The sequence below is a fragment of the Triticum aestivum genome, chromosome 2A (assembly GCF_018294505.1).
Source record: "Triticum aestivum cultivar Chinese Spring chromosome 2A, IWGSC CS RefSeq v2.1, whole genome shotgun sequence".
Classification (NCBI taxonomy): Eukaryota; Viridiplantae; Streptophyta; class Magnoliopsida; order Poales; family Poaceae; genus Triticum; species Triticum aestivum.
This window is the reverse complement of record NC_057797.1, coordinates 786,800,550-786,872,638: the sequence shown is the minus strand read 5'-3', so window position 1 is coordinate 786,872,638 and position 72,089 is coordinate 786,800,550. Positions and strand designations below refer to the sequence as shown.

At 45.7% G+C, this 72,089-nt stretch overlaps 2 protein-coding genes and 1 long non-coding RNA gene across 3 annotated transcripts; 2 read left to right on the top strand and 1 right to left on the bottom strand.

Annotated features, from left to right (window-relative positions):
* Positions 1–13,509: 13,509 nt before the first annotated feature.
* Positions 13,510–15,297, bottom strand: LOC123191263 (uncharacterized). The gene is made up of 2 exons (XR_006496779.1): positions 15,079–15,297; positions 13,510–13,829 (listed from the first exon to the last, which is right to left on the bottom strand). It is a non-coding gene; the product is annotated as an uncharacterized lncRNA (long non-coding RNA).
* A 26,272-nt stretch (positions 15,298–41,569) lies between these two features.
* On the top strand, positions 41,570–42,681 carry LOC123038344 (NAC domain-containing protein 86-like). The gene is made up of 2 exons (XM_044462182.1): positions 41,570–41,857; positions 42,227–42,681. Exons 1-2 carry the CDS (start codon positions 41,665–41,667, stop codon positions 42,622–42,624), a joined length of 591 nt encoding a protein of 196 aa, XP_044318117.1. The 5' UTR covers positions 41,570–41,664; the 3' UTR covers positions 42,625–42,681.
* Positions 42,682–42,713: 32 nt separating this feature from the next.
* Positions 42,714–43,484, top strand: LOC123186799 (uncharacterized). The gene has a single exon (XM_044598502.1). It carries the CDS (start codon positions 42,714–42,716, stop codon positions 43,482–43,484), a length of 771 nt encoding a protein of 256 aa, XP_044454437.1.
* The last annotated feature ends 28,605 nt before the right edge of the window (positions 43,485–72,089 follow it).

The following is a 72,089-nucleotide window of genomic DNA, read 5'->3' as shown; positions in this document are numbered from 1 at the left end:
GGTTCATCGTTTTTACTTTTAATATATTAATATATAATAGAATAGGTAGATAGATAGATAACATACCCCCTGAATTAATCTGTAATGTGGAAGCAGGAACGAGCCGTAGCTCTTATTTTCCTTGAATGAAAATTTGAACCAGCACTACTTAATCTGTAAACAGCTACGGGCCTTTGAAGTCTTCAACGTAACAAACTATGTGGCACTGACCTAGACGCCAATCGACCGGGTGATGCATCCCACACACGTCAGTACGCGTAACAGCTGAGCTTTTCTTCGTATTTTCCAGGAAGATGCAAATTCACTTGCTCCCAAAGATAGAAAGACAAACATGTACGACGATATCTAGGTGTGAAAAGGGATGAAATAAGCTTATCGTGCATACCGCGGCATAAGGACTTGGCAACAGATTGACTATGTATATATAAGAGACAAACCGTGCGTGAAGAGCTCAAAACCATTCGCAGAAATAAAAACACAAGTGAGCAAGATCGGGGGCTTTCAATTAGAGGAGAATGGGGTTGCCGCTCTCAAGTGCTGTGCAATGGTGGGGTGAGTGGCAGCTACAAGTCCTCACTCTTGGCAGCCTTGGTATCCAGTACGTCCTCGCTATTTTCGCCAACTTCCGCAAGTCCCATACCCCACAGTGCTTCAAATTTGTCACCTGGTTAGCGTTCCTTGGAAGCGATGCTGTTGCGATATATGCTCTCACCATGCTCTTCAACCGGCAAAGGTACCAGAAGCCATACAGCTCTGCCTCTGAGAATGACACCCTTGGTCTGCAGATGCTTTGGGCACCTATCTTGCTGATGCACCTTGGCGGGCAGGCCGGCATAACAGCCTATAATATCGAAGATAATGAGCTATGGAGGCGGCATATTGTTACCGCGCTGTCTCAGGTCAGTAGTTATGTTTCTTTTTCTTTCCGTCGTGAACATGTTTTATTTTTCATCTCCGTATAAAGTCTATTTGTAGTTCAATATTTCTGAAGAAAATAGATCATGAAGAGCAGTAGATTTCATATGCACAATATTGCACAATTCTGCATTGCATATTTGTAATTTCTATGCTATACATACAGATGTGATCTTTCAAGGAAACACTAACATTAAGCCGAATGATTTCGGTCGCGCCACGAGCATGACGTGTGTCCCTGTGGATCCATGCACGCTTTTACCTTTCCCCTCTCACTAGATCTTATCCAATCACTCGGTCATCTTCCCCATTCTTCCCTCTCTCAGCTCCTGCGCATGACATGTGGCCATCTCCATCTCCGCCGAGCTCTATCACCGCCTCCCATTGGGTTCTCCTCCCCGCAACACTGCTATATGTTGTTGTCCTCTGTGGCTGTGCAGATGTTGCAAATAGGAAAGTTGTAACCTTAGGCCATTGACGAGGAAACCGAAAACGGTGATGCCCAAGCTCCACTCGGAGGTCAGCGGCAAGACACCATCTGTGCAAGGTAGAAGCTACTGTCTACTGCACGCGGACGACCCTGTTTACAAGGACATCAACATGAAGTGTCGGTGATGTTTGCAAGCCTCCACGGGCACGGTCGTGAGATGATGCATTGCAGCACGCAGAAGATAGATCATGTTGCGAACCCTAAGGGCACATTACTCATGCTGCAAATCCCAAACCGCAGCTGAACACGTGATGCCACAAGATCAGATGGTTATCGTAGGCGGGATCTAACGGGTCAGGAGGCGGCCTATTTTATCCTCGCGTTAGCCGGCATGTCATCCATTTTTTAATTTCGAGCTGTTGTTTACACGCGGTGATTTGCAACTCCCATTTTCCCTCGTCCATCCTCGCCGTCTCCACGACCTCCCTGGGGCAGCCCCTATCGTTATCTAACTTCTACACAACCCTGCAATCCAGCAAGTAACCACCCCCAAACTTAAACTAAAATTTGAAAGAATCCCCAAAATTAGGGGGAAAACGAGAGAGGAACTCGCTCTTGAGGAGCATGAGAGAGAGAGAGAGAGAGAGAGAGAGAGAGAGAGAGAGAGAGAGAGAGTGAATTTTCGGCATGGTACATGGAGGTGTTTTACTGGAACCGAAACCAGGGAGAGCAGTGGAGAGTGAGGATCCTAAGGGTGCATCAACATCTTAAGTGGGGATCGGTGGAGAAGTAGATTACCGCACGCTACAAGAGAGGTGTCACCCATGCTGCCATGCGCCGAATGGCGATGCATTCTTTTGTCTCACTACAAGAGAGGTATAGGCCCACCCATTCTTCCATGCTTCATAAAGAAGCCAAACAACTTTGGAATTGGTGCTTAGTGTAAAAGGTTCAAATATGTGCCATGAACTCTTAAGGCTTTTCCATTTGCTGCAAAAACTCGTCTAGACAAAGAAAATGTGGACTTCGAGGAAAGGACATCCCAAGAGCATGAGGAAGCAATGGCCCATGAATTTCGCAAAAAAAGAAGAATAGCTAAGACCTATGAGTTGTAACAGAACCCGCTTCATCCTCAGTGAATCGAGTCCGTAGCATGCCTGGGCCATCGGGCTTGTCAGGCCATCAGAGAGCTCGAGATAGATGGTTTTCCCTTCTTCAACTCTGTTGTCCATCGCGGCCACTGCCCTGGTGAACCTACTTCAGCCAGAACTAGATACTCCAAAGTTGGAAGGATTTTATAGGGTGTAGATCCTGGTCAAGAATGAAGTGGCCATCACAGAGCGCAAGATAGATGGCTTTCCCTTCTTCAATTCTCCTGTCCATCATCGCGACTACTGCCTTGGGGAACGTACTTCGACCAAAATAAGTCGCTATGAAGGCAGAACGATTCTGCAGGTCGCAGATCCTGGTCAAGGATGAAGTGGCCATGAGCACAAGTTAGACGATTTTCCCGTCCTTGACTCTCATGTCAATCATCGTGGCCACTTCCTTGGAGAAATGTACTTCGACCAGAACTAGAAACCCCGCAGATAAAAGGATCCAAGTCGTGCATGAAGTGACCATCACACAGGCGAGATAGACGACATACTCATCTTCTATTCTCCCATGCATCATCAGAGACATTCCTTGGTGAACGTACTTCGACCAGAACAGGACACTAGAGAGATGGAAGGATTTCGCAGGGTGCAGATCCTAGTCAAGGATGAAGTGGCCATCCCAGAGCATGAGATAGATGGTTGTTCCGTCTTCGAGCCCCCCTTCCATCATCGCGGCCACTGCCTTCGCGAACGTACTTCGTGCAAAACTAGACAGTCTGGAGGCAGAAGGATTCTGCAGCATGTGGATCCTGGTCAAGGATAAAGTGGCGATGAGAACGAGATAGACAACATTCCCGTCCTCGACTCTCACGTCCATCATCACGACCACTGCCATGGTGAACATACTTTGACCAAAACCGCACACTCCGGAGGTAGAAGGTTTTTGCAGGGTGCAGATCCTGGTCAATGATGAAGTTACTGTCATAAAGCGCGAGCTAAACAACATTCCCGTCGTCGGCTCTCCCATCCGTCATCGCAGCCACTGCCCTGGTGAATATACTGCAACTAGAACCAGACACTCCGGAGGCAAAAGGATTTCTCAAGGTGCGTATTCTAGTCAAGCATGAAGTGTCCATGAGCACGAGATAGATGGCTTTCACGTATTTGATTCTCTCGTCCAACATCGCGGCCAGTGTCTCGGTGAACGTACTTCGACCAAAACCAGACACTCTAGAGGTAGCAGGATTTTGCAAGGATTAAATGGTCATCACAGTGCAACAGATAGACGGCTTTCCCATCTTTAACTATCCCGTCCATAATCGTGGCAACTGCCTTGGTGAAGGATTTCACGTGAGTGGTGACTGTGGTTAAGGATGAAGTGACCATGAGAACAAGATAGACCACATTCCCGTCCTCCACTCTCACGTCCATCATCACGGCCACTGCCATGCGAACATACATTGACCAAAATGGTACACTCTGGAGGCAGAAGGATTTTGCAGTGTGCGGATCCTGGTCAATGATGAAGTGTCCATAAAGCGCGAGATAAATGGCATTCCCGTCGTCGGCTCTCCCATCCATCATCGCAGCCACTGACCTAGTGGATATACTTCGACCTAAACCAGACTCTCTAGAGGCAGAAGGATTTCGCAAGGTGCGTATTATGGTCAAGCATGAAGTGTCTGCTACGTCTCGAGCTTGCGTTGGTTTCCCCCGAAGAGGAAGGGATAATGCAGCACAGTAGCGTAAGTATTTCCCTCAGTTTTTGAGAACCAAGGTATCAATCCAGTAGGAGGTCATGTGCAAGTCCCTCGTACCTGCACAACACGATAGCAACTCGCAACCAACGCTTAGGGGTTGTCAATCCCTTCACGGTCACTTACGAGAGTGAGATCTGGTAGAGATAATATTTTTGGTATTTTTTGATAGATAGATGCAAAGTAAAAAGTAAAGGCAAAGTAAAAACAAAGCAAGTAAATAAAGTGATATAGATTGATATGATGAGAATAGACCCGGGGGCCATAGGTTTCACTAGTGGCTTCTCTCAAGAGCATAAGTATTCTACAGTGGGTGAACAAATTACTGTTGAGGAATTGACAGAATTGAGCATAGTTATGAGTATATCTAGGCAATGATCATGTATATAGGCATCACGTCTGAGACAAGTAGATCGAAACGATTCTGCATCTACTACTATTACTCCACTCATCGACCGCTATCCGGCATGCATCTAGAGTATTAAGTTAAAAACAGAGTAACGCCTTAAGCAAGATGACATGATGTACAGGGATAAATTCATGCAATATGATAAAAAACCCATCTTGTTATGTGGCAACAATACAATACGTGCCTTGCAACTCTTTCTGTCACTGAGTAAGGACACCGCAAGATTGAACCCAAAGCCATGCACTTCTCCCATTGCAAGAACTACCAATCTAGTTGGCCAAACCAAACGGATAATTCGAAGAGACTTGCAAAGATAACTCAATCATACATAAAAGAATTCAGAGAAGAATCAAATATTTTCCATAGATAATACTGGATCATAAACCCACAATTCATCGGTCTCAACAAACACACCGCAAAAAGAAGATTACATCGAATAGATTTCCACGAGAGAGGGGGAGAACATTGTATTGAGATCCAAAAAGAGAGAAGAAGTCATCTAGCTACTAGCTATGGACCCGAAGGTCTGAAGTAAACTACTCACACTTCATCGGAGGGGCTATGGTGATGATGTAGAAGCCCTCCGTGGTGGATGCCCCCTCCGGCGGAGCTCCGAAACAGGCCCGAAGATGGGATCTCGTGGATACAGAAGGTTGCGGCGGTGGAATTATGTTTTTGGCTCCTATTCTGATCATACGGGGATACGTAGGTATATATAGGGGGAAGGAGTATGTCGGTGGAGCTCCGAGGGGCCCACAAGGTAGGGGGGCGCGCCCTCCACCCTCGTGACCGCCTCGTGGCTTTCTTGACGGAGGGTCCAAGTCTCCTGGATCTTATCTGATGAGAAAATCACGTTCCCGAAGGTTTCATTCCGTTTGGATTCCGTTTGATATTCTGTTTCTTCGAAATACTAAAAAAGGCAAAAAACAACAATTCTGGGCTGGGCCTACGGTTAATAGGTTAGTCCCAAAAATAATATAAAAGTGGAAAATAAAACCCATTATAGTCCAAAACAGTAGATAAAGTAGCATGGAGCAATCAAAAATTATATATACGTTGGAGACGTATCAGTGTCCATGAGCACGAGGTAGACGGCTTTCACTTCATTGATTCTCTCGTCTAACATCGCGACCAATGTCTTAGTGAACGTACTTCGACCAAAACCAGACACTCTAGAGGGAGAAGGACTTTGCAAGGACTAAGTGGCCATCACAGAGCAACGGATAGACAGCTTTCCCATCTTTAACTCTCCCGTCCATAATCGTGGCCACTGCCTTTGTGAAGGATTTCATGAGAGTGGTGATCCTAGTTAAGGATGAAGTTGCCATGAGAAAAAAGATAGACGGCATTCCCGTCCTCAATTCTCACGTCCATCATCATGGCCACTGCCATGGTGAACATACTTTGACCAAAACCGCACACTCCGGAGGCGAAAGGATTTTGCAGGGTTTGGATCCTGTTCAATGATGAAGTATTCATCATAAAGCGTGAGATAAACAACATTCCCGTCGTCAGCTCTCCCATCCGTCATCGCAGCCACTGCCCTGGTGAATATACTTCGACTAAAAGCAGACACTCCAAAGGAAAAAGGATTTCTCAAGGTGCGTATTCTGGATAAGGATGAAGTGTCCATGAGCACGAGATAGACGACTTTCACGTCTTTGATTCTCTCGTCCAACATCGCGGCCACTGTCTTGGTGAACGTACTTTGACCAAATCCAGACACTCTAGAGGCAGCAGGATTTTGCAAGGACTAAGTGGCCATCACATAGCAATAGAAAGATGGCTTTCCCATCTTTAACTCTCCTATCCATAATCATGGCCACTGCCTTGGTGAAGGATTTCGCAAGATTGGTAATCCTAGTTAAGGATGAAGTGGCCATGAGCACGAGATAGACAGCTTTCCTTGTTTAACTCTACCATCATCGCCGCCACCACATTTTTGAATGTACTTAAACCAGAACTAGACACTCCAGTGGTGGAAGGATCTCGCAGGGTGCTGATCCTGGTCAATGATGAAGTGGCCATCATAGAGCATGAGATAGATGGCTTTACCTTCTTCAACTCTCCTATCCATAATCATGGCTACTTCCTTGGTGAACATAGTTCGACAGAACCAGACACTTCAGAGGCAGAAAGATTTTGCGGGGTGCTGATGTTGTTCAAGGATGAGGTGTCCATCATAGAGTGCGTGATAGACGGGTTTTCCCATCTTCGACTCTATCGTCCACCATCGCGGCCATTGCCTTAGCGAACGTACTTCGACGCGAACAAGACACACCTGAGGTAGAATAATTTTGTAGGGTGCAGATCCTGGTCAAGGATGAAGTGCCCTTGACCATGAGATAGACGGTTTTAACATCTTCGAATCTCCCATCCATCATCATAGCTACTACCGTGGCGAACGTACTTGTACCAAAACCAGACACTCTGGAGGCAGTCGGATTTAGCAGGGTGCGGATCCTAGGCAAGGATGAAGTGGCCATCACAGAGTGTGAGATAGACGGCTTTCCCATCTTGGACTTTCCCGACCTTCATCGCAACTACTGCCTTGGCGAACGTACTTCGACCAGAACCAAACATTCCGGAGGTATAAAGTTTTTGCAGGGTGGGGATCCTGGTCGATGATGAAGTGGCCATGACCATGTGTTAGATGGCTTCCCGTCTTTGACTCTCTCATCCATCATTGCGGCCATTGCCTTGGCTAACGTACTTCGACCAGAACGAGACACTCCAGTGGTAGAAGGATTTCACAGGGTGCGGATCCTGGTCATGGATGAGTTGGCCATCATAGAGCGCGAGATAGATGGCTTTCCCTTCTTTGACTCTCCCATCCATCATCGCGGCCACTGACTTGGCGAACATATATACTTTGACCAGAACTAGACACTCTGGAGGTAGAAGGATATCATACTGTGCAGATCCTTGTCAAGGATGAAGTGGTTATGTAGAACACGATTTCTTCAAATCATGCCCCCTCCACTACCAAGGCTTTCCAAAGTCTCCCCTCCAAGCTCAAGAAAATTGTTGTGATCCAAGCGAATAGAACTCGTGACACTCGTCCTCAACGTGAGATGCGCTTGCTCTGCCCATTAGAGCAGAGCAGGTGAACTTCCTGTCGGACCGGCCCACCATTGAGTAAGCAAGGAATGTGATGTACACCGCACCCTTGATCATTGTCGTAAGGCTCGTGGACATGGGAGCAAAAATGAGTTCGAAATCAGCACACACTCCCTTGTTATTTCTGCCCATCCACAAATATGGTAGTTTACCCTAACCATGATCGGCACGCCCTCCCTTGTTATTTCTGTCCATCCATGGATTTTGTTGATGTGACATAAACGGTTGAACATTGGGCTTAGGTTGGCCCATATGCAAAAGCACTTCGGTGCATCCATTTCAAAATCCTCTAACTAGCTCCTACACATCGACCACGGCCTCATTAATGGGGGTGTGCTCAAGCTCAATTTCCCGTCTCACTCCATTGCATGCACCAACACAAATGTCCAATGGAGCGCCAATCGCCCCGGGGTGCAAGTAGAGGATTTTTGAATTCATGCTTCATCAAGTTGCTTCAAAAGTTCAAATGATGGAGGGAGTCTGGCAATATATTAACACTTCTCAGGTATAAACTTTTTTTAGTTCTTACAAGTGCGATCGATGTGATACTACATGTGCAGGGTCTTGAAGTCGAGATTTCTTGACTCGAATACCGTATTCAGTTCATGCTTGATCATCTAGCTGCACCAAAAGTCCAAAAGTATGAAGAGAAAAGGGCAATATATTTCAACAAGGGTTACCTCTATGTAGCAAGCACAGCTTCAAATATTTGAACTTGCTCTGGTGTCACTATCAGATTTTGCCCCTGGAACGATCACAACCAAATAACTTTGCCCATGTAGGGCATTTTTTTTTCTTTTTCTCTCTCAACTCCACGAAACTATTTACCTGATCCAAGACAAGCTAGCCTAATAGGACTTGTACTGAACCTGACGCAGAATCAAAACTAAACACACGGCGTGCAAGACAGATATTAATTGGTTGTACACTAATCATACTAAGCCATGGACTTACGTACGGTAATATTCTTCCTATCTTCTAAGCTTAACTCTGATTACAACGCGAACATTTTTTCATGTTTTTTGCGGGAAATTACATCTTCTAAGCCTGGCAACTCAAAAAATTATTTCTAACATCATTTCGTGTCCCAGTGAGATGGATTCACTTCAAGATATATTGTTGCATAAGTATGCTAGATGTTAGTTGACTCTTTCCATGAGCACATCACCAATTTTATTTATCCTTCGACTCAATTGTCACAGATTGCCGTCGTTATATGGGTGTTCTACAAGTCATGGGGGTCCACGACTGCAGAGTTGCACGGACCAGCTATTTTCTTGTCGTTATATGGGTTTATCAAATGCTTACAGAAGCCATGGGCTCTCAACAGCGCTAGCTTTAATAGCCTAGCTAATTCTTGCGGTCCAGCTCAGAGGACTGAAAGCAGAGAAGAAGAGCTTGAAAAATATGTCGAGCAAGCAAGGGCTTTCATTCTAGGGGAAGATACATCGGACGGGGCCGCGGAATATAAGCCCGGGATGCTATTCATAGACTTTGCATATCCCTACTGTGATCGCTTTACTAACCTGAAGCACTTCTTTTGGTATGGCGACCAAGAAACTCATCGTGAACTGAAGTACATACTCTCCAACATTTTCATAGTTCTCTACACCAAAAAGTCAATCCCAAATCATCCAAAAATGATTGTCTCTTTTTGTGGTGCTTTGATAATGATTATTATGGTCAGTTCGCTAATGAGCGCTTTTTTTATCACTGGTGTCTATGCAAAAAAAAGTGTGGATCGGACAATGACATTCGTGCTATTGTTTGGCACTATTGTGCTAGAGGGTCTGACATTAGAAGTTAAGGATTCTTTTAGATATAAGCAATGGCTTGACAAGATTGCCAAACATAGCGTTCTAGGATACTTTGCCCGCAACAGAAGGCACAACATGTTCATGAGATTCATGAGATTCTTCCAATGCAAGGACATCCTTGACCAAAATTGGTCCATGGAGCCTTGCTACTCGTCTATGGAAATCACAAAGTTAGTTCATCAGCATGTTCGAGATGGGTGGAAGGATTATATAAAAGACGCTGAGAGTTACAAGGAGTTCAACGACATAAGGGGCCAGTGGACACTTGTGCGTGAGAGCTGTGATCAAATCCTGGCTGGAGCTTAGAGAAGCCATTTGATGAGAGTGTCCTTCTTTGGCACATTGCCACAGATTTCTGCTTCCATCAGATGGACATACCCCCTGACCATGAATGTGCATCTCGATCTAGAGAAATATCCAATTACATGATGCACCTATTGTTTATGAATCCTGAGATGTTAATGCCAGGCAGTCGAAGAAATCTTTTCAAAACTGTATATCGAGAACTCAGAGACATCCTCAAAGGTGAGGGAACATTCTTTTTTCCGGGTGAGGGAACATCCAATCAGGAAAAAGGGATTGCGCAGAAAACCATTGATAAGTTGAAGCACAATGCAGATTTGAAAATCAATTTTCTTTACGATGCTTGGGTACTTGCTAAAGGGCTCATGGATATAGGTGATGAGAGCAAGATGTGGAAGGTGATCCAAGGCGTGTGGTTAGAGATGCTCTGCTTTTCGGCTGGCAGATGCCGAGGCTACCTGCATGCCAAGAGTCTAGGCTCCGGTGTGGAGTATCTCTCTTTTGTTTGGCTCCTCCTGGCATATATGGGGATGGAAACATTCTCGGAGAGGATTCAACGAACCATGTCGATTAAATTGTTGAAACAGAGAATAGAAAACCTTCCAAACGGAGAATCAGGTAATAACAACTTTTCTGTTTCCCCAGATGAAGGCGCCACTCCGTTTGATGAAATTGTTGTCCTACCATAACAAGAGCCGCAACATCCTTGTTTCTTCTGCTCATGTCTGCGCCCCTACTCTAGATTATTCTATTAGACCTTAGTGCACATGTGTATGTGATGTTATGATGTTATTTTCACTTATGTTGCTATACTAAATAAACTTCTATATTTGAGCCTCATTTGCCCGTAAGATATCATGTACACTAGTAGAAATGTATTTTTATTCTATACTCATAGCCATATATGTCGTGAATATTGTGAACACTTCAATCAATGCTTGAGCAGTGCTCATATATCTTTATTTAAACATCTTCGATCAATATAAAAAGAAGGTCCTTTTTTGGGTAAGAGAAAATATATGTAAGAGTATATAGGCAAGAGAAAATATATGTAAGAGTATATAGGTCCCTATCCAAGTGTTAACTGACGAAGAGGCGTCACATGAATGAAAAAGCTCAAGGAACGAACAAGTTCAGAAACAGAGGAGAAAACGGAGACCACTACTCAAGTTTTCTGGTCTATTCCCTCCCTCCCTCAGGTAACGGAGGCTACACTCAAGTTCCATGAGACCTGAAAGGGAATGTGACGGTGAACCTCCAATCCCAATCCAAGCAATAAAAAGTTAATTTCCTTTTTACAGCCAGGTCCAACCATGTCCGGATGCAAAGGCCATAAATATTACTCGCTTTCAATGCTTATGCTAAGATGAACAGTCTTAGGAACTGGGTGTGAAAAGAGTGTGTAATCTGAATATTACTCGCTTTCAATGCATATTACTACGGTCTAATAACGGTCATATACTTCATCATATGCCGTTGACCCATGAAAGCAAAGAGAGCAATTATGCATCCTATTCCTATGTGTGGAATTGGCTTCCTCCAAATTCTCACGTAAATAATGAATCAAATTGCAGGCTAGGCCTATCATATTGAGAGTTCGAGACCATTGATACCATGGAAGGACAACATGTGTGTATATATAGATGGAACAGTCGGAGTTTTATACCACGATGGGAGGCCTTTCTCATGCTGTGTACGTGCTTGAGAAACTGGAAGGAGAATCGAAAGCATGATAGCTCACAACAATTCGGCTTGCTTCCTTGCTTGGAACCTCAGTACTAGCATGAGCAACAGTTTCTTGCTACCAAACGGTTCACGTGAGCAGATTGTTTCAGGATATGTTTGTTAGAAGTTGGTGTACGATGCCGCCATGATGGGAATATGACCACATGCCTAGCTCAACTGGTTGGGGGAGTGGATGTACAAACTCAACACCTAGGTTCAAATCCTCAGGGAGGCGAATTTAGGTTCCTATTTATTCTTGAGGACCAGGTTTTCCTAGTACTCCTCGCGTCGCCTCTCCCCAGGCGGCGCCAGGGCCCCCGAAACCCTAGTGCCGCCAGCTCCCTCTTGCCGCCGCTGCCGCCCGCGGTGGCGGCGGGCCCGGTGCCGAAGGTTTCCGGGCGGGTGGATGTGGCGGATCCCATCTGAGGCGGCGGGGGCGGCTCCTCTCGTGAGATGCAACAACAGCGGCTGGGACGGCGAATCCGGGCTGTGCGGCTTCCGAGGGAAACCCTAGATTTGGGTCTACCGGATCGGACGATGACGGTGCCTTCGGTATCGTTATCCCTCATGGGGGCATCGTTTTGGAGCAAGTGTTGGTTGGAAGGGACAAGAGGAGGAGCGGTGATTCATCTGGTCCATTGATGACGGCAGATCTCGGTGGCGTGGCGCAGTGGGAGATCCGGCGCTTGATGTGCGGAGATGGACTCGCGCAGGAGGGTGACGCTGCCAGGCGTCGTGGTGGCGTCGGCGGCAGCTAGACCGGGCAAGGTTGATGCAGCAGTACAGCTCTGAAGATGGATTGGTGGCAGGTGGCTGCGGCGGCCTCAGACCCGGCAGGCGTCCTGGTTGAGAAGTGCGCCGGACTGGTAGGTGACCCATACCCGGCAGGCGTCCTGGTTGGGACCTCAGGTCTTAGATGTTAGGTTTGGCTGCGAGGTCTGTTTGGTACTAGGCCCAGACTATCAGCATCCCTTCATCACTTGGATAGGAGCAGCGACACTTTTGTTGCCTAGACGGTGGTTTCAGTCTTACTGGTGTATGACTTTGTTTGGTCTTGTGTGAATAATTAATAAAGTGGCTGCATGCATTGTCGAGATGCAGAGGCCTGGGGTCCTTATCCATTTCCAAAAGAAAAATGGTTAGCATGGCCTTCAGGGATCCCCTCCGTTCCCTGTGCTTGTTCATTCCTATTCTTAGGCCTAGTGTCATTCCGCTGCACACCATGCAGATCCTGACTAAATTGTTGTAACCTAGTGTCAGAAAAGAACAAGGAAAGAGACATCAAGCTTATCCCTATCCAAGCGCTCAAGGAACGAAAAAGTTCAGAAACAGAGGAGAAGATGCAAGTTTTCTCCTCTGTTCCCTCCCTGCCTCCCTCCCTCAGGTAACAGAGGCTACTCTCAAATTCCATGAGACCTGAAAGGCAATGTGACGGTGAACCTCCAATCCCAATCCAAGCAATAAAAAGCTACTTTCCTCTTTACAGCCAGATCCATACATGTTCGGATGCAAAGGCCATAAATTTGTTCTGAAGCATATGATTTTATACATCCATCCAATCATAATGAGGCGTCGGTGTGCTACAATTTCAGCAAAAACACAGAACCATGCGCTGCAGCTATTTTTTTTTTTTTGAACCGGGCTAACCCCCTTTCCATTACTTAGAACGGAAATACAACCAGTCTGAAAAACAGAGATGAGTTTAAGAACAGGGAGAAGGGGAGAGCGAGTCCAACGCACTACTTGATATATGAAGCTAGCTAGCTAGTTAGTATCCCAAATTCCAAGGTCAGCAAGGAAGTAGCGGTGGCACACAATCACAATGCATATGCAAACTACTCCTCCATTTCATAATATATGTCGTTGTAGCAAGCTAAAACAGCTTACTAAGACGACCTATATTTTGGAACAGAGAAAGTAAAATCAAACGGCGATATGCATTATTAAACTGAAAGAGAATAAGTTACGCACCACGATTCCAATAGATTGTTGTCAAATAATAACAGAGTCAACACTTAATTAGGAACCGAAGGCTTGCATTCATTTTCGCTGCTATTTGTGTGGATGCGCCAAATCAATGTGCAAAAAAAAAAAGTACTGGCTCCATATCAACTCACTTTGTACCAAAATCAATGTGCTCCTGCGTACCGAACCCCCAAAGCATCTCAACCGCGTTCCTCCTGAGCAGCTGCTACTCCTTCACCTTGAGCCACTCTCCAGCAGCTATATATATTGCGTACTTTGGCAGACTCAAACCTGGATCGGCAGAATAAACAAACTTATAACAACCGACATATCTCAGGAAAAATAATTGTAATGCGAATGGGTGATACTTCCCGATGCCTTGCAGAAATTTGCAACAGGATGAAGAACAACAAGGAGGAATATAATGGTGATAAATAGTAGTACTGTAGAATTCTGATTCAGTTAAAGAATGGCTTGTAGAAAGGAGATGATAGGTGAAGGTAGCGGACACCTCTACGACACGAGGTGCGATCTAGCGAGGCGATGCATGAATCCAGCTCGATTCGCCGGTGAAGGCAGCCGTCGTCACCGACGGTGGCGGAATCGAAACCAGCTAAGAGCTAACTAACTGACTCAATCGATTGATGATTGGCTTGGCCTTGGGAGAGAGCTCCTGGCCAAGCCAGAAGAGCTTCCAGGCCTACACGGTACCGGTGTGAATGTGATGATGAAGAAGGTGAGCCCGCCGGCAGCAGCAGCACACTTCGCCCAACTGCGGGACACATCGGACTGTTGTTGCAGCTCTCTCTCTCACTCAGGACTAGAGGTAGAAGAAGGAGGAGCACAATACACAGGAGTTTCACCCGGCTGCACACACAGCCCCGTTACTATTCTCAGAGCACCAACTCACGTATAAACACACACTTGTGGCCGTGAATTTGTAGTCTCACAGCACCCAAGTTTCCGTTGCCCACCTCCTCCACTCACCAGAGCGTTCGATTCATGGGCTTCGGCAGCGCTCTTGCCGCGCACTAACGAGTACGACGCGGCCTGCCATTAAACTGTCCGCTACGCGCTGCCGCTAATGTCGCTAACAACACAGGCCTATGCAGTGGAACCCAACATGAGCCTAGCTCACGCACCAGCAGACCACACACACGCACACCACGAGCATACGCACACACGCACACTTTGCCACGGCTTCTGCTATGTCCCCGCACGTCCCGCGCGCATCCGATGCGCCCGACGAGTCCAAGCGCACCAGTGTATCCCGCACGTCCCGCGCGCACCCGACCACACACGTCGTAGCTTATTCCAACACGGACCACGCGCACCCGACGCGCCCCGACGAGCCCGACCATACACGTCGTGGCTTATTCCAACACGGACCACGCGCACCCGACGCGCCCCGACGAGCCCGACCATACACGTCGTGGCTTATTCCAACACGGACCGCGCCCACCCACGCCGGCGCCAGGCATGCCACAAGACCCACAACCACACCGGGTTGCAGCTCGCTGGCCACCGCTTCCTCACCTACCTCCACAACGACTCGGTCTCCCCCACGCGGATGGAGACGCCGAGATGCTCGTCACCACACCAAACCGCCGACCCATCCCCATGGCCTCCGCCGGCCGCGGCCTCCGCAGACCTCACCAGGGCCGCCGCCCCGCTTCGATGATGGCCATTGCCATGGGAGAGAGGTTGGGTGAAGAAGGGAGGAGGATTGGTATTCTATTCAGGTTTGCACACTCTCAACTTGACTTTGGGGACGGCCGGGCAGGCAGGCAGGCGTCTTAAGTAGCTGATCATGAGACACTGACCATTGGGTCCCGCAAAGCAGCCAACTGGCGTGCATGTTACTTATCTGTTTACGCGCTTTCTCTACCTTGCACGCCATAGGCACATGATGAAGTGACGCGTGCCACCAAAATAGATACAACGGCATATTGAGCTCGGAGAACGATTGCTATTTGCTAACTTTTTTTCGAGACACAAAGCACATGCTCAAACGCCTGTTCCTATGAACACTTTAGAGCAACTCCAACGCACCGACCCAAACGGACTATGACTTTGTCTTTTTTTTTCGTTTGGGTCGGCGCTGCGGACACCAACGTCCACTTCCGCGTTTGAGTCGGCCCGGCGGACACCAATGTCCGCTTCTGCGTTTGGATCGGTGCATTGCGCCCAACGCTAGTCCGACCCATTTTGACGGTGCGCGAAAAAAGAAGAATACAAACATTAATGCAAAAAAAGAAGATTAAATTGACATAGTTATATAATTCTTAACATAACTAAATCATGTTTTATCCATTTTGAAATCAAATGACAAAGGTCCATATTTGTTCCACTTAACAAACCAAACATCAATGTATCACACCCATCTTAACAAACTAGCTAGCTACCACTTCATTGGCTTACATGCATATCCCTGTCTTGGACCTTATTTCTAAATGACGTCGAAGACAACCATCATCTGCAAGTCTTGTGGCCGTTGTTCCTTATTGTGATTAGCAAAGGTCTGTCAACATTGATTTTCTTTCCCGTAAGGAACTCCTCCCACCAGGCCTAATAAAAGGATATGCGTGAAGGAAATATGCGCTAGAAGCAATAACAAAATTATTATTTTATATTTCCTTATTCATGATAAAGGTTTATTATTCATGCTAGAATTGTATTGATCGGAAACTTAAATACATGTGTGAATACATAAACAAACACCGTGTCCCTAGTAAGCCTCTACTAGACTAGCTCGTTGATCAAAGATGATTAAGGTTTCCTAACCATGGACATTAGTTGTCATTTGATAACGGGATCACATCATTAGGAGAATGATGTGATGGAAAAGACCCATCTGTTAGCTTAGCATAATAATCGTTCAGTTTTATTGCTATTGCTTTCTTCATGTCAGATACATATTCCTTCGACTACGAGATTATGCAACTCCCGGATACCGAAAGAATACCTTATGTGCTATCAAACGTCACAACGTAACTGGGTGATCATAAAGATGCTCTATAGGTATCTCGAAAGGTGTTTGTTGAGCTGGCATAGATCGAGATTAGGATTTGTCACTCTGAGTATCGGAGAGGTATCTCTGGGCCCTCTCGGTAATACACATCATAAGCTTGCAAGCAAATTACTAAGGAGTTAGTCACGAGGTGGTGTATTACGAAACGAGTAAAGAGACTTGCCAGTAACGATATTGAACTAGGTATGGAGATACCGACGATCAAATCTCGGGCAAGTAACATACCGATGGACAACGGAAATTATGTATGTTGTCATAACGGTTTGACCGATAAAGATCTTCATAGAGTATGTAGGAGCCAATATGGGCATCCAGGTTTCGCTATTGGTTATTGGCCGGAGAGGTGTCTCGGTCATGTCTACATAGTTCTCGAACCCGTCGGGTCCGCACGCTTAACGTTCGTTAACGATATATTATTATATGAGTTATGTTGTCTGGTGACTGAATGTTGTTCAGAGTCCCGGATGAGATCATGGACATGACGAGGAGTCTCGAAATGGTCGAGAGGTAAAGATTGATATATAGGACGATGGTATTCGGACACCGGAAGTGTTTCGTACCGAGTACTTACCGGTTCACCGGAAAGAAGTTTCGGGCACCCCCGGCAAAGCTATGGGCCTTATGGGCCAAGTGAGGGAACACACCAGCCCACAAGGGGCTGGTGCGCCACTATAGTGGCCAGCCCTATGAGGAGGAGAAGGAAAGAGGGAGGGAAAGGAAAGTACGGAGTAGAACTCTCCCTTCCTTCCCTCCCCCCCCCCCCTCTTTCCTTCTCCCTTGTTGATACAAGGAAAGGGGACGCGGCCAGGATAGGAGCCCTTACTACTAGGAGAAAGCCTACTAGTAGCGCTTGAAATACCTATAGCAGTAGCGTTGGGTCCAGCGCTACTGCTAACGCGCTACAGCTAAGTTGTAGCAGTAGCGCTGCCCTGACTAGCGCTACTGGTAAGTATGGTTAGCAGTAGCGCTGGTCAGGGCAGCGCTACTGCTAACTATCTGTAGCGCTGCAACAAAGCAAGCGCTGCTACTAGATGCACTCCAGCGCTATTGCTAGTATTCCTGCTTTCACAGATTCATACCCCCACTACATATTTGTGGTGTATTTGTGCAGGCTCTATACAATATTAATAGTTTCATCTGTTCATAATGGACATGCACTATTCTCATCATATCATACACATAGAGTAGTCTCGTCATACCATTATCCTCATCATCATCATCATTTAACACAAATATCATCACATCTCAAAAATAGTGATACACAAGTCATGTCATGTCTTGAATAAGTGCAACTGCATGGTAATGGCACACACAAGTTTCATCATCTCTATCTAAACCATGATGTAGAAGAGCAGAGCGACCAGCATGAGCAAGAGCGCGACTATGTAGTACTTGAGGCACCAGCGGTTCCGCCCCCGCTCTTGCCGGAGCGTCCACCTCAAGTAACTATACTTTTCGCTTCGTCTCTGCTGTCAAACCCTCTGTGGCTAGCACCCGGGTACTTGTCCACCTGGGCCTGAGCGTTTGGCCAGTTTTCGTAGACTCCTGGAACCCTCCCAACGAACACGGCCTAGCAGTCCTTCGCCATCTCTGATCTATGTACCTGCATCGTCAGTTGATGAATTGAATGATAATATGCATAATGTACTTAAGAAAACAAAGAGGCATAATTAGCAAAATACAAGCAACCTATAGTAAACATAAATAACGAAGTTCCTCATACCCAAACTAATTAACTAGAGCGATCTACGCTAGTTCAGGGCCACGGTTTAATTACATCACGTAGTTTAGCCGTGCATAAATTCAAAGTTTTGCCATAGAAAGACAGTAGTGACACATTGTCATCGACAATCAGTCCTCCATGTCGGCGGTACAATCTTCATAGTCAGGGTGGAAGCAACCAAGCTTCTTGAAAGGCTTCAGGTCCAGACGTTGAGCGAGTAGCAGTGCTCGGACATCATCCCACGTGATTAGCCCATGGTAGAACATCCCAGTTGGTTCGGGGACCTGCTTCATGATCACTTGGGCAAGTTAACATTCTGCATGATAAAACTCAGCTTGGATTCAATGATCCGGTGTCTTTGCTATGCTTGTGGCCCAATTTAAAATCTCGGCATCGTTGGTAGTAGCTGACATGCGAAGGCGTTGATTATCCCTTCTGTACTCGAGAAGGTGATGCATGAGGTAGAATCCATCAGTCGTACCGGTGTACAGTTGCTGGATGCAGCAGAAGTTGGTATTATGGCTGAAAACCAACACGTTCTTACTGTTCTTTTTCACCTTGATATATCCACCAGATAGGCTGAAGGTTAACAGGCCACTATCGAGATCTTTATGTGCGTGATCCTTTTTCTTGATGTTCTTCGATGAGTCCAAGTACATAGCCAGTCCTGTACATAACAGTTGATGTACTTGCTCGCATAGTCAAGGTGCTCTTTGCAGACTGCCAAGAAGCTCTCGTGCATATAGTACGGGTCTGCGACGCAGATATATTTTATGTTCTCGATACTGATGAAGTAGTTCAGATACAGCGCATACATGCGGATGAACTGGAAATCCGGCTTGGTCATGTGGAACATGTCGTAGATGTAGTCAAATCGCAGGATGAACTTATCTGCGGGCCATCCCCCGACATACAACTTCCCACATGGGCAGCTGAGCCGTGTAAAGCCGGTATCCTGGTTTTTTCGAGATGAGAAGCCTTTTCACTGTGGACAGCACATCTTCATGGAGTCTCCTGAGATCATTGTTCAGTATGTGCTCTGGCGCTTTTGCGGGTAGGTTCGGGTCGCCGGACCCGCCATCTTTCGTTGACGTAAGTTGCTGAGACGTTGTATCATCCATGCGCCTCGTGCATCAGTAGTATCCGTGGCGCACCTGGCCTGATGAGGTGTACCTATAACTGAGATAGTCGTGCACCGTCGTCATCAGCGCGACTCTCATATAGAAATACTCTCCTTTGCTGGAGTCCCATGTCCATGCAGGTGTTTTCCATAACTTGTCTAGGTCCTCTTTCAGAAGCCCCATATAGGGGTTAATATTATTTCCCGGTTGTTTCGGCCCTTGAATCAGCGTGCTCATGTGTATGTACTTTGTCTTCATGCACTTCCATGGGGGAGGTTGTACATTAATACAAAGATGAGCCATCCGCTATGGTTGGTGTTCTGGTTTCCAAACAGATTCATGCCATCGGTACTCGCACTAATCATGATGTCCTTTGGATCTTCTGCAACAAATCCATATACGGCGTTGAATGCTCTCCACTAGCTACCATCTACGAGGTGTCTCGGCTTAGGATCATCTCCATCATCGGGCTTCTTCCTCTCCACGTGCCAGCACATGAGCTTTTCTTCCTTAGGATCTATGAATTACTGCTGCAGAGTGAGAGTCATCGGAAAGTACCATACAACTTTCTGAGGAGCTTTCTTTCCTGCCTTCTTGTATCGAGAAGCATGGCACACTGGACAGCTAGTTTTTTGCGCGTGCCCCCTGCTACGTCTTGAGCTTGCGTTGGTTTTCCTTGAAGAGGAAAGGGTGATGCAGCAAAGTAGCGTAAGTATTTCCCTCAGTTTTTGAGAACCAAGGTATCAATCCAGTAGGAGGCTCCTCAAAAGTTCCACGCACCTACACAAACAAACAAGAACCTCACAACCAACAAGAAAGTGAGATCTGATAGAGATAATATGATAAGATAAATATTTTTGGTATTTTTATGATATAGATTGGAAAGTAAAAGATGCAAATAAAAGTAGATGGTAAACTTATATGATAAAAGATAGACCCGGGGGCCATAGGTTTCACTAGTGGCTTCTCTCAAGATAGCATAAGTATTACGGTGGGTGAACAAATTACTGTCGAGCAATTGATAAAAAAGTGAATAGTTATGAGATTATCTAGGCATGATCATGTATATAGGCATCACGTCCGTAACAAGTAGACCGACTCCTGCATGCATCTACTACTACTATTCCACACATCGACCGACTCCTGCCTGCATCTAGAGTATTAAGTTCATGAAGAACAGAGTAACACATTAAGAAAGATGACATGATGTAGAGGGATAAACTCATTCAATATGACATAAAGCCCATATTTTTATCCTCGATGGCAACAATACAATACGTGCCTTGCTGCCCCTGCTGTCACTAGGAAAGGACACCGCAAGATTGAACCCAAAGCTAAGCACTTCTCCCATTGCAAGAAAGATCAATCTAGTAGGCCAAACCAAACTGATAGTTCGAAGAGACTTGCAAAGATAACTTAATCATATATAAAAGAATTCAGAGGAGATTCAAATATTTCTCATAGATAAACTTGATCATAAACCCACAATTCATCGGATCTCGACAAACACACCGCAAAAAGAATTACATCGAATAGATCTCCAAGAAGATCGAGGAGAACTTTGTATTGAGATTCAAAGAGAGAGAAGAAGCCATCTAGCTAATAACTATGGACCCGAAGGTCTGTGGTAAACTACTCACAACTTATCGGAGAGGCCTTGGAGATGATGTAGAGGCCCTCCATGGTGGATTCCCCCTCCGGTGGAGCGCCGGCGACGGATCCAAGATGGGATCTCGCGGATACAAAAGGTTGCGGTGGTAGAATTAGGTTTTCATGGTTGCTTCTGATGTTTTCAGGGTACAGGAGTATATGTAGGCGAAGAAAGTACGTAGGTGGAGCAACGAGGGGCCCACGAGGGTGGGGGGCGCGCCCACCCCCAGGGGGCGCGCCGGGCACCCTCGTGGCCGCCTCATTTGTTGCTTGACGTCCACTCCAAGTCTCCCGGTTGGCATTTGTTCCAAAAAGATCGCTCCCGATGGTTTCATCCCGTTTGGACTCTGTTTGATATTCCTTTTCTTAGAAACACTAACATAGGCAAAAAAAATATAGCAATTCGAGCTGGGCCTCCGGTTAGTAGGTCAGTCCCAAAAATGATATAAAAGTGTAGAATAAAGCCCATAAACATCCAAAACAGGTAATATAATAGCATGGAACAATAAAAAATTATAGATACGTTGGAGACGTATCACCCCCCCCCCCGATAAATGATGCAATCGTTGATGTATGCGTAGTACCTAATGTGCGGCAAATCAAAAGGGCAAAAAATTTTCTTGGCCTCCTCGACACTAGTAGGACACAGGCTCCCCGCGGGGAGAACTTTATTGTGTAGATACTTCAAATGCTCATCGAGGCTTTTGTCTGTCCATTTGTTTTTGCCCCATCGTCTTTAGAAGTTCGAGCGTGAAACTCACGCGGGTCACCTCGGGATCGCAACCGTCATATAGTGTAGTACTTGAGTCTACTTCAAGTCGCGTCAGCTTGGCCTCCTCTCTAGAAGCAGCTCTCTTGCTACTCGTACTCTTGCGAAGGAGGTCTCGAACATGATGGTCCTGGATGACTGCACTTAGTAGCATCGAATACTACAGCGTGATCGCCACCTCTTCTCCGCCATGTCTGGACTCTTCTTCGTCGTGTCTAGAATCTTCTCCCCCACCGTCATGTCCAGACTCTTCCCCGCCGCCATGTCTGGCGACATCATCTTCATGTCGATCGGTCATCTCTTCGTCCCGCGCCATGTCGTTATTCCCTGCCATGTGGACGTCCTCATCATCATCTTCACTTATCCACCAAGTATAGCCATCCATGAAACCATTCATCAGCAGGTGCGCCTTCAAACTGCCACGATCAAAAGGGTCCAAAGGGACTCCTTCTTTGCATCTTGTACACAGACATCTAATCCTAGTCCGATTATTTGCATACATGTCCATCACCGTGGATTGCAAGTGTAGCTCCACCTTCCATCCACTCACCTTCATGACCGACTGCATGGTATAACAAGCAAAAGGGTTATAAAAAAATTCATGCATGCATCAAAGTCATATAAAAATTTGGCATGACCTTGCCTAAAAATAGCACATATCAAGTTTGCTCGAAATTCATCGAAACGGAAATTGATCCACATTTCGGCAAAACATAAGCAACTCGGGGGCATGTCACTCGCACAAATCTCTCCATGTCCCAAACACACATATTCCCATTCTTGAAATGCACAAATTTTAACTCACCTATCTCCCGAGAGAGACTGCGTGACCACGGTTAGATGAGAGGACTTTCGCTACCTATGGCTAAATAGGTAGCTAGATCTAGTTGTTGGGGAGAAGACATGACTCTAGCTAACTAATGGAGAGGGAGAGAGATGAGCTAGCTAGATGAGGGAGAGCCAAATAAATGAGGTAGCTAGATAGAGATGAGAAGGTCATTTATGGAGGAGAGTTATGGTGGAGGGGGCATTAATGGGGAGAGAAGATAGGTAGGAGGAAGAGAGAAGAAGGGCAACAATGGTGGAGAACTAACTTAGAGAGGGGAGAGGGGAAAGTAGGGAGAGAAAGGGCAAAGGGGGGAGGAGGGGGAGGGCGTGAAAAGGTGGCACTTAGTAGTAGCGCTTTCCAGGAAAAGCGCTACTATTAAGTGGGGCCCATTTGCAGTAGCGGTGCTGCAAAATAGAGCGCTACTGCTAAAAATCTTAGTAGTAGCGCTCTTTTCTGGACAGCGCTGCTACTACAGCTAGAGTTGGTGGGAGCGTTCGGTCCCACTTAGTAGTAGCGCTTTGTCTGTTTCTAGCGCTACTGCTAAAGCATTACTTGTAGCGCTCCCCCGGACCAGCGCTACTGCTAATTAGCAGCAGCGGTTGCTTTTTCCAAGCGCTACTACTGATGTCCTACCTATAAGCATTTTCCTAGTAGTGCCTAGGGCTGTCCGGCCACCTATGTCGTGCGCCAGGCTGCCTACCCTCCCCCTCCCACCTATATATATGGGAGGGGGTGTCTAGCACAACCCAGATCAATTGTTAGCCGTGTGCAGCACCCCTCTCCACCGTTTACACCCCCGGTCATATTTTTGTAGTTCTTAGGCAAAGCCCGGCGGAGTTCACATCACCATCACCGTCATCACACCGTCATGCTGCCAGAACTCATCTACTACCTCACCGTCTTGCTGGATCAAGCAGGCCGAGGATGTCACTGAGTCGAACTGTGCAAAACGCGGAGGTGTCGTGCGCTAAGTACTAGGTCAGTTGGAGCGCGAAGAAAGCTCGACTACATCAACCGTGTTGTAAAACTCTTCCTCTTACGGTCTACGAGGGTACGTAGACACACTCTCCCCCTCTCGTTGCTATGCATCTCCTTGGTAGATCTTGCGTGTGCATAATTTTTTTGTTTTCCATGCAACATTTCCCAACAGTGGCATCATGAGCCAGGTCTATGCGTTGATGATATGCACGAGTAGAACACAAAGAGTTAAGGGCGGTGATAGTCATACTACATACCAACGTCTTATTTTGTTTCGGCGGTATTGTAAGATGAAGCGGCCCAGACCAACCTTACATGTTCACGTACATGATGCCAGTTCCACCGACAGTCATGCAACTAGTTTTGCATAAAGGTGGCTGGTGGGTGTCTGTTTTGTCCTAGTTTAGTTGAATCAAATTTGACTGCGGCAGGTCCTTGAAGAAGGTTAAAACATCAAGGTTGATAAATGACCATTGTGGTTTTTGCCGTATGTAAGAACGGTTCTTGCTAGAAGCCTGTTGCAGCCACGTAAAACTTGCAACAACAAAGTAGAGGACGTCTAACTTGTTTTTGCAGGGCATGTTGTGATGTGATATGGTCAAGACATGATGTGATATACGTTGTTGTATGAGATGATCATGTTTTGTAAATTTATCGTCAACTGGCAGGAGCCTTATGGTTGTCTCTTTATTGTATGAAATGCAAACTTCATGTAATTGCTTTACTTTATCGCTATGAGTTTGCAATAGTTGTAGAAGAACTAGTTGGTGAGACGACCACGACGCAATGATGGAGATCAAGGTGTCGAGCCGGTGACGATGGAAATCATGACGATGCTTTGGATATGGAGATCAAAAGCACAAGATGATGATGGCCATATCATGTCACATATTTTGATTGCATGTGATGTTTATTATCTTATTCAGTGCAGAGCTATTGTTAGGGATAGCATCCCGATCAGCCTCCAGCAATGGAATAAGAGTAAGGACGACCCTGAAGTTTTTTACGTGCAGGATAGACAGAAAAATGATCTTTGGACCTCGCTGAAGGCAAATTTCACCCTACCGCCAGAGGAGGATCCGAATAAGCCAGTTATAGAGCCAAAGGTCAAGGCATTTGCTCTTAAGAAGATGGCAGATCTATTCAGGAACTGGAAGAAAGAGTTGAACACAAAGTTTGTCAACAAAGGAAAGACTCCAGAATTCACGGGCCGATATGAGAAGATAAGAGATCACTGGCCCGCATTTGTGGCCTACAAGAATTCGGAGAAGGGTAAGAGCAGGTCAAAGACAAACAAGAAAAATGTTGCAAAGAAGCGGTATCACTATCACACGGGGTCAGGTGGCTACCTCAAAGCCCGGTCGTTGTGGGACAAAGCTGAGAATGGCCTGCTTGCTAAAGGACAATAATTACCTATCAGTTATTTGCTTATTGAATGCAAAAGATATGTATTCATGATGGATTATATGATGATCTTTGCTACAAACTACTACAAACTACAAATTTTAGTTGTTTTAGTTGTTATATGATGATCTTTGCTACAAACTACTACAAACTACAAATTTTAGGTGTTTTAGTTGTTATATGATGATCTTTGCTACAAACTACTATATATGTATTCGATAATGGATTATTAATTACCTATTAGGAAATGTCTGACAACGAAAGGGAATTTGCTATGTGCGTTTACTGCGAAGATAAGCGCGGTATGTGCGACAGGCCTCACCTGGTAGAAGGTCGGCGCTTCAGCATCAAGCTCCAAGAGACCTTCGATGTTGATACGGTACGCAACGATGACAAGTGTTTTTTGTTATTTTTGCACGACTTCTCTGCTTCTTCAACGTGTAATTTCCGTCTTTTACAATTCGACTAGCTTATCCCATGCCATGCAAGACGCTATGTCTTGGAGAAGATGGGGTTTGAAGATCATGAAAGCACGGAGACAAAGATAATTCAACTAAGGACCCATCATGGTTATGATTTTGCTGTAAAACTATACAATTCTGTGAACTCATCCAATTTTGGTTTCCCGAATTGGGAAGCCCTTTCCAAGGCGTATGATTTTCATGAGGGTATGCTTCTCACCTTCGGTCTTGGTGATCATGACATGGACGAAAATGATATGACCATGTGGGTCCTTGTTGACACGCTTCCAGTTCTATCGTTGTGTGAGTTTCTTAAACATATTTACTAAGTAATTTATATTGGTTATTTCAAAATATTTGACAGCTTATTTCCATTGACAGATTATTTTCATTCTTCAAAAAATGTACGGAAGATGGTAGACAGAACCTACTACTACAATGATGAAGCACAATTAACTTATAAGGAGAAAGATGGTCTGATCACATTTTTTACTGATCTTGAGAATTACAATAGCTATTATCGAATTCCTCAAAATGATGGTCCATATGTGCCACTAGTGCACGCGGTGTGCTACGGTAACATCAATGGAGATATCATGGTAAGATTTTGTACTATTACGACATCCGTGCATCTTTTGCATAATTTTTTTTAAACTAAACTACATTGCTAACGACAAAGTTATTACTATGTTTTTGAACAGAAAATCCCGATGGATTGTGTGCCTCATCTGATGTTGCCAAGAGGTTGCGTTGATGTTATGAGCTTACGGCCACCACGGCCAGGTCAGCCACAGTATCCACATCACTCATGTCCATACCGGATTTCTAAAAGCGAGGAAGCCATGATAAAAAGATTGGAAAAAATGTTTCAACCATCGTGGAGAGCTACTTTGAAGCAACATTGTTTGTAGGCCAAGACTTGGAGACAGGATGATCTCTGTTCTTCATTATGGAGAGTCCAGTTTCCTTAATGAAGAGTCAATGCCTATCTTGTTTTATGATATTTTACCTAAGACAAGGTAAGGTAGGTCCTATGAGAGGAGTAGGTCCTAGGTAGAATGTGTTATTATGTGCTATAATGTGTTAGAGTTGATGAGGAGGATGAGGAGTTGTGATTATGACTAGTGACCACCTTGTTATATAGATGATGTCTCATTGACGAACATTGTTTGGTGGTGATGACTAGTGGTAATGAATATGCTATTTAAACAGACTAGTTCATGATGAGTTATTATTGTATAAAAGATATATCTGTTTAAACATGTACAGCGCCAAAATATTAAAAAAAGACATAAATGTTAGCAGTAGCGCTGTCCTAAAAACACGCTACTAGTACTTGAACTTACCAGTAGCGCTGGTCCAGAAACGCGCTACTGCTACAAAATAGTTGTTGCGCCATAGCAGTAGCGCTGGTCCCCGCACTACTGGTAGCAAAAAAACAGCGCTATTGGTAAGCTTTTCTCTGGTAGTGCTTGCTTGGTTTGAACGAGACGGCTTCTTTGATCTCGTAGCCAGAGAATGGGCTAAGGATGAAGGAGGTAGGATTGCACTTGAGTGTTGGCAGAATAAGATCAGGCACTTGAGAAGTTTGCTACGTGGATGGGCTAAGCATCTTAGTGGGATTTATAAGGTCAAAAAGGAACGGCTCCTTACCCTTATTCAGTCCCTTGATGTAAAAGCAGAAACCACGGTTCTGCCAGTCTCGGAGCTTCATGCCAAGCTTGACGCGGAGATTAGATTGAAAGAGCTTCTTCGAGAAGAGGAATTAAAGTGGGTGCTGCGGGCCAAGGTCCGAAGAGTTGTCCAGGGGGACGCGAACACTCAATTCTTTCACATGATCGCTAATGGCAAACACAGAAAGAAGAGGATCTTTCAGCTTGAACAAGATGAAGGTACAATTTTAGGACAGGAGAACCTAAAATTATACATTACCGAGTATTACAAGCAGTTGTTTGGGCCTCCAGAGGATAAATGTGTTTCTCTGGATGAGTCTAGGATTGAGGATGTTTCTCAACTTACTATTGTTGAGAATGATATTTTAGCTGCTCCTTTTTCTGAGAAAGAGGTGTTTGAGGCCATATCGCAGATGAAAAATAAGAAGGCTCCCAGCCCGGATGGATTTCCGGCTGAGTTCTATAAGAAGTGTTGGCATATTATTAAGGGGGATTTGTTGCCGTTGTTTCATGATTTATTCTCTGGACAGCTTTAGCTTTTTCAACTGAATGTTTGAACGATAACCCTGCTTCCTAAGAAAATAGAGGCTGTGAGAATAGAGCAATTGAGGCCCATCTGTCTTCTTAATGTTAGTTTCAAAAATTTTACCAAGGTCGGGACTAATAGGCACACGCAGATTGTGCATTCGGTGGTGCAGTGATACGTCTCCAACGTATCTATAATTTTTGATTGCTCCATGCTACTCCCTCCGTTCCTTAATATAAGGTGTATTATTTTTCCAAAAAGTCAAACTTCTCTAAGTTTGACCAAGTTTATAGACAAAAATATCAATGTCTAGAATTCCAAATCATGATCACTAGATTCATTATGAACTATATTTTTATATTTTATATTCCAAGTCGAGAAGCAGCTGAGGCAGCCACGAGAGGGTAGGGCCCCCCTACAGGGCGCGCCCCCTGTCTCGTGGGCCCCTCAGGCGGCCACCGACATACTTCTTCCTCCTATATAAGCCTACGTATCCCGAAAACATCCACGGAGCCAACGAAACACAATTTCCACCGCCGTAACCTTCTGTATCCGCGAGATCTCATATTGGAGCCTTTGCCGGCGCTCCGTCGGAGGGGGAATCAACCACGGAGGGCTTCTATATCAACACCATAGCCCCTCCGATGAGTTGTGAATAGTTTACCATAGACCTACGGGTCCATAGTTATTAGCTAGATGGCTTCTTCTCTATTTTTGGATCTCAATACAATGTTCTCCTCCTCTCTTGTGGAGATCTATTCGATGTAAACTCTTTTTGCGGTGTGTTTGTCGAGATCCGATGAATTGTGGGTTTATGATCAAGTTTATCTATGAGAAATATTTGAATCTCCTCTGAATTCTTTTATGTATGATTGAGTTATGTTTGCAAGTCACTTCGAATTATCAGTTTGGTTTGGCCTACTAGATTGATCTTTCTTGCCATGGGAGAAGTGCTTAGCTTTGGGTTCAATCTTGCGGTGTCCTTACCCAGTGACAGAAAGGGTTGCAAGGCACGTATTGTATTGTTGCCATCGAGGATAAAAAGATGGGGATTATATCATATTGCATGAGTTTATCCCTCTACATCATGTCATCTTACTTAATGCGTTACTCTGTTCTTTATGAACTTAATACTCTAGATGCAGGCAGGAGTCGGTCGATGTGTGGAGTAATAGTAGTAGATGGAGGCAGGAGTAGGTCTACTTGTTGCGGACGTGATGCCTATATACATGATCATACCTAGATAATCTCATAATTATTCGCTTTTCTATCAATTGCTCGACAGTAATTTGTTCACCCACCGTAATACTTATGCTATCTTGAGAGAAGCCTTTAGTGAAATCTATGGCCCCGGGTCTATCTCTTATCATATTTGCTTCCAATCTACTTTTATTTGCATTTTTTCTTTTTTCATCTATATTAGAAAATACCAAAAATATATTTATCTTATCATACTATCTCTATCAGATCTCACTTTCGCAAGTGGCCGTTAAGGGATTGAGAAACCCTTTATTGTGTTGGTTGCGAGTTCTTTGTTTGTTTGTGTAGGTGCGTGGGACTTTTGAGGAGCCTCCTACTGGATTGATACCTTGGTTCTCAAAAACTGATGGAAATACTTACGCTACTATTGCTGCATCACCCTTTCCTGTTCAAGGAAAACCAACGCAAGCTCAAGACGTAGCAAGAAGAATGTCTGGCGCCGTTGCCGGGGAGGTCTTCGCTCAAGTCAAGACATACCAAGTACCCATCACAAACTCATCTCCCTCGCATTTACATTATTTGTCATTTGCCTCTCGTTTTCCTCTCCCCCACTTCACCCTTACCGTTTTATTCGCCCTCTCTCTCCCAATCTCCTCTCTCTTTCGCTTGCCTTTTTCTGTTTGCTTGTGTGCTTGTTTGCCCTTATGGCTTTGCCTAAGAGTTCCGACCACCTTCTTACAAGGATGGAATAGATTGAATCGAACATTAGAAGCTTTATGAATTTGCAATTTGAGCATAATAATTTCTTCAGAAAAGAGCTTAAGGAACAAAAAGGTTTTTTGGGGTTTATGAACAAAGAGCTTGATGATATGAATAAAGAATTTTATGATGTGAACTCTCAAATTGCCCGACTTGAAAATGCTATAGCCAAAATTTCTGATAAGCAAGCCACCTTAGTCAATAAGATGGCTACCAAAGCAAAAAAGTTAGATGAAAATAATGATGAAGATCTTAAAGTTATTGATGCGTCTCCTATTAGATCTTTGTTTTTCAATATGAATCTCGATAATTATGGGACTGATGACGAGCCGACTTTACCTAGAAGGCGTCCCAAGAATTCGGAGTTTTTAGATCTTAATGCTAAATTTGGTAAAAGTGGGATTGGAGAGGTCACGACTTTAAATAGTATTGAACCCACTATCTCGGATTTCAAGGAATTTGATTATGATAATTGTTCTTTAGAAAGTTGTATTTCCTTGTTGCAATCTGTCGTTAATTTCCTCATGCTTATAGTCAAAATAAAGCTTTTACCAAACATATCGTTGATGCCTTGATGCAATCTTATGATGAAAAACTTAATTTGGAAGTTTCTATACCTAGAAAACTTAATGATGAGTGGGAACCTACTATAAAGATTAGAATTAAAGATCATGAGTGTTTTGCTTTGTGTGATTTGGGTGCTAGTGTTTCACGATTACGAAAACATTATGTGATATTCTAGGTTTCCATGATCTCGATGATTGCTCTTTAAATTTGCACCTTGCGGATTCCACCATTAAAAAGCCAATGGGAAGGATCAATGATGTTATCATTGTCGCAAATAGAAATTTGGTGCCCGTAGATTTTATCGTTCTTAATATAGATTGCAATCTTTCTTGCCCTATTATTCTTCGTAGACCTTTCCTTAGAACGATTGGTGCGATTATTGATATGAAGGAAGGGAATATAGATTCCAGTTTCCATTAAAGAAAGGCATGGAGCAATTTCCAAGAAATAAAGTCAAATTACCTGATGAATCTATCTTGAGAGCTACTTATGAATTGAGTGCCAAAGATGGCACTACTTAGATCTATCTTCGCTTTTATGCCTAGCTAGGGCCGTTAAACGATAGCGCTAGTTGGGAGGCAACCCAATTTTATTTGTGTTTTTGTTTTTGTTCCTATTTAGTAATAAATCTTGCATCTACCTTCTGTTTAGATGTCTTTTTATCTTTTAATTAGTGTTTGTGCCAGGTAGAACCTATAGGATAACCTATGATGATAGTTGATTTGATTCTGCTGAAAAACAGAAACTTTGCGCGCACGAATTTAGTTTTGTTAAATCACCAGAAACGTTTTTTGCGTTGATTATTTTTGCTGCTGATCAATAGACAAATTGTCCAGGACTTCCTATTTTGTTAGGAGTTTTAGAGTTCCAGAAGTTTGCGTTAGTTACAGATTGCTACAGACTGTTCTGTTTTTGACAGATTCTGTTTTTAGTGTGTTGTTTGCTTATTTTGATGCATCTATGGCTAGTAAAATAGTTTATAAACCATAGAGAAGTTGGAATACAGTAGGTTTAACACCAAAATAAATAAATAATGAGTTCATTACAGTACCTTATGTGGTGGTTTTGTTTTCTTTCACTAACGGAGCTTATAAGATTTTCTGTTGAGTTTTGTGTTGTGAAGTTTTCAAGTTTTGGGTAAACCTTTTATGGACTATGGAATAAGGAGTGGCAAGAGCCTAAGCTTGGGGATGCCCATGGCACCCCAAGATATTCATGGATAGCCAAAAGCCTACGCTTGGGGATGCCCCGGGAAGGCATCCCCTCTTTCGTCTTCGTTCATTGGTAACTTTACTTGGAGCTATATTTTTATTCGCCACATGATATCTGTTTTGCTTGGAGCGTCGTGTATTATATTAGTCTTTGATTTTTAGTTTACCACAATCATCCTTGCTGTACACACATTTTGGGAGAATCCTACTTGATTAGAAATTTGCTAGAATACTCTATGTGCTTCACTTATATCTTTTGAGCTTGATAGTTTTTGCTCTAGTGCTTCACTTATATCTTTTAGAGCACGGTGGTGACTTATTTTTGTAGAAATTGCTAGTCTCTCATGCTTCACTTATATTATTTTGAGAGTCTTTTAGAACAGCATGGTATTTGCTATGGTTATAAAGTTGGTCCTAGAATGGTAGGCATCCAAGTTGGGTATAATAAAAACTATCATAGGAAGTGAATAGGATGCCATGATGAATTTGATACTTGATAATTGTTTTGAGATATGGAGGTAGTGATATTAAAGTCATGCTAGTTGGGTGATTATGAATTTAAAGAATGCTTGCGTTGAAGTTAGCAAGTCCCGTAGCATGCACGTATGGTTAAAGTTGTGTAACAAATTTGAAACATGAAGTGTACCTGGCTTGTGCATCCTTATGAGTGGCGGTCGGGGACGAGCGATGGTCTTTTCCTACCAATCTATCCCCCTAGGAGCATGCGCATAGTGCTTGATTTTTGATGACTTCTAAATTTTTGCAATAAGTATATGAGTTCTTTTGACTAATGTTGAGTCCATGGATTATATGCACTTTTACCTTTCCGCCATTGCTAGCCTCTTCGGTACCGTGCATTGCTCTTTCTCACCTTGAGAGTTGGTGCAAACTTCGTTGTGCATCCAAACCCCGTGATATGATACGCTCTATCACACATAAACCTCCTTATATCTTCCTCAAAACAGCCTCCATACCTATCTATTATGGCATTTCCATAGCCATTCCGAGATATATTTCCATGCAACTTTCCACCGTTCCGTTCATCATCATCATGACATACTTTACTTTTGTCATATTGCCATTGCATGATCATGTAGTTGACATCGTATTTGTGGCAAAGCCACCATGCATTATTTTTCATACATGTCACTCTTGATTCATTGCACCATCCCGGTACACCGCCAAAGGCATTCATATAGAGTCATATCTTGTTCTAGTTTCGAGTTGTAATTCATATGTTGTAATCAATGAAAGTGTGATGATTATCATTATTAGAGCATTGCCCAAAAAAAGAAAAAAAAGGAAAGGCCAAAAGAAAAAAAAGAAAGGCCCAAAAGAAAAAAAATAAAAGAAAATAAAGAAAATAAAAGAAAATAAATAAAAGGGGCAATTTTACTATCTCTTTTTCCGCACTTGTGCTTCAAAGTAGCACCTTGTTCTTCATGTAGTGAGTCTCATATATTGTGCTTCAAAATAGCACCATGTTCATATAGTGAGTCTCATAAGTTGTCTTTTTCATACTGGTGGGAATTTTTCATTATAGAACTTGGCTTGTATATTCCTACGATGGGCTTCCTCAAATGCCCTAGGTCTTTGTGAGCAAGCAAGTTGGATGCACACCCACTAGTTTTCTTTTGTTGAGCATTCATTTATAGCTCTAGTGCATCCGTTGCATGGCAATCCCTACTCCTCATGTTGACATCAATTGATGGGCATCTCCATAGCCCGTTGATTATCCTCGTCAATGTGAGACTTTCTCCTTTTTTGTCTTCTCCACACAATCCCCATCATCATATTCTATTCCACCCATAGTGCTATATCCATGGCTCACGCTCATGTATTGCGTGAAGGTTGAAAAAGTTTAAGATTATTTAAGTATGAAACAATTGCTTGGCTTGTCATCGGGGGTATAGAAGTTGGGAACATCTTTGTGTGACGAAAATGAAGCATAGCCTAACTATATGATTTTGTAGGGATGAACTTTCTTTTGCCATTTTATTTTGAGAAGACATCATTACTTTGATTAGTATGCTTGAAGTGTGTTCGCACACGAACACGTCACCGTGTACCTCCAACACCGAGGGTGATGCACCGCAGCTCACGTCGAAGGAGACCCGTCCGGAAGCGCGGTACGCAGGCAATCCGGTGGGCGCTTTTGATGACCCGAAACCCCACATGCCCGGGAGGGACCCCGTCAAGGCGCGCGGCGGCTATGGGCTGCACTAGGTCGGCCTGACCGCCCCTAGGGCCTCGAGGTTCGCCGCCCTGCAATAAAGAAAAACGAACGAAGAACGAGGAAGAAGAACAAGGGAGAAGGTAAAAGTAAAGGTAAAAGGTGATAGATTGATTGTTCGATTGTGTGTTGTTATTCAATCGGCCGTCACCTCTTACATATATATGAGGCGGTTGGACTTTCCGTACAAGAAAAGGACTCAAATCCCGTCCAAAACATCAAAAGATAACCTAACTCGGACTAGAGGGCTGGAACTTCCGGTCAGCCCGGAACTTCCGGGCTAAAATTACATCAAGTTGCCCTCTTGCACAGCTCCTGCAGGTCGCATATGGCTTCGGATCACGATGGTCCCAAAAGCAAAGTTGTAGATCTTGCAATTTAGAAAAATTCGTTAGTTGAACACTTTTTCATCCGAGGTCATCTTGATGTCAAAACTAGTCCCGCAAATCTGAAAATCTCTACTTCTAATGTCTCAGTTGGTAGGTCGCGTTCCGGGTTTTATTTTCGTCCCACCTCACCCGGTCTTTTTTGGTACTTCTTTGGTACTTCCTCCCACCTCCCACCCGTTTTATTTCGCTGGTTTTTTTTGTCCCTCCCCCACCCCACCGGTTTAGTTTCGCGTCACCCTCTCACACAACGAAAAAAATCTTAACGGATCATAACTTTCCATGCTGGTGCAAGTTATTTTTAGTAATGTCTTTATGTGAAAGAATCAATCACAATCAATCTCTAAATATCAAATCTAAATTAATTAACCTTACCTTAAATTGCTCAATCACATTAATTAGGAAACAAAATAACCGATTTAAGAAAATATCTACTCTTAATGGAGGGTATTACATACCAAACATAGGTACCTCATTAGCTCGCTTCCTTCCCTTCTCTTCCCTTCGTCCCTCAGTCCCATGCTCGTGGCGCTAAAGTGGCATCGACAGGCGATGGCGGCGAGGACAACACGTGGCAGCCCCTGAAGCACGAACACGACTGCACCTCGGGTCTGCCGTCTCCCAAGATATGGGTGAGTTCTCGTGATGCCCACCCTAAACCCTCATGTCCTACAAATTCCTCAACCTCTACCATCTCGATTTCGTCCATGCTCTGATCCAAATGACGATGCAGCTCCGGCCGATTGACAATGGAGGTTTGCCATCCTTCCTCTCAGCACCCACTCCTGGAGGAACGACACGCCATGCCGATCGAACCCGGTCGAGATCACTCACCAAGATTGCTATTCGGAAGTTTTTTGTCAAAAAGTGAAGAGTGGGACGAGATCTGCACTTTTGTTAATATCTCTACTCCTAATGTCTCAGTTGGTAGGTCGCGTTCCGGGTTTTATTTTCGTCCCACCTCACCCGATCTTTTTTGGTACTTCTTTGGTACTTGCTCCCACCTCCCGCTCAGCCGAGACGGTTTATTTTCGTACTCCCTCCCACCTTCCAGGTAGTTCCCTCCATGCAAAAAAAATTGAACCAACCAATCTCTACTCCTAATGGAGCAGTTGGTAGTCTTCGCCGGTCAATTTTCGTCCCACCACTTTCGTTCGGGTTTTTTTCGTAGGTTAACTGTCGTAGATTTTTTTCGTCGCCTCCCCCACTTCATCGGTTTATTTTTCACTTTACCCTCTCACACAACGAAAAAAACTGAACGGATCAGAACTTTCCATACTGACGCAAATTATTTAGTAATGTCTTTATGTAAAATAATCAATCACAATCAATCTCTAAAGATCAAATCTAAATTAATTAATCTTCATAACGTTTGTTTCCTTTCGAATCACGTCCATAACTTTCCTTCCTTGTTTGGGCAAAAACTATTTGGTAGCAAAGATTAGGAAGCTTCCTATGAGTGTAGTAATAGGAAGTATTCTTTTTCTTGATGATTCGTTTCCATGCATGATGATAGTAAATTATGCCAACATTCACCACTATTTATCAATGTCATCATTCGTATCCATTTTTACCAGTTTTAAGGGAATCTGCTCGCTATGTCCTTTTTAAGGGGATCCGCTCGCTAAGTCGTCGTCGCATGTTATTTTCACAAACAATCTCTACTCCTAATGGAGCAGTTGGTAGCCTCGTACGCGTGCAGTTTGGCCGTTGACCGATCGACGGACGCGTGCAGTTTGCCGGTGACAGCGAGGCACAGCCGCCGACCAAACCTGTTGCCTGCCGGCGATCTTACACAAGTTGGAAACCGTCCGCGGAGCAAAGCCGCTTATTATCTCTTCTTATTAATTAAAAACTGCCGGCACAAAGCCCCTTGCCGCAGTTGCTACGATGGTGGGTAGCGATGACTCGATCCTGCACGTCAACGACTCCAACCCCGTAACGGTCGCCTCGCGCACGACAGCCCTCCTCACAGTGCAAATCGAATATATACAATGACGAAAATAAGTGAACAACAAGTTAATTATGAAACTAAAACTGCATATATACATTTAGGATTAATTTAAATTCAATCCATTTGCATAGCAATTTATTTTGGCCCCACATGCTAAATTATTATATTCTATGACGGTTGCCTGAGTTTTATGGACAAGACAAACACTACTGGTATCAGTACTATAATATGTAACATGGCTTAATAATAATTACTCCCTCCGTCTCAAAATTCTTGTCTTAGATTTGTCTAGATACGGATGTATCTAATCACGTTTTAGTATTAGATACATCCGTATCTAGACAAATTTAAGACAAGAAATTTGGGACGGAGGCAGTACTATATCAAGCGAATGAACCTGAATTTCGATCGTTAGGAGGGCAGTGGTATCTCACCCCATCAAAGTTCAGCTCCTACACATGGCATTGATGCTTGGATTTACTTGAGAATTTTCGACGGTATTTGATCAGTGGACCCGTACGAGGACCTCGTCAATCTCAAGATGTTGTGGTCGATGTTTCAGTATCTCGAAGGTGCTCCCAGGGGTAAAGTGTGCGTGCATGAATTCATAGGGGTGAGTGTATGTATATTTTCATGAGCGTATATGTATATGCGATCGATTGTGTTGTGTTAAAAACAGTAACTAAGTAGGATGTAAACGGTAATAGTACAATAGTACGATATATAATATGAGAGGATCAAAAAAAGTTGTTGGTGGCGACATGTGCATCCACCGGCATCGCCTAGCGAACCAACGGCTGGATGGAAGCAATGCTACGTACGGCCAGGTGCGAGGCGAGCCGGGGATTCCGTTACGCGCCGGGGATTCCGTTCCGTCGCGCTACTTAAAGGAACTCGGGTCAATTCACCAAATTGGCTTGAGGATCACATTCTCGCTTGTCGTGAGCCACCGACCTGAGGATCGTAACCACCCCGGGAACTATATTGCACTTTGAATTTCCTGCATTGAATCTTCAATAAAATAGCCCCTGAGACTTGGGTTGGGCAACATGGCTGATCATAGGAGCGTATCTCCCCGGGAACTAGCTCACCCGAATACCAGCGTTTGCATTTCGCCATCACTGAGATGTAGCTCGGCAGGAAAGATGCTGACCTGTATGACAAAAAACATTCCTTATCATAATTACAGTGCAGTACAACTCAGGCTGGATCTGCGGAACCCGTCGGTCGACCTTGAGATGTCGTCATGGAAATAATTTAGTCCTCCTACAAAATGGGCTTAGCAGCCACTATGCCAGTTCTGTGCGACCCATCGGTCGCCTAGCAAGATACCAACATGGACAATTTAGCCGTTCTACGACGTGGGCTTACTAGCCCCCATGCTAGTTCTGCAGACCCCTCAGTTACCCTGTGATTTTGAAAATACTTCATAAAATTTGAGAAAATATTCTTAGATTTAAACAAGCATGGATTTGAAAAGGTTAATCGATTTTGGAAAAAAAGTTCATCAAATTTTAAAAAGTTCACAATTTTGAAAAAAGTTCAAAATGTTTCAAGAAAAATTAGCTAGTTTAAAAACAGTTCATGGCCTAAAAGTTCAAGCAGTTGAAAAAAGTTTACAAATTTTTAAGAGTTCATGAATTAGAAATGGAAAAAGTTCATGAAAGTTAAAAATTAGAAGATGGGAAAAGATAAAGAAAAAAACCCAAACGAAACCTGCCTGCGAATTGTTGGCTCAAGGTAACAAAGGCTCAAGTTGATTGCGGGATGAATAGGATATGTCAGCCATCTGTGAGTATGATCAGACGGATGACAACATCCAATGGTTGATCGGAGACGTAGCTAGCCCCCTTTTGATGTTTATTAATGCTTGGAGTATAAAAATTAAATAAATAAAAAAGAAAGCACACCATGTCAGAGTGGAAGTATGTGATCGCTGATCCGAGACATAGCTAGCCCCATTTTGCTGTTTATTAATGCTTGGAGTATAAAACATAAATAAATAAATAAGCAAGCACACCATGTCAGAGTGGAAGTATGTGATGTTGCAAGCCCATGACTACAACATTCATAGTTGAAACAAGACCAATTTGTTTGATCATAAATAGTTTGGATTGCTTACGACATGTGTCACGTGGTGACCACAATGTCTGGGAAGCAGAATATAGACAGTCCCAGTTTGCTTTGATCTAGCCTAACAGGCCCACAGTAAAAAACCAGATTATCAATGTTAAAGAAAAATAAAAAAGTTAAGCCCAAAAGAAAAGCAAACAGTCAGTAGAAATCTTACTAGTATAAAAATAAGTAGAAATCTTACTAACAAGAAAAGTACCCCTAAAGATCTAATAACCCCTCGGAAAAAAGATCTAATATAAAGCTAAGAGTAGAAAAACGGCCTTGGGGTAGAGGATGTATACATCTAATAGGAAAATAAAACAGGGAAAATACACTAAGGCCATCTATAACGCCGATCCTCAAACCGCTAGAATACGTCAGGACCGCGCGGTCCGGACGTGTTGTACACTAGACGATGGACTCTAGAAAGTACCTCGTAGAAGAGGATAACTCATGGATGCAGTTCCCCTTCGACGATGTCTTGTACACTAGCGACGATATGTGGATGATTCCTTAATATAGTTCATCTTCGGTGATGTTTGCCTCTAGAGGGTGGATTGACAAGGTACAATGAAGAAACGGTAAAGTAAAGGATGACAAGACTCCTACTTCATTATCTATATATAGGTTGATAGTTGACTCATATGTTGTTGTATTTTCCTTTTATTGTTTAAATAATATTTCCTAGAGTCCTTTGTATATGTAAACGTTGAGGTCTCTTCACCTTAAGAATTCTTTTTGAGAGTACTCTGCCTATTAGGTTAGTCGGAGTGGAGAGTAGCCGTTACTATCTTCATAGATGATTGCATTTATTAAATTTAGACTCATTTTTCTTTTGGTTGCGCTATGTGACAGTAACATACTCCCTCCTTTTCGGCTTATATGGCTCAAATCTGAAATCTTATCAACCAAGGCATTTTATGAGTGGAGGAATGTATCTCGTACTTCACAAAACTACCCAAATTAAATTCATGCATTAATTTGGATAATTGCAGTGCATGCATGCTTGGCCACTAGATGAGTAGGAACATTACATGCATTGATGTTTTTCTTTTTCATTCTTGAATGCAAAGATTTAATACGCCTTGGAAACTAAAAGTGAGATGAAGATGGGCCCTTTAAATTGGTGACCCTGGGTGTTGCAACTCGCGACGCCAATCGGCTTTGTTTGCTTTCTGGTTGGTTTTATCTCAACCGACTAATAAGTACAGTAAGATTAGTTAATTTACTACTACTCTGTCCCATAATGTAAGATGTTTTTGTAGTTCAATTTGAACTGCAAAAACATCATATATTATGAGATGAAGGGAGTAATTAGCTTTAGTTCTATGGGTATACTTGAATCAAACTAAGGATGTCATACGCTTTAATTTATACTTGAATGCATGCGTATGATAATTTGTTTTCACCGCATATGCTAAATTATTATATTCAGTGAGAGTTGTTGTTGTTTCTACAGACAAGATAAACACTATTGAGCGAGTAATATTTATTATGTAAGATGGCTTAATACATATATAGTATGCTCTACTAGTTATTGGGTCGCACTATTCGTCACCCTGGGTGAGGAATAGCCCTTCTATTTTAACATTAATGCACCATATTTTTATGTTTCGTAAATTTTTTGCTTACTTCATATATAAAAAGTGAACGTAAGAAAAAATATATAATTACAGTAAAAAATATTTTATGTCACGTAATAATAAGAATGAAAAAACATTGTCTAAAGTATACAAAAAATATAATCTTTGTGATCTTATGACGTATATTTTTGTTTTCTTATACTAAATTCTACATAGTGAATCGATATGAATGTAACTATTTGTATACCAAATGTAATTTATCTATGAAATGATTGTAAGATTATCTTGAATGAAGAATAACTTATCTCCACCCTTGGTGATGAATAGTATTACTAGTTATTGTTATATAAAAAAATAAAAAAGGCATTAGATCATTAAGTACTTGTTAGCCAGGAGTAGTTCATTTTTCTTTGAGAAAAATCTCCATTCAAATCACGAATCAGTACAAAGTAGGTGACCCTTACAAGCACGCTGAAACGCAAACACAAAGGACCATGAACACCTAGAGTACCCTAAGACGACCATAACACAAGAAGATCTCCGGAGCCCTGTGTCATCATCCCTGAATCGTGAGAGAAGACCCCTGCAGCAGAAGGATCTGCAACCAGTCGCAAACAGGTCATCATCTTTGACCATGGTACAATTGCCGCCACGCTGCTTACTCCTTTCTTGACACCAGCGCTGAGAGGGCATGGACATCAATCCAACACACCTGCGCCATCTTTGGCTTTGAGTACCGCGAAAAGTGTCCCTTCCGGAAGGAAGAGAACTCGAGTCATCCGACCGGTCCAGCACCGCGGCCGGGCCATCCGCCCGGGCAAAGCAGGAACTCCCACCAGCATCAGCGCAGAGGAAGGAGAAGAACAGCAGCAGCAAATCATACCAACAAGGAAGAAGAAAGGTCTTCGTCTCCCTGCCTCCATCGTCCATCCGAGGATCCAAACGGCCAGTGCCGATGAACCTCCAACCACCATAGCCCGCGACCTCGACGAGATCCGGGGATCCCCAACACCGCTGGCTCCTAGACGAAGGCAAAAGCCTCGCCTGACCGCGAACGGAGCCCGGAGAACCTTATTCTGACGCGACACCACCGCAACGGCCTCGGCAGCGTTTTCCTCAACCCTAACCCTACCACACGCCCACCTAGTGAACAGACCTGAGGTTCCCCCTCCCTCCCGTCGCCGAAGCGGCCGACGGAGAGAGAGGGAACCGGCGGCGGCGCACAAGGAACCCCTAGTCGCCTCCTTGATCGCCTCCTGCGATCCAACTTTTCCGGGGAGTAAAGTCTGTGTAGGCGTGGGGAGCTGGAGCAACCACGGGTGGCCACGTTGAGGGACACGTACGCCGTCGCGCGCGCGGGGAGTAACCGACCTGATTCGCGAACGCGTAAACATAAAAATCATGGGTGGCGGTGATGGCGACGGATTACCGATGGATCATCTATGACTCTGGGATTCTTCCCCGGGGCTGCAACATGAGATAAGCGACCGGTTTGGCGCGCGTCTGGCTGTGACGACATGACTCCGGGAGCACTTTAGCGTGTCAACGGCCAGCCAACTGGCGCCGGTCTATCTGCGGAGATCACGATGCACTACGTACAATGCCACGTAGAGCATCTGCACAGGACCTGACCGACGCCGTCGCGTACTACGCCCATGGTGACGTATTAGAAGAGGGCAATTCCACCAAGATTATTATAACAGGGCCATGGTGACGGAAAATGTCTCTCCTAGTACTACTTATTTCGGCTGGCTGCCAAGCAAGCATTCCACCAAGAACCCACTAAAACACACACACTCTCTCTCTTGTTGTAAGTTTGTAATGGATTCCGCGTCACTGCTCTCATCCATTCCATTTCCGTCGCTACGTTGCGTGCTCACATCTTCACTTGTTTTCCCGCAGTCGGTGCACGAGGCGCGCGGATCCATCGCCTGAGGAGAGTGACCGGCAGCCATGGCGTACGTGACAGTACCGGCGGCCACGGCGGAGATGGACGGCGCCTTCTCTCATCTCCGGCCGGGCTTTCGCTTCCACCCCACCGATCAGGAGCTTGTCAGCTTCTACCTCCGGCGCAAGGTCCTGGGACACGGCGGCTGCTTCATCCCGGAGGTGGACCTCTACAAGCTCCAACCCCACCACCTACCAGGTATATATATATATATACGGAGGTCACCTGTTTCAAATCAGACACATTCGTGTAAACCGATCAGTACAATTAAGAAAGAGATCGCTGCGGTGTTAACTTGATTTTCATGATGTTTTTCACCATTTTGGATCATCAATTTTGTCATAACAAACAAACCTAAGGGCCAATTTTTTGTATTCGCTCCTTTTTTTAAAAAAAAGGAGGTTAAAACCCCCTGCCTCGGCATCAACCGATGCAGCAGTTACACCTCACACAAAAAGAGAAATCGCATCAGTTGAATTTAGGCCTGTTTTGCACGGAAGATCACCGCAGTACAGTATATATGAAAATTGACTTGATTTCCTTTTACATTTTACTAGCTACTAGCAGCGATTAAGTTGAGTTTTCTTTCCAAGTCAACTAGTATATCTTGTCAATTGACTTATGTTCCATGTGTTTTCACCTGCATGCATGCGCGCACAGGCAAATCATTCTCACCGAGCACAAGCGACCCTGGGGCCAAAGTTGAGTGGTACTTGTTCGCGCCGAGGGGGCGGAAGTACCCAACCGGGCTTCGCATGGAACGGGCGACGCCCAGAGGGTTCTGGAAGTCCACCGGGAAGGACCGCCCCGTAATGCACAAGGGCATCGTCGTCGGCATGAAGAAGACGCTTGTGTTCCACATCGGCAAAGCACCTAGCGGCACACGGACCGACTGGGTCATGCACGAGTACCGTCTCCACGGCCACCACATACAGGTATCTTCATTTTTCTTCTTCTTTTGTTGATATAGTAATTGAGCTCCACGCCTCACATACACTTGCATGATTGATTTGTTCAGGACACATACGCGTTGTGTCGGGTCTTCAACAAGAACATGGCGTCCCCGTCAACGAATGCGTCCGGTGATGTCGACACAGACGAGGATCTAATGCAATTCGTGCCCGGCGTCATCAACATAGGCAAGGATCGGATGGAGTATGTGTGTGGCGACGCCGACTCAGGCCAGGATCCGAAGCATTTCATGCTTGGTGGTGTCAAGATGGACAAGGTTATGATGGAGTACGGGTCCTGCAGCACCAGCCCGAACATGGATCTGAACAAGTTCATGCTTGGCGGCGGCGACTCGGTCCAGGATGTCATGCAGTCTATGCTCGACGGAATCGGGACAGGCAAGGATCCCATACAGGTCCAGGCTGAGCCCGATGGTGCCAGCATGGAGAATGATTTCATGCAGTCCGTCCTCGGAGGTGTTGGCACAGACATGGATCCCATACATGTCGTGTCCGAGTCCGATGCTGCCAACGCGAACAAGGATCTGATGCAGTTCGCGTTCGGTGCATTGGGCACATACCAGAATCCCATACAGATCGAGTCTGAGGTCGATGGTGTTGACACCGATGAGGGAGAGAAGCAGTTCCTCACCGATGGTGACGACACGGGCAATGGAGAGATGCAGATTCTCGCTGATAGGGCCAACAAGGACCAAGAAGCGATGCAGCCTATGACCGGCGGCACCAGCGTGGATGGGGACAACTCTGGACACTCCTGGTTCACCAATTACCTCGCGGAAGAGAATAACTCATGGACGCAGTCCCCCTTCGACGACTTCTTGTACACTAGCGATGATATGGGGATGATTCCTTAATCTAGTTCATCTTGGGCGATGAGATGACTCCTACTCCATTATCTATACATGGGTTGATTGTTGAGTCATATGTTGTTGTATTTTCCCTTTTATGTTTAGACAACAAATTCTAGAGTCATTTGTATATGTAAACGTTGAGGTCTCTTCACTTTAAGAATTCTCTTGAGAGTACTCTGCCTGTTAATAGAAATTGAGATGTGAAGAATACAGAAAGCGTATATATCAAGGTCGTCATCTCTAGTTTAGAATTTAGAATATGCATCCGCTAAAGCATATCCTTCAATTTCTTCACCGTCACCGTCAACACCCTCCTCATCGTCCTCGGACTGCCATCTCCTCCTTAGGCGGGGCCGACCAAGCCCACCCACTCTCAAATCTCCCTCTTCCTCTTACTTGGAGCCTGTCCACTAATTGTATTTATCCTTTTTTAAAAATTGCAGGTATCATAGATGGGTAAAAGTGCATTTGTTTATTTGTGAAGATTGTTGGGCCTACATATGAGCTCACACCATCAACTTTCACCTTTTATGTTTATTCAATTTGAATCTGATTTGTGTAGCAACGATGTGCCGGGTCAGTTTTTCGGAGGTGCTCATATGATTAGGATGTGTCTGCATGTGTTTATAGGGTAGTGTATGTGCGAATGTATGAACGTCAGAATTTGTACTATGTTAAAAAAACATCTACTCTAGCTAGCTAGGAAGCCTTGGTTGCAAAGAAAAAAGAAAGAAGAAAAGACTCTAGCTAGCTAGTTCCAAAGAAAAGGAACGGAGACGGAGACGTCGGCTACGCGTCCCACCCGTCGTCGTGCACGCGGCTCAAGCAACTTCATCTTCTTCTTCTATAAGACGAGGGAGAGATCGAGCTCCCTTGGAAGCCATGGTGCAGTTACAACAAGGCATGTAGTACTGACTAGTAGTAAGGGAATGGATCCCGGCGCGCGGTAGGTACCTGTGCGGAGGGAGGAAGCGGAGTCAGCTGGCACCAAGGAGGATTCGCCGGCGTCGGTCTTCTCTCATCATCGGTCTTGGCATCCTCCACCCACACGGCCACACCTCTTGGCCGTCGTGTGTCGACATGGAGTCTGGCACGGAAGATACACCCTGCCGTTCGCCGTGGGCAGAAGCTCCTCGCCTACATGGAGCACTCGGCGGCGACAACCCCCGTTCCGTGCCTCGCTCCGGAGCGAGGTAGCCCGTGGCCCCGGCAAGAACTCCCGGCGATGCGTGTGCGTGATGTTTTCCGGATCTCCTCGTGGTTGAAGCCTGGAACGTCAGGCAACGCTGTGCTGCTCGCCCTCCACGCTGCACGGCAGCTCACCAGGTTCGGGTGGACCCCGGAAACTTTGCGCGCGGAGGACGACGTCCGCACACGGAGCGCAAGCCTCCTCTCCCGTCGTTGCCATGGCAGTTGCTCACCCTGGCCACTAGGATGTCGGCTCCGCGGGCATCCTGGGCGAGCACCGCGCTTAGGCTTCGTGTTCGTCGACATGCTGGATCACCTCCTCTGTGTTGACTGTTGAGGGCGTCCAGCTGCCTCCTCTCTCAAGATCGGAGACGGAGGTCGTCGCTATTTGGATCTGGATTTCTGGAAGCGATGCCGATGAGTGCGTTCGACCGGGAGGAAGAAGATGCTCTAATAATAGAGTCAATAAAAGAAGCATGTGTAGCTCGCTACTAATAATCAATAAATAGAAGAAGATAATATACTCTATCATGGTGATAGAGTCAAACTCATTAGTTAGACTAAACGTTTGGTCGAGTAAATACAAACTTTGTATATTTTGATTGATAAATAACCATGAAAATACACTAAAGGCATCTTCAACACCGACTCTCAAACTGTCCGAATACGTTCGGACCTGGCCACTCGGTCTGCCAAGAGGTCTGGACCACTTTTTTTTTGGCAAACTGGAATAACACGTGGGGGTGTTTTGCGGGAGTCCGAACAACAGACACGTAGGACTCCGTCACCTCCGGCCCACCCAAAAGGAAGGCCGAGCCCGTGCTTTTGTAGATGCTCGTCCGGTTTCCGTGGCAAAATCTCCACTCTCTTCTTCCACCCCACCGCTCTCCACCCAATTCCAGCCCTTTTTTCCCACTCTCTTCTTTCCTCCCGCCGCCGCCGCCGCATGGAACCGGAGGATAGCCTGCCGGAGATGTAGGACGTGGTGGAGGTGCTGGAGGATGTGAGCCCGAAAGATCAACTCGGTGACACGGCAAAATCGCCGCGTCAAAGCGAAAGCCACAAAGGAGGAGATGGTACTCAACAATGTGATCTACCACGAGATCATTATGTGTCTAGATCTGATGATCCAGGTTTTAATTTAATGATCTATCCACTAGCCTAGCCTTGGCTTATACTCCCTCTGTCCTAAATTAAGTGTCACAACTTTGTACTAACTTCAGTACAAAGTTGTACTAAAGTTGAGACACTTATTTTAGGATGAAAGGAGTATAATTTACTAGAGCTCTAATATTGCCAGAGTCCTAGTCAGCTACATCGGTGGTGGGGAGTTCTCCACGAATAAGGAGTCCTTATCTTGAAATGTAAGGCTTCTTGATTTTCTTTATAGATTGTCATGGGCTGCCCAAAGTGTGGACCAGGACGGAACCGATAGAGGGGGCCCTCAACCTAGCCCAACTGGTTAGGAGTCGACTTGGTGAGAGGCCCCCCAGATTAGTCTTCAAGTCTGACCACACCTCGGCCTATCCGAGCTGCTTGTCATCTTTAGTTGTTGCTATTGAAACTGGTTCAACGAGAACTTTCCCCCGACTTGTGTCTTCTTGCAGCCGATCTCCGATGCCGCACAGCATCCGAGGTGACGTAGATCACCTCAGTTTTGAAAATGTTGAAGGAGCATGGTCGAGTTGCGTGTGGGAAAAGTCTGTCACCCAGTCAGTCGCTCGCAGTCGGCCTCTATGCCGGCCTGCTTCCGAAGAGGTGCGCACCACCTCGGCCTTCAGTTGACGATGTAGATGACCGGACTCCAGGGTAAAAATTCATGACAAGCCAGATTTCGCAACCCGATTTTTCACGGTTTTTTTCGATTAGTGCAATTTATTCTCTGCCGAAATATATAGCTAGTAGCCCTCAAGTTGTGTGTCAGCTTAAAGTCTGGTATGTACCTAAAAGATACAATAAAACTTCCGATCCAAGTAGCCCCCAAGACTCGTCAATTCACCAAATTCGCCTGAGGATTGCAGCATTCACCTGAGGATCGTAATCTCCTCGAGAACCGTATTGCACGTTGAATTCCTGCATTGAATCTTCAATGAAATAGCCTCCGAGACTTGGGTTGGGCAACATGGCTGACCATAGGATCGTATCTCGTCGAGAACTACCTCAACCGAATGACGGTGTTTACATTTCGCCATCGCTAAGATGCAGCTCGGAAGGAAAGATGCCGAACTGTATGACAAAATAACATTCCTTAGCATAATTACAACACAGTACAACTCAAGTCAGATCTGCAGGACTCGTTGGTCGACCTGCGAGATGCCGGCTTGGAAATAATTTGGCCCTTCTGCGTCGCCGGCTTATCAGCCTCCGGACCATTTTTGTGGGACCCGTCGGTCGCCTAGCGAGATACCAACATGGACAATTTTAGCCGTCCTGTGGCGTGGGCTTATCAACCCCCATGCCAGTTCTGCTAGACCACTCAGTCGCCCTACGATTGTGAAAATAGTTTATAAAATTTGAGAAAAAATCTTAGATTTAAAAGAGCATGAACTTGAAGAAGTTCATCGATTTTGGGACAAAATCACGAAATTTTTAAAATTTCAACAATATTTTTTTAAAGTTCACGAATTCAAAAAACACAGCTAATGAAATTTGAAAAAAGTTCAAAATGTTTGAAGGAAAGTTAGCTAGTTTAAAAATAGTTCACAACCTAAAAGTTCATGCAGTTGAAAGATTCACTAGTTTTTAAAAGTTGACAATTTAGAATATGAAAAAAGTTCATGAAAGTTAAAAATTAGAAGAAAAAAAAGATAAAAGGAAAACGAACGAAACCTGCCTGCATATTGTTGGCCCTAGTATAGGTATCAAAGGCTCAAGTTGATTGTAGGACGAACAGGAGATCTCAGCCGTCTGTGAACAAGATCGAACGGATGATGCCTCGAGTAAAAAGGTAAATGAAAAAAAAAAACAAGCACACCATGTCGGAGTGTGGTAGAGTCTGTGATGCTGCAAGCTAGAGACTGCAGCATTCACGATTGAAACAAGACCAATCTGTTTGTTTATAAATAGTTTGGATTGTTTACCACATGTGTCACGTAGTGACCACAATATCTGGAAAGCAGAATATAAAGAGATCCGGTTTGCCTTGATTAGGCGATGTGGTGCTAAAACTTAATCGATGCATGTACGTCGACGGAAAAGCTGACCGTGTGACATTCAAATCAGCGATCTGGGCTTTGCTAGCCTAAAAGGCCCACAGTGGAAAACCAGACATACCAACGTTAAAAGAAAAGAAAAGAAAAGTTAAGCCCAATAGAAAAGCATACAATTGGTAGAAATCTTACTACATTGTACCGATGAACAACAACGATCGAAATATAGAGTTATCATTTATTTTATTGAGATTTCGCTCAAAAAAAATTATTTTATTGAGATTAATGTCAGACATGGTGCACTATGTGCACATATGCATGGTGCCAAGCAGGGATTCGGCGAAAAATCACTAATTGAGGAGTACTCGTTGCAAAGATCACTCAGGTTGCGACAGGTGGCACGCTACATGTGCGTCATTTGTCGCAATCTGGAAGTTTTCCCTTTTTTCGTAAATCCGTTTATTCAAAATGTTTTATCTCTTAAACTGTGCATCCAAATTTTGAACCGTTTTCATCGTTAGATTCCTAGCATTGAGATCTTTAAAACTAAATCTCATGTTGATAAATTTTGATAAACTTTTTTTTCATGAAAAAACAGGACGAAAAAACCGAACCGTGAACACAGGTTTTTTCCCTTTCCGAAAGAGGCACGCCCGTGCCTCTCGCTGAAAAAAAAGAGAAAACGAGTTTTTCCCGTTTCTGAGAGGCACGGCCGTGACTCTCGCGAAAGCACAACCGTGCCTCTTACGGAAGCAAAATCATGACTCTCGTGAAAGGAAAAAGAAACAGAAAACGCGTTTTTTTCGGTTTTCGAGAGGCACGGCCGTGACTATCGCGAAAGCACAACTGTGCCTCTCGCGGAAGCAAAACCGTGACTCTTGGAGATGAAGGAAATATGCCCTAGAGGCAATAATAAATTTATTATTCATTTCCTTAATTCATGATAAATGTTTATTATTCATGCTAGAATTGTATTAACCGGAAACTTAGTACATGTGTGAATACATAGACAAAATATATAGTCCCTAATATGCCTCTACTTGACTAGCTCGTTAATCAAAGATTGTTATGTTTCCAAACCATAGACATGTATTGTCATTTGATGAACGGGATCACATCATTAGGAGAATGATGTGATGGACATGACCCACCTGTTAACTTAGCATTATGATCGTGTCAGTTTCATTGCTACTGCTTTCTTCATGACTTATACAAGTTCCTCAGACTATGAGATTATGCAACTCCCGAATACCGGAGGAACACTTTGTGTGCTACCAAACGTCACAACGTAAATGGGTGATTATAAAGGTACTCTACAGGTGTCTCCGAAGGTGTTTGTTGGGTTGGCATAGATCGAGATTAGATTTGTCACTCCGTGTTTCGGAGAGGTATCTCTGGGCCCTCTCGGTAATACTCATCACTATAAGCCTTGCAAGCATTGTGACTAATGAGTTAGTTGCGGGATGAAGTATTACGGAACGAGTAAAGAGACTTGCCTGTAACGACATTGAACTAGGTATTGAGATATCGATGATCGAATCTCAGGCAAGTAACATACCGATGACAAATGAAACAACGTATGTTGTTATGCGGTTTGACCGGTAAAGATCTTCGTAGAATATGTAGGAACCAATATGAGCATCCAGGTTCTGATATTGGTTATTGACAGGAGACGTGTCTCGGTCATGTCTATGATAACCCACAAGTGTAGGGGATCAGTTGTAGCCTCTTTCGATAAGTAAGAGTGTCAAACCCAACGAGGATCTAAAGGTAGAACAAATATTCCCTCAAGTTCTATCGACCACCGATACAACTCTATGCACGCTTGACGTTCGCTTTACCTAGAACAAGTATGAAACTAGAAGTACTTTGTAGGTGTTGTTTGATAGGTTTGCAAGAATATAAAGAGCATGTAAATATAAACTAGGGGTTGTTTAGATGAAGATACAACTAAGTTACTTTTAGTAGAGAGCTTTTTGTCACGAGAAAGTTATTTGTCCCTGGGCAATCGATAACTAGACCGGTAATCACTATTGCAATTTTATTTGAGGGAGAGGCATAAGCTAACATAGTTTCTCTTCTTGGATCATATGAACTTATGATTGGAACTCTAGCAAGCATCCGCAACTACTAAAGATCATTAAGGTAAAACCCAACCATAGCATTAAAGTATCAAGTCCCCTTTATCCCATACGCAACAACCCCCTTACTCGGGTTTATGCTTCTGTCACTCAAGCAACCCACTATAAGCGAATCATGAACGTATTGCAACACCCTACAGCGGGAATCCCTCACGCTTGCATGACACGGAGAGCACCATAGGACAGCACCAATAATAAAACATGCAACTCAAACCAATCACGATCATCAATTAACCCATAGGACAAAACAGATCTACTCAAACATCATAGGATAGCCATACATCATTGGGAAATAATATATAGCGTTGAGCACCATGTTTAAGTAGAGATTACAGAGGGTAAAAGAGAGGTTACGCCGCTGCATAGAGGGGGGAAGAGTTGGTGATGAGGGCGGTGAATTTGTTGGTGTAGATCGCGGTGATGATGATGGCCCCCGGCAGCGCTCCGGCGCCACTGGAAGCAAGGGGGAGAGAGCCCCCCTTCTTCTTCTTCTTCCTTGACCTCCTCCCTAGATGGGAGAAGGGTTTCCCATCTGGTCCTTGGCTCCCATGGCGTGGGAGGGGCGAGAGCCCCTCCGAGATTGGATCTGTCTCTCTGTCTCTCTTTGTTTCTGCGCTTTCACCGTTTCTTATATATTCGGAGATCCGTAACTCCGATTGGATTGAAACGTTCGCCCAGATTTTTCTCCAAAAATTAGTGTTCTTGCGGCAAAAGAAGAGCGTCAACCGCCTTATGGGGTGCCCATGAGGGTCAGGGGCGCGCCTGCCCCCCTGGGGCGCGCCCCCCTGCCTCGTGGCCCCCTCGGGAACCGTCTTGCGTTGTTTTTTCTTCCCAAAAATCATAAATATTCCAAAAATGATCTCCGTCCTTTTTATCCCATTTGGACTCTGTTTGATATGGGGTTTCTATGAAACATAAAACATGCAACAAACAGGAACTGGCACTAGTCACTGGATCAATATGTTAGTCCCAAAATAATATAAAAAGTTGCCGAAACTATATGAAAGTTGTAGAATATTGGCATGGAACAATCAAAAATTATAGATACGACGAGACGTATCAGTCTACCTAGTTCTCGAACCCGTAGGGTCCGCACGCTTAACGTTCGATGACGATTGGTATTATGAGTTTATGTGATATGATGTACCGAAGATTGTTTGGAGTCCCGGATGTGATCACGGACATGACGATGAGTCTCAAAATGTTTGAGACATAAATATATTGATATATCGGACGACTATTTTCGGACACTGGAAGTGTTCCGGAGAAGTTTCGGATAATACCGGAGTGCCGGAAGGTTACCGGAACCCCTTGGGGGAACTAATGGGCCTCGATGGGCCCTAGTGGAGAGAGAGAGGGGAAGCCAGGGCAGGCCGCGCGCCCCTCCCCTTGAGTCCGAATAGGACAAGGAAGGGGGGCGGCGCCCCCCTTTCCTTCCCCCTCTCCCTCTCCTTCCTTCCCCTTCTCTCCCTTTAGGTGGAAACCCACTAGGACTTGGAGTCCTAGTAGGATTCCCCTCTTGGGGCATGCCCAAGGAGGGTCGGCCGGCCTCCCCCTTTCTCCTTTATATACGGGGGCAAGGGGGCACCCTAGAACACACAAGTTGATTGTTTAGCCGTGTGCGGTGCCCTCCTCCACAAATTTTCACCTCGGTCATATCGTCGTAGTGCTTAGGCGAGCCATGCGCCGGTAACTTCATCCTCATTGTCACCACATCGTCGTGCTGACGAAACTCTCCCTCGACCTCAGCTGGATCTAGAGTTCGTGGGACGTCACCGAACTGAACGTGTGCAGATCGTGGAGGTGTCGTAGCTTCGGTACTAGGATCGGTCGGATCATAAAGACGTACGACTACATCAACCGCGTTGTCATAATGCTTCCGCTTTCGGTCTACAAGGGTATGTAGAAAACACTCTCCCCTCTCGTTGCTATGCATCTCCTAGAGATAGATCTTGCATGATCGTAGGAATTTTTTTGAAATTACCGTCTTCCCCAACAGTGGCATCCGAGCCAGGTCTATGCGTAGATGTTATATGCACGAGTAGAACACAAAGCATTGTGGGCGATAATAGTCATACTGCTTACCAGCATGTCATACTTTGATTCGGTGGTATTGTTGGATGAAGCGGCTCAGACCAACATTACGCGTACGCTTACGCGAGACTGGTTCTACCGACGTGCTTCACACATAGGTGGCTCGTGAGTGTCTGTTTCTCCAACTTTAGTTGAATCGAGTGTGGCTACGCTCGGTCCTTGTTGAAGGTTAAAACAGCACACTTGATGAAAAATCATTGTGGTTTGATGCGTAGGTAAGAACGGTTCTTGCTAGAAGCTCGTAGCAGCCACGTAAAACTTGCAACAACAAAGTAGAGGACGTCTAACTTGTTTTTGCAGGACTTGCTGTGATGTGATATGGTCAAGCATGATGTGACATAAATTGTTGTATGAGATGATCATGTTTTATAACAAAGTTATCGGCAACTGGCAGGAGCCATATGGTTGTCACTTTATTGTATGTAATGCAATCTCCATGTAATTGTTTTACTTTATTCTTAAGCGGTAGCAATAGTCGTAGTAACAATAGTTGGCGAGACGACAACGATGCTACGATGGAGATCAAGGTGTCGCACCGGTGACGTTGGAGATCATGACGATGCTTCGTTGATGGAGATCATGAGCACAAGATGATGATGGCCATATCATGTCACATATTTTGATTGCATGTGATGTTTATCCTTTATGCATCTTATTTTTCTTAGTACGACGGTAGCATTATAAGATAATCCCTTACTAAATTTCAAGTTATAAGTGTTCTCCCTGAGTATGCACCGTTGCTACAGTTCATTGTGCCGAGACACCACGTGATGATCGGGTGTGATAAGCTCTATGTTCACATACAACGGGTGCAAACCAATTTTGCACACGCAGAATACTCGGGTTAAACTTGACGAGCCTAGCATATGCAGATATGGCCTCGGAACACTGAGACCGAAAGGTCAAGCATGAATCATATAGTAGATATGATCAACATAGTGATGTTCACCATTGAAAACTACTCCATCTCACGTGATGATCGGACATGGTTTAGTTGATTTGGATCACGTGATCACTTAGATGATTAGAGGGATGTCTATCTAAGTGGGAGTTCTTAAATAATATGATTAATTGAACTTTAATTTATCATGAACTTAGTACTTGGTAGTATTTTGCATGTCTATTTTGTTGTAGATCAATGGCCCGTGCTACCGTTCCTTTGAATTTTAATGCGTTCCTAGAGAAAGCTAAGTTGAAAGATGATGGCGGCAACTACACGGACTGGGTCCATAACTTGAGGATTATCCTCATTGTTGCATAGAAGAATTACGTCCTGGAAGCACCATTGGGTGCCAGGCCTGCTGCAGATGCTACTGATGACGTTAAGAGCGTCTGGCAGAGCAAAGCTGATGACTACTCGATAGTTCAGTGTGCCATGCTTTACGGCTTAGAATCGGGACTTCAAAGATGTTTTGAACGTCATGGAGCATATGAGATGTTCCAAGAGTTGAAGTTAATATTTCAAGCAAATGCCGAGTTGAGAGATATGAAGTCTCCAACAAGTCTTACAGCTGCAAAATGGAGGAGAATAGTTCTGTTAGTGAACACATACTCAGATTGTCTGGGTACCATAACCACTTGACTCAACTGGGAGTTGATCTTCCAGTTGATTGTGTCATTGACAGAGTTCTTCAATCACTGCCACCAAGCTATAAAGACTTCATGATGAACTATAATATGCAAGGGATGAACAAGACTATTCCCGAGCTCTTCGCGATGCTAAAGGCTGCGGAAATCAAAAAGGAGCATCAAGTGTTGATGGTTAATAAGACCACTAGTTTCAAGAAAAGGGGCAAAGGGAAGAAAGGAAACTTCAAGAAGAACGGCAAAAAACTTGCTGCTCAAGAGAAGAAACCCAAGTCTGGACCTAAGCCTGAAACTGAGTGCTTCTACTGCAAAGGGACTGGTCACTGGAAGCGGAGCTGCCCCAAGTATTTGGCGGATAAGAAGGATGGCAAAGTGAAAGGTACATTTGATATACATGTTATTGATGTGTACTTAACTAATGCTCGTAGTAGCGCCTAGGTATTTGATACTGGTTCTGTTGCTCATATTTGCAACTCAAAACAGGGGCTACGGATTAAGCGAAGATTGACTAAGGACGAGGTGACAATGCGCGTGGGAAATGGTTTCAAAGTCGATGTGATCGCGGTCGGCACGCTACCTCTACATCTACCATCGGGATTAGTTTTAGACCTGAATAATTGTTATTTGGTGCCAGTGTTGAGCATGAACATTATATTTGGATATTATTTAATGCGATACGATTATTCATTTAAATCGGAGAATAATGGTTGTTCTATTTATATGAGTAATATCTTTTATGGTCATGCACCCTTGCTGAGTGGTCTATTTTTGTTGAATCTCAATAGTAGTGATACACATATTCATAGTGTTGAAGCCAAAAGATTTAAGTTTAATAATGATAGTGCAAATTATTTGTGGCACTGCCGTTTGGGTCATATCGGTGTAAAGCGCATGAAGAAACTCCATGCTGATTGACTTTTGGAATCACTTGATTATGAATCACTTGTGCTTGCGAACCATGCCTTATGGGCAATGTCGGTGTCAAACCGGCGGATCTCGGGTAGGGGGTCCCGAACTGTGCGTCTAGGCGGATGGTAACAGGAGACAAGGGACACGATGTTTTACCCAGGTTCAGGCCCTCTTGATGGAGGTAAAACCCTACGTCCTGCTTGATTGATATTGATGATGTGGGTATTACAAGAGTAGATCTACCACGAGATCAAGGAGGCTAAACCCTAGAAGCTAGCCTATGGCATGATTGTTGTTCGTCCTATGGACTAAAGCCATCCGGTTTATATAGACACCAGAGAGGGCTAGGGTTACACAGAGTCGGTTACAATGGTAGGAGATCTACATATCCGTATCGCCAAGCTTGCCTTCCACGCCAAGGAAAGTCCCATCCGGACACGGGACGAAGTCTTCAATCTTGTATCTTCATAGTCTTGGAGTCCGGCCGATGATGATAGTTCGGCTATCCGGACACCCCCTAGTCCAGGACTCCCTCAGTAGCCCCTGAACCAAGCTTCAATGACGACGAGTCCGGCGCGCATATTGTCTTCGGCATTGCAAGGCGGGTTCCTTCTCCGAATAATTTATAGAAGATTGTGAACACCAGGATAGTGTCCGGCTCTGCAAAATAAATTCCACATACCACCGTAGAGAGAATAATATTTACACAAGTTCAATCTGCTGACGTATTTTGTGGCGTGACGTCACACCACTACCAAGCCTTTACTCGAATTGTTTTTATTGTACCACCTCAGCGCGTTTAGCGAAGCGGTTTCCTTGGCACGTCTTGTCGAAGCAGAGATCGTGTTCCCCTTATTCCGGGATTCCCATCAATACGGACGTGGGTAACCCAACCGCGCCATTGATTGCGGCGCTTGGGAGATAAGCGAGTTTTATCAGGCCGGTGGGGACGCATAGTTTCGTCCGCCCATATAAGGGGATAAAGATCCAACCCTTTTACCTACGCCTTCTTCCTCCTTTGCTTATCCATCTCCGCGAACTCGAGCTCCAGCGCCCAAGTCCGTACATCTCACCTCAACCTTCTCCAACTATGTCCGGAGCGGGAGGCAAGTGGATGGCCTCCTCCGTTACGGAGGGGCATATCCAGAAGCTGTGCAGCGCCGGATATCTGTCCAGCGACATCGCGCACCGGCTCCCCGACGAGGGGGAGCTCATCCCCACCCCCAGGCCCCATGAGAGGATAGTATTTCTTTCCCATTTCCTCTGCGGACTGGGCTTCCCACTCCATCCCTTTGTCCGGGGGCTCATGTTCTACTACGGCCTGGATTTCCATGATCTGGCCCCGAATTTCATCCTCAACATCTCGGTGTTTATCGTCGTGTGTGAGGCCTTCCTCTGCATCCAGCCCCACTTCGGCTTGTGGCTCAAGACCTTCAGTGTCAAGCCGAAGGTTGTGAAGGGCAGCCAAGCGGAGTGCGGAGGCGCCATGGTGGGCAAGATGCCCAACGTTACTTGGCTCGAGGGCACCTTCGTGGAAACCATTAAGGGGTGGCAATCGGGGTGGTTCTACATCACCGAGCCGCGTGACCCTGAATGGGCAGCGGCCCCCGAATTCAGATCTGGCATCCCCATACGGCTCACCTCCTGGAAAGAGAGTGGCCGGACATGGGGTGATTCAGAGGAGTTGACCGGACTTCAAGCCTGCATCCAAAAGCTAGTGAACAAGAAGCTCAAGCTTGTCAACACAGTCCAGGTCATGCTCATCCGCCGGATTCTCCCGTGCCAACAACGGGACTTCAATATGTGGGAGTTTGATCCGGCGCAGCACCAGACTTTGAGCGGGCTCTTCGACACTACGTACGAAGAGGCCTGGAGGGTGCTGTTTAAGGGCGCCGAGGCTCCCGCATCCGCTACCGAAGATTGCGGATTCAGCTCGCAGTGTCCGGCTAGCGAGGTAAGCGATTTTGCCCTTTACGGGACACTTGTTTTCCATAGTTTGACTCTACGCGGGATCTAAACTCCCCCTCCTTTGACAGGACTGGCTGAAGAAGGCCGAACAGACTATCTGTCTGGCCCGATTGCCAGAAGACCCAGCGGACGCCCGCTTAACGGGGCTGCTGGCTCCGGCACCCCACGTGGTGCTGGAGAAGAAGGCCACGGGCACTCGAAAGAGTTCCCGTTTTCAGGTGTCATCGGACGATCACTCCGAGGCAGACTCCTCCCACAAAGGCGAGGAGGAGAAGAAGGAGGCCTCTCCCCCAGCGGGGGGAGGGAAGAAAAGGAAGGCCTCTCCAACGAGGGAGGCCGAAGGGTCCAAGAAGGGAAGGACACTTCCCCCGGACTGCTCTGCCAACGCCGGCGATGACGACGAGGATTGGCCTCCAAGGGCCAAGCCCCTGGCAAGATCGTAAGTATCCGGACTCCCGAATAACTTCATGGTTTTTCTTTTCGCCACATGGTGTCTTTCTAATGCCGCATACAACCCTACAGTCCGCCCAAGGATGATCTTCCCGCTTCGTCGCGCGGGTCCTTGGGTGTGTCGGATATGGATTCTCTTCTGACCGCCTCCACCCCTCGTGATGCGGACGATGCCGAGGTGGGATCCCGGGAAGGGACCCGCCAGGAGGGGGAGGCCCCGGAGGTGCCGCAGGGCAACCTCCCGGACTTTGCGCCGGACTCCGCCCCGGAACCTGTAGTGGCTCCGGAGTCCGGCGGGCGGCCCCTTCGTAAGAAGGGCAAGACCGTGACGCCGCCGGCTTCCGTCCAACCGGAGGCACCGGATAGCTTGCTGGAGGCGCTCAACGGCGCCTCCATCAAAGAGGAACACCGCACTGTCATGAGTGCGGTGATTCAGAAGGTTCAACTTGCCAAGAGCGGGCTGACCGAAGCCTGCAGCAGCCTTCTAACAGGCTTTGAGGTAAGAATTTTGATATATGTAAAATAGTACCGCATAGACAGTAGCCCCTGATGCTCGGTTCGGTATTCAGAAATAAAAGCCGGACTGAGGATCTAAAAATATATACGCAGGAGTCATAAAAAAAATATGTCAATATGGGATTGCAGGCTGTGCTGCTGACCTCTGCCGCCCTGACTGCGGAGGTCAATACTTTGAAGCAAAGCCTCGAGCGGTCCGAGAACGAGCTCGGCCGTGCCAAGAAGCAGCTCGAGGATAAGGAAGGTGAGTAACACCTTATTAAAATTGTACCTTACAGAAAAGGATTTGGTTGCAAGAAGGATGACAAGGATAACATGGGTATTACAGGGGCCACGAACGAGGTGGCGACCCTGAAGGAGGCGGTGTCCGCGGCCGAACGTAATGCAGCCGCGGAGCGCACCGAGCGAGAGAAGCAGGAGGCGCGGGTGGCGGAGGTACAGCAAGAGCTCCAGGCTCTCGTGGAAAAACATGAGAGTTTGGAGCGTGACTCGAAGACTCGAGAGTCCGAGCTTGCATCGGCTCTTGAGAGTGCCAAAGCCGCTAAGGCCTAAGCCTACAAGGCCCTCCAGGAAGTCGAAGCGTTGAAGAAAATAGCGGCGGGTAAGGCATTTTTCATGCAAAGTAAGCATGTGAGTGTGAATTACCTATCACTTACCCGAATTCGGAGCTCTCCAGGAGCGTTCGCAGATCTGCCCCGCAGCGTGTCCGATGCTGCCGCTTTCTATAGGGCCGAGGAGGGGAGCTCGACGGAGAAGGTCTTCTGGTCTCAGTATGCTGAGGCCGGACATCCGGTGCCCCTTAGCGACTAGCTGAAGCAGCTGGTCGAGCTCCACAAGGTGGCCGAACAGACCATGAAGGGCCTCATAGTTCGGTTGTGGCCTAAGGAGGCCATGCCTGGGAGCTACTTCGGCCTGGTGCGGCGGCTGGTGGATGCGTGTCCATGGGTTGAAGTCATCAAGCACTCCACCTGTATTGAAGGTGCCCGTCGGGCCCTTGCCCGCGCAAAGGTGCAATGGGGCAAGATGGATGCTGAGAAGTTTGTGACGGACGTGCCACCGCCGGGCAAGGAGTATCGCACGCCCGAGATGTATTATAAGAGTGTCCTGAAGGGTGCCCGCATTATTGCGGGTGAGTGCTCCAAAGATGTAATATTTGAGTAGACTCGCATTTTGTTATCATGTGCGATGAAAACTTTGTTCATATGCACTAAGCAACGCTTGTTAATTTAAAATATTACCTTCTGTGCGGCCGTTTATCAAATCTGAGAGATGGCAAGTCGTCGGCTTCAGCCCCCATGCCACGAGTGCTGGGGTGTTCGGGATAAATTTAAGCACTCTTGTTCCCATTTTTGGGTCTATCTAGGGAGGCGCTCAACACAACGGACAAGGCAACCGGACTTATAATGCTTGAACACTCTCACTTAGCCATAGAATTCTATAATTTTAAATTTCGGTGAAGCCCGTAGTGTTCGGAAGGCCGAATTTGGGGCGCTATCCACGCCTGGGCCGGACAAAGCCGGTTCCTCGCTCTAAGCGGCATAAGTCTTTAGGGACTCGAAAAAACCTCTCGAACAGCGACCGGCTCTCGCCTCATCATGACGGTCAGTTTTAGCTTTCTCCACTGAGGCGCTCGCCCAGCTCAACTGGGGCGCAATCGCAGTGGTTCTCCCAGTGCTACCTTAGCCGATACAACGGAACATAAGGTACCAAAACATGGGAGCCGGGCAAACCCAACTATTGACCCAAGACATGATTCGGAGCCGATGCATATAATGCTATAAGTTCGGGGTGCCGCACTTGTGAAAGTGTTCGGACTTATCACACCATGATGCGGGAAGCATAAGCCCCTGGTGTATTTAGCCATACCAAAGTGTATGGATGCAACATGTCATATATGTATAAGAAAGAAATGCAATTACAAGCAAAAAGGTGCTATATTGTTTATTCAAGAAATACTGCTGTGAATGCAGAACGATACAAATGGTGCGATAAGCAAGGGATGGGACTATTAAACATGTCCCCCTCCAGGGGTAGGCTGCGGAATGGTGTATAAAACAGATTTAATGCTCGTAATGGAGACCACCTGGATATTCGTCGTAGCCTTTCTCCTTCCCTGGCTGTTGCATCGTGAGTTCGGCAGGTCTACTGCCGGACAGGGCCTCTGATGAACGGAGTCCTTTGGGTAAAAAAAAGAAAAAGAGAGAAGAAAAAAAACGACACACTTGAGAGCCCCTGGTGTGATTAAGCCGCATTCTAGGCCTATCGTGGTCGTGCCCCTCCCCCTATGCCCATGGTATCTCCGGAGCGTAATGATGTACGCGAAGGACCTGTCTTGAAATTTTGCAGGGGCTGGGGTTGGGGCCGCATTGCTACGCGTGCTCGGAACATGCCAGGTGGTCTTGTTGTAGGTTACTCCGGGCGCGTTTAGCCATGTCCAGTCGCTTAACGGCCGGACTCGAGAATTGCCTTAAGAGGCTGCACTGTACTTCTGCCGCGAGAGCCGCTGTATGTTCCTCCGTTCAGAGAGAGCGTACAGTGTTTCCGTTGACCGCGATGACTCCTCGAGGGCCTGGCATCTTGAGCTTGAGGTATGCGTAGTGCGGCACCGCGTTGAACTTTGCGAGCGCGGTACGTCCGAGCAGAGCATGATAGCCGCTGCGGAACGGAACTATGTCGAAGATTAACTCCTCGCTTCGGAAGTTATCCGGGGATCCGAAGACCACTTCCAGTGTAACTGAGCCTGTACAATTGGCCTCTACACCTGGTATGACGCCTTTAAAGGTCGTCTTTGTAGGTTTAATCCTTGAGGGATCTATGCCCATTTTGTGCACTGTATCCTGATAAAGCAGGTTCAGGCTGCTGCCGCCGTCCATCAGGACTCTGGTGAGGTGAAATCCATCAATGATTGCGTCTAAAACCAATGCGGCGAATCCGCCGTGGCGGATGCTGGTGGGGTGGTCCCTACGATCAAAAGTGATCGGGCAGGAGGACCATGGATTGAACTTCGGGGCAACTGGCTCCATCGCGTATACATCCCTGAGTGCACGCTTCCGCTCCCTTTTGGGTATGTGGGTTGCGTATATCATGTTCACCGTCCGCACTTGTGGGGGGAAACCCTTCTGTCCTCTATTGTTCGGCGGTCGGGTCTCTTCCTCGTCATCGCTATGCAGCCCCTTGTCGTTGTTTTCGGCAATTAACTTGCATGCCTGCTTGAATACCCAACAGTCCCTATTCGTGTGGTTAGCTGGCTTTTCGGGGGTGCCGTGTATCTGGCACGAGCGGTCGAGTATTCGGTCCAAATTGGACGGACCCGGAGTAGTTCTTTTGAATGGCTTTTTCCGCTGACCGGGTTTAGAGCCTCTGAATCCGGCATTGACTGTCGTATCCTCACTATTGCCGCCGTTAATGCGGCGTTTGTTTTTGTTGCAGAGCGACCTGCCATTGCGGTCCTTGATATCCGGACTGCCAGAATTTTTGCTGAGGTTGTTGCTGCGGGCTAGCCAGCTATCCTCACCCGCGCAGAAGCGGGTCATGAGTGATGTGAGGGCTGCCATGGATTTCGGCTTTTCTTGTCCTAGGTGTCGGGCAAGCCACTCGTCGCGGATGTTATGTTTGAAGGCCGCGAGGGCCTTTGCATCCGGACAGTCGACGATTTGATTTTTCTTAGTTAGGAGCCGTGTCCAGAATTGTCTAGCCGATTCGTCTGGCTGCTGAATTATATGGCTTAGGTCGTCAGTGTCTGGTGGTCGCGCATACGTGCCTTGGAAGTTATCGAGGAATGCGGCTTCCAGGTCTTCCCAACTCCCAATTGACTCTGCTGGCAAGCTGTTAAGCCAATGTTGGGCTGGTCCTTTAAGCTTGAGTGGGAGGTATTTGATGGCGTGAAGATCATCACCGCGGTCCATGTGGATATGAAGGAGATAGTCTTTGATCCAAACCGCGGGGTCTGTTGTGCCATCATAAGATTCAATATTCACGGGTTTAAACCCTTCGGGGATTTGATGATCCATTACTTCATCTGTGAAGCATAGTGGGTGTGCGGCGCCTCTGTATTGGGCGATATCACGACGAAGTTCAAAAGAGCCTTGTCTAATGTGTTCGGCCCGGCCGGACTTACTGTGTCCGGCGCGACGGTTGTCGTCACGTATCATGGGGCGCCCACGCGATCCATAGATCGATCTTGATTGTCTTGCCTTATCCTCCAATATATCTCGCAAGTCCAGAGCGTTCCCCTATGGCCTTGTGCTTTTCGAGCGATGCCGGTGTACGGTTCTAGTGGAGGGCCTAGAGGCCTCTCTGTCGCGGCCACGGGGTGGTCGGTCAGCCGTATTGTCTGCTGGTGATGCAGGTTCGTATGCCTCCTCCTCTAATCGGGGGAGCAGCTTGCGTTTAGGGTAGCTTTTGGAGGGGCGTTCGAGCTCATGCTCTTCGGCCGCAAGGACTTCAGTCCATCTGTCGGCTAGCAGATCTTGATCAGCTCTAAGCTGCTGCTGCTTTTTCTTGAGGCTGTTTGTCGTGGCCATAAGCCTGCGTTTAAAACGCTCTTGTTCGACGGGATCCTCAGGCACGACGAATTCGTCGTCGTCGAGGCTTGCCTCATCTCCGGAGGGAGGCATGTAATCCTCTACCTCTTCGTCTGCTGCTCTCTCATGAGGGCTGGCATCTCCGTCCTCCTGTGCTGAATCTTGCTGGAGGGGGTTGTCTTCGGCACTGTCTGGGGTGTTATTATCTCTGGTGCCGGAATCTCCATTCTTGCTGTGGCGGGATTTAGAGCGGCGCCGCTGACGCCGGCGCTTGGGCTGTTTCTTGGAGGGGTCATCCTCTGTTGTTCCTTCGCCATTCCCATCCTTTGGGATATCCACCATGTATATGTCATATGATGAGGTGGCTTTCCAGTGCCCAGTAGGCGCTGGTTCTTGGTCGTCTCCGGCATCGTCGTCCATACCGTCGATGTCTTCGGAGTCGAAGTCTAGCATGTCGGTTAGATCGTCGACAGTGGCTACTAAGTGGGTGGTGGGTGGGCTTTGAATTTCTTCGTCGTCCGCATCCCAACCGTCCTGACCGCAGTCCGGCCAGGGCTCTCCTGATAACGAGAGATACTTTAGTGAACTCAAGATGTCGCCGAAAGGTGAGTGTTGAAAGATGTCCGCAGCGGTGAATTCCATGATCGGCGCCCAATCGGATTCGATTGGAGGGGGCGCGGGAGGTTCGGAGTCCGGCGAGGAGTCCGGCACCTCGGAGTCACGAGCTTCATGAGGGACAAGGTCAGTGTTCGGCTCCATCGCCGTAGGGGTTGCAGCCCTCGAGGCGGTGTCTAGCCACCCGTCCTCGATCTGCGCAGCCGGCTCCGAATTGAGGATCAGAGCGGACTCGTGTGCGGCCTCCAGGGCACTGTCCGGCTGCAGAGCTAAATCATGCCCATCGTGATAGTGCGGCGCGCTCGGCTGTGGCTCGAATCCATCGAAGATTAAGTCTCCGCGGATGTCAGCCGTGAAGTTCAAACTTCCAAATCTGACCTGAAGGCCAGGGGCATAGCTTTCAATCTGCTCCAGATGGCCAAGCGAATTGGCCCGCAGTGCAAAGCCGCCAAATACGAAGAATTGTCCGGGGAGAAAGGTCTCACCCTGGACTGCGTCGTTGTTGATGATCGAAGAAGCCATCGAGCCTATCGGTGAGGACACAGAGGAACTCTCAATGAAAGCACCAATGTCGGTGTCAAAACCAGCGGATCTCGGGTAGGGGGTCCCGAACTGTGCGTCTAGGCGGATGGTAACAGGAGACAAGGGACACGATGTTTTACCCAGGTTCGGGCCCTCTTGATGGAGGTAAAACCCTACGTCCTGCTTGATTGATATTGATGATGTAGGTATTACAAGAGTAGATCTACCACGAGATCAAGGAGGCTAAACCCTAAAAGCTAGCCTATGGCATGATTGTTGTTCGTCCTATGGACTAAAGCCATCCGGTTTATATAGACACCGGAGAGGGCTAGGGTTACACAGAGTCGGTTACAATGGTAGGAGATCTACATATCCGTATCGCCAAGCTTGCCTTCCACGCCAAGGAAAGTCCCATTCGGATACGGGACGAAGTCTTCAATCTTGTATCTTCATAGTCTTGGAGTCCGGCCGATGATGATAGTTCGGCTATCCGGACACCCCCTAGTCCAGGACTCCCTCAGGCAAGATGACTAAAACTCCGTTATCCGGAACAATGGAACGAGCTACTGACTATAATACATACCGATGTATGCGGTCCAATGAGTATGGAGGCTCGTGGTGGGTATCGATATTTTCTTACCTTCACATATGATTTGAGCAGATATGGTTATATCTACTTAATGAAGCATAAGTCTGAAACATTTGAAAAGTTCAAAGAATTTCAGAGTGAAGTGGAAAATCATTGTAACAAGAAAATAAAGTTTCTGCAATCTGATCATGGAGGAGAATATTTGAGTTACGAGTTTGGTCTTCATTTGAACCAACATGGGATAGTTTCACAATTAACGCCACCTGGAACACCACAGCGAAATGGTGTGTCCGAACGTTGTAATCGTACTTTATTAGATATGGTGCGATCTATGATGTTTCTTACTGATTTACCGCTATCATTCTGGGGTTATGTTTTAGAGACGGTTGCATTCGCTTTAAATAGGGCACCATCAAAATCCGTTGAAACGACGCCTTATGAACTGTGGTTTGGCAAGAAACCAAAGTTGTCGTTTCTTAAAGTTTGGGGCTGCGATGCTTGTGTGAAAAAGCTTTAACCTGATAAGCTCGAACCCAAATCGGAGAAGTGCGTCTTCATAGGATACCCAAAGGAAACTGTTGGGTACACCTTCTATCACAGATCCAAAGGCAAAACCTTTGTTGCTAACAATGGATCCTTTCTAGAGAAGGAGTTTCTCTCGAAAGAAGTGAGTGGGAGGAAAGTAGAACTTGATGAGGTAGTTATACCTTCTCCCTTATTGGAAAGTAGTTCATCACATAAATCAGTTCCCGTGATTCCTATACCAATTAGTGAGGAAGCTAATGATGATGATCATGAAGCTTCAGATCAAGTTACTAGCGAACCTCGTAGGTCTTCTAGAGTAAGATCCGCACCAGAGTGGTACGGTAATCCTGTCCTGGAAGTCATGTTACTAGACCATGATGAACCTACAAACTATGAGGAAGCGATGATGAGCCCAGATTCCGCGAAATGGCTTGAGGCCATGAAATCTGAGATGGGATCCATGTATGGGAACAAAGTGTGGACTTAGGTGGACCTGCCCGATGATCGGCAAGCCATAGAAAATAAATGGATCTTTAAGAAGAAGACCGACACAGACGGTAATGTTACTATTTACAAAGCTCGACTTGTTGCGAAAGGTTTTCGACAAGTTCAAGGAGTTGACTACGATGAGACTTTCTCACCCGTAGAGATGCTTAAGTCTGTCCGAATTATGTTAGCAATTGCTGCATTTTATGATTATGAAATTTGGCAAATGGATGTCAAAACTGCATTCCTGAATGGATTTCTGGAAGAAGAGTTGTATATGATGCAATCAGAAGGTTTTGTCGATTCAAAGGGTACTAACAAAGTGTGCAAGCTCTAGCGATGCATTTATGGACTGGTGCAAGCCTCTCAGAGTTGGAATAAACATTTTGATAGTGTGATCAAAGCATATGGTTTTATACAGACTTTTGGAGAAGCCTGTATTTACAAGAAAGTGAGTGGGAGCTCTGTAGCATTTCTGATATTATATGTGGATGACATATTGTTGATTGGAAATGATATAGAATTTCTGGATAGCATAAAGGGATACCTGAATAAGAGTTTTTCTATGAAAGACCTCAGAGAAGCTTCTTACATATTGGGCATCAAGATCTATAGAGATAGATCAAGATGCTTAATTGGACTTTCACAAAGCACATACCTTGATAAAGTTTTGAAGAAGTTCAAAATGGATCAGTCAAAGAAAGGGTTCTTGCCTGTGTTACAAGGTGTGAAGTTGAGTCAGACTCAATGCCCGACCATTGCAGAATGTATAGAGAAAATGAAATTCATTCCCTATGCTTCAGTCATAGGTTCTATCATGTATGCAATGTTGTGTACCATACCTGATGTATGTCTTGCTTGCATAGCAGAGAGGTACCAAAGTAATCCCAAAGTGGAGCACTGGACAGCTGTCAAGAACATCCTGAAATACCAAAAAAGACTAAGGATATGTTTCTCATTTATGGAGGTGAAAAAGAGCTCATTGTAAACGGTTACATCGATGCAAGCTTTGACACTGATCCGGATGATTCTAAGTCACAAACCGGATACGTATTTTTATTGAATGGAGGAGCTGTCAGTTGGTGTAGTTCCAAGCAGAGCGTCATGGCTGAATCTACGTGTGAAGCGGAGTACATTGCTGCTTCAGAAGCAGCGAATGAAGGAGTTTGGATGAAGGAGTTCATATCCAATCTAGGTGTCATACATAGTGCATCGGGTCCAATGAAAATCTTTTGTGACAATACTGGTGCAATTGCCTTGGCAAAGGAATCCAGCTTTCACAAGAGAACCAAGCACATCAAGAGATGCTTCAATTCCATCCATCATCAAGTGTCAGAAGGGTACATAGAGATTTGCAAGATACACACGGATCTGAATGTTGCAGACTCTTTGACTAAGCCTCTTCCACGAGCCAAACATGATCATCGCCAAAGCTCCATGGGTGTTAGAATCATCACTATGTAATCTATATTATTGACTCTAGTGCAAGTGGGAGACTGAAGGAAATATGCCCTAGAGGCAATAATAAAGTTATTATTTTTTCCTTAATTCATGATAAATGTTTATTATTCATGCTAGAATTGTATTAACCGGAAACTTAGTACATGTGCGAATACATAGACAAAATATATAGTCCCTAGTATGCCTCTACTTGACTAGCTCATTAATCAAAGATGGTTATGTTTCCAAACCATATACATGTATTGTCATTTGATGAACGGGATCACATCATTAGGAGAATGATGTGATGGACATGACCCATCTGTTAGCTTAGCATTATGATCGTGTCAGTTTCATTGCTACTACTTTCTTCATGACTTATACAAGTTCCTCGGACTATGAGATTATGCAACTCCCGAATATCGGAGGAACACTTTGTGTGCTACCAAACGTGACAATGTAAATGGGTGATTATAAAGGTGCTCTACAGGTGTCTCCGAAGGTGTTTGTTGGGTTGGCATAGATCGAGATTAGGATTTGTCACTCCATGTTTCGAAGAGGTATCTCTGGGCCCTCTCGGTAATACTCATCACTATAAGCCTTGCAAGCATTGTGACTAATGAGTTAGTTGCAGGATGAAGTATTATGGAACGAGTAAAGAGACTTGCTAGTAACGAGATTGAACTAGGTATTGAGATACCGACGATCGAATCTCGGGCAAGTAACATACCGATGACAAAGGGAACAACGTATGTTGTTATGCGGTTTGACCGTTAAAGATCTTTGTAGAATATGTAGGAACCAATATGAGCATCCAGGTTCCGCTATTGGTTATTGACCGGAGACGTGTCTCGGTTATGTCTACATAGTTCTCGAACCCATAGGGTCTGCACGCTTAACGTTCGATGACGATTGGTATTATGAGTTTATGTGATATGATGTACCGAAGATTGTTCGGAGTCCTGGATGTGATCATCGACATGACGATGAGTCTCGAAATGGTCGAGACATAAAGATTGATATATTGGACGGCTATGTTCGGACACCGGAAGTGTTCTGGAGAAGTTTTGGATAAAACCAGAGTGTCGGAGGGTTACCGGAACCCCCCCCGGGGGAACTAATGGGCCTCGATGGGCCTGATACGTCTCCAACGTATCTATAATTTTTGATTGTTCCATGCTATTATATTACCTGTTTTGGATGTCTATGGGCTTTATTTTACACATTTATATCGTTTTTGGGACTAACCTACTAACCGGAGGCACAGCCCGTATTGCTGTTTTTTTGCCTATTTCAATATTTCGAAGAAAAGTAATATCAAACTGAGTCCAAACGGAATGAAACCTTCAAGAGCGTGATTTTTGGAACAAACGTGATCCAGAGGACTTGGAGTGCAAGCCAAGAAGCAATCGAGGCGGCCACGAGATAGGAGGGCGCGCCCACCCCTCCTGGGCGCGCCCCCTGTCTCGTGGGCCCCTCGGGCGGCCACCGACGTACTTGTTCCTCCTATATAAGCCTACATACCCCGAAAACATCCAGGGAGCCACCAAAGAAATATTTCCACCACCGTAACCTTATGTATCCGCGAGATCCCATCTTGGAGCCGTCGCCGGCGTTCTGCCGGAGGGGGATTCCACCACGGAGGGCTTCTACATCAACACCATAGCCCTTCCGATGAGTTGTGAGTAGTTTACCACAGACCTTCGGGTCCATAGTTATTAGCTAGATGTCTTCTTCTCTCTTTTTGGATCTCAATACAATGTTCTCCCCCTCTCTTGTGGAGATCTATTCGATGTAATCTCTTTTTGCGGTGTGTTTGTCGAGATCCGATGAATTGTGGGTTTATGATCAAGTTTATCTATGAATAATATTTGAATCTTCTCTGAATTCTTTTATGTATGATTGAGTTATCTTTGCAAGTCTCTTCGAATTATCGATTTGGTTTGGCCTACTAGATTGATCTTTCTTGCCATGGGAGAAGTGCTTAGCTTTGGGTTCAATCTTGCGGTGTCCTTACCCAATGACAGAAAGGGTTGCAAGGCACGTATTGTATTGTTGCCATCGAGGATAAAAAGATGGGGTTTATATCATATTGCTTGAGTTTATCCCTCTACATCATGTCATCTTTCTTAATGCATCACTCTGTTCTTATGAACTTAATACTCTAGATGCATGCTGGATAGCGGTCGATGCATGGAGTAATAGTAGTAGATGCAGGCAGGAGTCAGTCTACTTGTTACGGACGTGATGCCTATATACATGATCATGCCTAGATAATCTCATAATTATTCGCTTTTCTATCAATTGCTCGACAGTAATTTGTTCACCCACCGTAATACTTATGCTATCTTGAGAGAAGCCTCTAGTGAAACTTATGGCCCTGGGGTCTATCTTTTATCATATAATTTTCCAATCTACTTTTATTTGCATCTTTACTTTCTGCATCTATATTATAAAATACCAAAAATATATTTATCTTATCATATTATCTCTATCAGATCTCACTTTTGCAAGTGGCCGTGAAGGGATTGACAACCCCTTTATCGCGTTGGTTGTGAGTTCTTTGTTTGTTTGTGTAGGTTCGTGGGACTTGTGAGGAGCCTCCTACTGGATTGATACCTTGGTTCTCAAAAACTGAGGGAAATACTTACGCTACTGTGCTGCATCACCCTTTCCTCTTCAAGGAAAACCAACGCAAGCTCAAGACGTAGCAGGACCCTAGTGGAGAGAGAGAGGGGCGGCCAGGGCAGGCCGCGCGCCCCCTCCCCTTGAGTATGAATAGGACAAGGAAGGGGGGCGCCCCCCTTTCCTTCCCCCTCTCCCTCTCCTTCCTTCCCCCTTTCTCCCTTTAGGTCGAAACCTACTAGGACTTGGAGTCCTAGTAGGATTCCCCTCTTGGGGGCGCGCCCAAGGAGGGCCGACCGGCCTCCCCCTTGCTCCTTTATATACGGGGGCAGGAGGCACCCTAGAACACACAAGTTGATTGTTTAGCCGTGTGAAGTGCCCCCCTCCACAGATTTCCACCTCGGTCATATCGTCGTCCTTAGGCGAAGCCCTGCGCCGGTAACTTCATCATCACCGTCACCAAGTTGTCGTGCTGAAGAAACTCTCCCTCGACCTCAGCTGGATCTAGAGTTCGTGGGACGTCACCGAGCTGAACGTGTGCAGATCGCGGAGGTGCCGTACCTTCGGTGCTAGGATCGGTCGGATCATGAAGACGTGCGACTACATCAACCGCGTTGTCATAACGCTTCCGCTTTCGGTCTACAAGGGTACGTAGACAACACTCTCCCCTCTCGTTGCTACGCATCTCCTAGAGATAGATCTTGCGTGGTCGTGGGATTTTTTTTGAAATTACTGCGTTCGCCAATAGCGGATTCGTTTCCGAGATGCACGGCCGTGACTCTCGCGAAAGCCCGTGCCTCTTGCGGAAGCAAAACCGTGACTCTCACAGAAGAAAAATAAACAGAAATGCATTTTTTTCGTTTCAGGCATGGTTGTGACTCACGCGAAAGCAAAACCGTGACACTCGCAAAAGGAAAAAATAAGAAAAAGTGTTTTTTGCGCAAAAATAAATTCGAAATATTTCTTGTTCCAAATGTTAAGGAAGACCAGTAGAAAACCGACACATCGAAAAAAATTGTATAGAAAGCCGAAAACACGTGCGGAAAAATAAAAAACAAATCCGAAGGGAGCGCCCAGAGCGCGACACGTGGCGGGCGGCTGAGAGCACGCAAAGTGGCGTTGATCGTTGGGAGGCTCCCGAAGGAGCGCTCGTTAACTAGTTGCTCCCGGGATTCGGCGAGGGTTGGTCGTTGGCTGTTGAGCAATTTCTTCTATGTGTGAGTAAGAATAGCAGAAGGAGTAGGGTGATTCGGTGCCCAGGCTCATATGCACCCGGTTAGAAAAAAAAATATTACAAATTCAGAAAAAATTCAAAAAATACTAAAAAAATACGTGTTATACAATTCGATGTGTGAGGCCTGCTCCAAATTTCAAGTCATTTGGACATCTGAGGAGCTCTCAGCAAAAAAGATAAATCGGGCCAAACAGTACATGAACAGTAAACATATTTACAGACACTAATTTGTCTTTTTTGCTGAGAGCTCCTCAGATGTCCAAATGATTTGAAAACTAGAATGGACCTCATGCATCAAATTGTCTACCATAGAAAAAATGAAATGTTTTGAATTTTTCTAGTATTTGTTTTGATTTTTTTTGTTTGCGCGAGTGCAGATGAGCTCAGGTACAGAGATGGATTTTCGTAGCAGAAGCGTGAATACAAGCTTGGAGTGAGAGCGTCTCCACCCGTGCCCTAAGAGCACCCCCAGGACCACATTTTTAGCCCGGGCGATAGGAAAACACTCCACTTGCGTCCCCAAAGCCTTGTTTTTTTCCGGATTTGAGCAAAACTGACCCCGGCGAGCCCACCCCAAACTCAGCCCCCTTGGGGGCAGCTGGGAGGCCGACGCTATATTTTGCGTGATGTGGATGACCTGCAGCCACATATCTCCTCCCCCACCTTCTCTTTCCCCATCTGCTTTCTTCTCTCTCCCGTGCGCTTCCCCTCACAACACCGCTTGTCGCCGCCGAGCTCTCCCACTGGTAACGGCGAAGAAGCCGCCACCGTCGTCCGGCGGACGTAGGTGAAGATTCATTGCACGCAGATCCGCCGTGCCCCCGGACTCATCATGACACCGTCGCAAGGGTGGTGGAGACCGGGGCCGGGAGCAGCGACTGCGCGCGCGGGAGCGACGGCAGGAGTGGCAGCCAGCGTCATCGTTGGGAAGCAAGCAAGCACGACCGGCGCGAGGTGGAGTCGCCGGCGTGCGTGGCACGACCCGCATGCCTTCGGGCGCAGCCCTGGGCCTGCTGCTGCCGCCACGCGTCCGCTGGATGAGGCGTGGGTGGGGGCACGGCTGGGAAACGGTTTTGATATGAAACGGTTTCGCTAATTCAAGTTATTTTTTATATGAAAACGGTTTTGCTAATTCAAGTTATTTTGATACTAAGAACGGTTTTGCTAATTCAAAGTCGTCGATGTGGCCGCACTTGGCAAAGGGTCGTGGATCTTAAAAGGGAGAAAACCGATGAGGGATTATAAACACTGAAGGAGAGAGTGACACAATAATCAGTCGTCCCTCGTTTCCTTGGCGACTTTGAAACACGGTTTTTCGTATCAAAATAACTTGGATAGCATTCATATTGATGAAACCATTAAGTTGCACAGTTGTGCCAAAACTAACTTTTATTGTTTATTGAAATTCACCATATCTTCCAAGCATGGCGTTCTGGCACCTCGTTTAATTCCTTAGGATGCGCGGCAGCATTTACCCTCTTCACAATAGCTGTTGTCGAAACTGTAGCCAGACCATTCACATGAAACCTTACACAAGGTAACATTGTATCCTATCGGGCTCTCGCATAACCGGTCACGTTTGCACACATCAATCAATGCAGTTGTACCTACGCACAAAGAAGTCCCATTTCAGATTAGTAATGTAGTATAAATTACACATGTTACTCTAGAATGTCTCAAAACCTAAAGTCTGTGTATATTAATACAAAATTTGACTGGTCTAAACAAATGAGTGTACCTTTGTTTCTCCCAGTTGCCTCGCATGGCAACAAAGTGGTAGACATCATAAGAATTACCAAACACAGGGCATTTGTGTTGTTCTTGGTAAGTGCCATCAGAAGTGTGGGTACCTATTTTTTTCCTCCCTTGCAAGATATTCCTTGAGGTTGATATTGCTCGTTGTATTTGAGTCCTTATTGTGGTATTATATAGAGGCACTATCACATCTCGGAGCATCTTCATTTCAAGAAGAAAATAATGGAGAATCCAATGTTAGTGTTGTCATCCTTTGTATCTATATACATAGTCAACTCATGTCAATTAATAC

Excerpts from the sequence above, each read along its gene's own strand:
- LOC123038344 (XM_044462182.1), top strand. The coding sequence starts at position 41,665 with ATGGCGTACGTGACAGTACCGGCGGCCACGGCGGAGATGGACGGCGCC. Across the intron at positions 41,858-42,226 it reads CCAACCCCACCACCTACCAG|CGATTAAGTTGAGTTTTCTT; the intron begins GTATATATATAT and ends AGCTACTAGCAG.
- LOC123186799 (XM_044598502.1), top strand. The coding sequence starts at position 42,714 with ATGGCGTCCCCGTCAACGAATGCGTCCGGTGATGTCGACACAGACGAG.